General features: G+C 38.9%; 2 pseudogenes; both read right to left on the bottom strand.

Annotated features, from left to right (window-relative positions):
- Positions 1 to 17,926: 17,926 nt before the first annotated feature.
- LOC144251185 (mannosyl-oligosaccharide 1,2-alpha-mannosidase IB pseudogene) lies at positions 17,927 to 21,142 on the bottom strand (annotated as a pseudogene).
- A 6,974-nt stretch (positions 21,143 to 28,116) lies between these two features.
- Positions 28,117 to 32,217, bottom strand: LOC144251184 (syntaxin-binding protein 3-like; annotated as a pseudogene).
- Between the last annotated feature and the right edge of the window lie 39,872 nt (positions 32,218 to 72,089).

Below are 72,089 nucleotides of genomic sequence, written 5' to 3'. Positions count from 1 at the left end.
TATCTCCCAGGCTACATTTTGTCTTTTAATTCTCTTTACAGTGACATTTGAAGAGGAGAAGTTTCTAATGTTGATAAAGTTCAATGTGTAAACTTTTCCTTTTAGAGATTATGCTTTAGGTGTTGTCTAATCCAAGTTCCTATGTTGTCTCCTCAATTTTTATAGCTTACATTTTACATTATATATTTTGAGTTAATTTTTGATTATGGTATAAGATATTGATTGAAGATCATCCTTTGGCAAGGATATCCACTTTTTGAAAACCTATCCTTTCTACATTGAATCACTTTTGTATCTTGGTTAACAAAACAAAACCACAAGATTTTCATATATGCATGGGTCTGATTTTGTAGTCTTCATTCCACTGATTTGTTTGTTGTCTTGATTTCTGTAGTTTTTTATAAAATAAATTTATTTATTTTAATTAGGTATATATGACAGCAGAATGCATTTTGATTCATTGTATACAATTGCAGCAAATTTTTTCATTTCTCTGATTGTATATGATGTAGCATAACACCATATATACAGTCATACATGTACCTAGGATAATAATGTCCATCACATTCCACCATCTTTCCTGCCCCCATACCTCCTCCCCTTTCTTTCCTTCCCTTTGCCCAATGAAAGTTCCTCCATTTTTCCCATCCCCTCCCCCCAATTATGGATCAGCATCTACTTATCAGAGAGAACATTCAGCCTTTATTATTTTGGGATTAGCTTACTTTACTTAGCAGGATATTCTCCAGCTCCATCCATTTCCCTGCAAATGCCATAATTTATTCTCTTTTAATGCTGAGTAATATTTCATTGTGTATATGCACCACAGTTTCTTTATCCATTCATCTGTTGAAGGGTATCTAGATTGCTTCCACAGTTTAGCTATTGTGAATTGAGCTGCTATAAACATTGATGTGGCTGCATTACTATAGTATGCTGATTTTAAGTCCTTTGTGTATGGACCCAGGAGAGGGATAGCTGGATCAAATGGTGGTTCCATTCCAACTTTTCTAAGGAATTTCCATACTGCTTTACAGAGTGATTGCGCCAATTTGCAATCCCACCAGCAATATGTAAGTATACCTTTCCTGCTACATCCTCACCAGATTTTTCTAACTTTTATAATAATGTTTTGAACTCAGTGTTAGGCATTGATATTTTTTTTCAAATATGTTGATTGCTCTTAGTCTTTTGAATTTTCTCATGAATTTTAGAACCAGCTTGTCAAATGACACCAAAAATATGCTGGAATTTTTATTTAGATTGCAATTAATGTATAGCTCAATCAGGAGAAAATCGATATCTTAATAGCACAAATATACTATGTCATGAACATGTTATATGTTTCCATTTATATAGGTATTTTCAAATTTCTCTTAGTAATGTTTTCTAGTTTTTAAGTCATAGACCTTTCACATCTTTTGTCAAATTTCCACACACATTTCATATTTTATATTTTTATAAATAATATTTAAAATATCACTTTCCAAGTGCTTTGCTAAAATACAGAAATCCAATGGGTTTTTACAGATTTTATCTGATTTTCTATCTGGACAATCATTTTGTCTGTAAAGAAAGATTTCACTTTTCTAAAAAATTATGAATTTTTTTTAAAAAATGTATTTCCTGCCTAATTTTCCAGCATTTCAATGTAGAACAGAATCTGTTAAAGCAGATGCCATCTTCTGAACTCAGGGGGAAGAACATTTTCTCTCATCACTAAGTACTATCAAGATAGTTCTTTTGTATTCCCAGTTTGCTGAAGGTATGTGGCTTTTAGATTTAAATTAATTTTTTTAGTCAGTAATGGCTAATGGATATTTTTTTCAAAATTTTTGAAAATGATCACATGGTTTTTGTTTTTTAAAGTATGCCACTAGAGTCAATTACATTAACTTATGGCCAAATATAAAGCCAAACTTGCCTTCCTGGGGTAAACCTTACTTGTATCATATTCTTTATGTATATTATGGAACTTGGTTTGCAAAGTTTTGTCTAGAAGTTTTACATCTATGTTCATGATAGTTGCTAATATGTGACTTTCTTATCCTATAAAGTCTTTGTATGCTTTTTGTATTAGAGTAATACTGTATTCACAGAGGGAAAAATATTCCCTCCTTTCCAACTTTCTGTAGTTCTTTGCCTAGAATTGGTATTATGTTTTTTTTTTAAATTCTCCAATGAAGCCAAGTAATTCTAGAGTTTTCTTTGTAGGAAGAGTTTTAGCTTTATTAGATGCAGAGCTGTTCATGTTATTGGTGCCTATTTCATCTAGAGTGAGCTTTTACACTTTGTGTCTTTTAAGGGATTAGGTTGTCCAGTTATTAGCATACAGTTGACCTAATGTTTCCCTACTGTCCTTTTCACATGTGGGATTTATAGTGTTGCCCCTCTCATTCTAAATATTGATTATTTGTGTCCTTTATTTCTCTCTCTGTTTTTTTTTTTCATCATTGTAATTAGAGGTTAACTTTATCGCTGTTTTTAAAGAACTCCTGTCATTTCATTGCTATTTTTCTATTGTTTTACAATTTTTCATTTCACTGATTTCTACTTTGTTCTCTATCATGTCCTTTTAAATTTTGCTTTGGTTTTTATTTGCTTCTCTCTCTCTCTCTCTCTCTCTCTCTCTCTCCATTTTCTTAAGGCAGATGGTGAAATAATTGATTTAAGGTATTCATTTTATTTCCTAGTATAAATATTTGGAGTTATATATTTAGTACCATGCCACAAATTTTGATTTTCATTTAGCTCAAAACCCTTTCCAATTTTCCATTTAGAATTCTTCTCTGATAATCTGATACCATCAAAATTTGATAGCCTGATCATTATTATTTTGTAAATAAATAGAGAAATGGAATAGAACATGATAGGAGATTGTCTTTACTTGAGATGAGGCTGTGAGGGAGGAAGTGGCATTCTACTCCACACCAGAGGAGTAAGAAGGAATCTGACAGGTGAATAGCTGGTGCCAGAGTGTTTTAGGCCTAAGGACAGCCAACACGAAATCCTGAAGCAGGAAAGAAAAGACAGGCATCTGAGGAGCAGAAAGGTGGAATAAAATTTCCCCAAAGGTCCATCCTCAGAGCATGCTACTTCCAAATACTGCAAAGTACAGGAGCAAGTCATATAATGAGGACAGGGAACTTCCATGTTGGGCCTGGCCACAGTCCTTAGAGGCAGGCTAATGGGTCCAAGGACCTGTGAGGAAAGCTTCCCATCCTAGGGATTCAATCACTTTTGAGTTGCTGAGAGAGTTCCATCCTTAGGATGTACTGCTCTATATTCTTAGTAAATTAAGTTATTTTTTCTTTTCTTTCTTCTCTGTGTGTGTGTGTGTGTGTGTGTGTGCGCATGTGTACACACACTCACTCACATGCAGGTGATGTGGTGCTGGGGATTGAACCCAGGGCCTTGCACAATGCTAAACCTGAACCCTACCACCGAGCTATATCCCCAACTCAAATGAAGTTCATGAAAGTTTACTACAAGTGATCACTGAAGTATTATTTTCTTCCTTTTAGATTATAAAGAAACTTCCCAGATGGACCCCAAATAGCTGATTCATATCAAATATATTTCTTTGCTTTTTCCTTTGCCCTAGCCTCCCTGAATGGGTTTCTTTGATTCTGGTGACAAGATTCAACGAATAAATCATGGACCCAATCTGGTGCCATCCATTTTCAGTTTTATTCTTTTTCACCACAAAGGATCTGTGATGGAAAATATTCCTCAGTCAGCTGCAGCTGGCTCCAGCCCGACAGCGAGTTAGTCAACATCTGTTAAAGACAGACTGAAGACGTGCCTCCCTGAGAGTGTTTTCTCCAAGCTGCCTCACTAAGGAATTGTTCTCTTTATCTCTGGAAATCTTTTCCTGGACTTTTCCTCCCTCTTGGCTCCTCTGAGCTTTCATCACCTCTTCCAATGCTGCCTTGGAGCGAATGATTCACAGCTTTTAGCTTCTCTCATGTCAGACTCAGGAAGGTCTAAGAGAAAGGCCTAGCTTTACATCAGTGATGAGAACCCTGCTTGTAGGCTTCGGACCATTGCTTCCCCTTCCAGTAGATGACCTCGGAGGACTCGGCTTCCTGTAGCCAGAGGTGTTCTCTTTGGAACTATCTCTTGGGACCAACTGAGAAGGCTGTTGAATGGGATCCATCAGATATCTCACCAGGAAGATGGTTTTATTCCATTTCCAGGATGGAAACACCCTAAGAGAGAACATTAAGGATCCTGTCCCACTTGGGATGTCTCTTTCCCTAAGTGAAGAACGATGTGGTTCTCTGTGGTCTTCAAACTTCCAAGGAAAGATCTTGCCAAAATTTCTAATACTGGTTATGTTTCCCTTTCCTCAGCTCCCTAGTCAGGAAACCCTTCCTGATAATGGAGATGAGGAACAACTGCACTCTTAGAGGGAAAAGAACATGAGACTTCCACCCTTTCTCAACCTGCTTGGTAGATCCCCCCCCTGAAGCAGGGGAATCACTAAGCTGACTGCTGGGGCTTTCACTGAATCACATTTAATAGAGGGTGGGGTGACATGTTAAATGCTGTCCACCATTCACACATGGTATTGTTTTCTAGTTCCTTGGCTCTATGTTCTCTTGGGGGAATTGCCTGCTCATTGTCTTGTGCCTTCTTCTCCCTCATAGTAAACTCCCTGTGGCTAACTCCCCTGAGCCAGCTCATCTTTGGAGGCGATCGGGGAGCACAGCCACCTTTCCTCTGTTGTCCAGCTGTGCCAGGGTGTGGGGCAAGGCAGGTGATTCCTTGCAGCTACAATAAAGGAAGCTAGGCAGATAGCTCACAGATCAGTTGTCCAAAAAGGTGTATTAAGACCAAGATTTTAGTAGGTGAAATAAAATGCCTATTAAGATTGAAGTTTATTTTCTATTCTCCAAAAATTTTCTAGAAGCCCTACTTTTTAAAAATAAATTTATTTATTTATTAAAAGCCCTACTTTTAAGGAATGATGAAGTATGTACTTCACCAATAAATTGACTGGTCCTTTGATCCTATTTCGGTCTTGTGTCCTTTCATTTGATGGGATAGGGACTAAAGGGAAGAAATTATAGCCTCTCCTTTTAAGCCACCATCTAAAATTTTGTATGTTAAATGTAGCCTAAAAAATGAAAATGAGTTGTAAATTGGTGCCAATTGATGACCTCAGGAGATACTGTTGTAGGGCTATGTGTCTCTTTCCACTCTTTGTATTCGCATCTGAAAAACTCAGATGTATCAGGTCCAAGCAACCAAAAAAATGGAGACCAAGAGAGATCCCACTACATTGCCTTAAATCACAGACACATTGTCCAGCTCCATCCCTCCACATCTCTCCCATGGAATTGGAGGTGGTACTATGTATTGATAGCTTGTCTCCTCAATGCTGGAGAATGAAAGTACCACCATAAGGATATTAGAATTGTCTCTACTTCTACACGCCTATAAACCACCCTCTTGATGTTCTTAGGAGCTCCCCCAAATCTCAGCGAATATCCAGGGGAATTCATTAAGCCCTGTAAATCCTGGAGAGAATGGACTAAGCCACCAGTGCTGATGATCTGATTCCTTTTCTCTGCCTACGTTGTGACCACTGATGTAAATTCTGCAGATGGAATGGTGATTCTAGTTCCATGGAGAAAGCATTGGATGTGTTTAATTTCCTGCCACGCTCTGTGACAAAGAGCTAATTTTTCACCTTTGATCAAATAACTCTAACTTTGCAAGAGTGGAGGGGGTTGGAATAGGGATACTCAGGGTCCTGGTGTCATTTGGGACATAGCCAGGGCAGCTATGGGGTCGGAATGTTTTTTCTTTTATTCCTGTTTTATTGCCCTGCTTAATTCTCCCATTTCAAAATGTCGTGGAGTAGGCTGGTGTCATTTGTTTTCATAAATTAATGTCCATTGCAATTTATGGCCACATGGGCCCTGGAAAATAAAAGCCTTGTGAGTCTCTTGGAAGGTCTCAAGCAAAGGAGTGGGCAAGACTCAGGCTGAACTTTTGCACTTCTGTGCTTCATTCTGGGGAGTCAACACTTATGAAAAATCTTGTTTTAAAACAGTTGGACACAAAGGACCCCTTCTTAGGATTATTTTTGCAACTCCCTCTAATTCCTGTAGCAACTAGAAAAAATGTAAATACAGTGGACTCTTCTTCCTGGGAAACTGTGTGTATTGAGAACAACTTGGCTCTGCTAAGGAATCAGAAATCTAGCATCTGGTCCCCCAGATAACTTCGCCACTGGCTGACCTTGGTGGGGGAGGTTGCACACTGAAATCACAGCACAGGAAAGCTTGAGCGGGGATGTGCACTTCTCTCTTTGCTACTTCTTCATGGGTCAGTGAAAAGAACTGGGTCAGGTAGAGGCATGGAGGGGAAAAAAGGGGAAAAACACAAGAGAATTTGATGATTCTATGATTCTAAGAAATAATGGCTTGTGGGAAGCTGGACTCAAACAAAGGTCGGCGTGGCAGGAGCCAAAGAGGAGGCTGCTTCTGGGCTGCATCCTCCCACCAGGGCACATGCCTCGGGTGTGTGAAGGGTAGGACCAGAACCCTGTTGCTAGATGGCTCTGTGACTTTGGGCTAGTCATATAAATTGATTCCCAGTCAATTCCCTTTCCAGGCAAAACAAAATATCTAGACTGGACACACTCCAGGCTCCCTTCCATATCTAGCAACCTGCTGATGACAATCTTTGATTTATGAAATTATATTAGGATGAGAGCATTATTTTATCCTCCTATTCAAGCAGTTGGTATTTACATTCCTCTAAATAGGAGCAGAGCTACCTAATGATCTTTACCCAGATAATAATCTTGCCATATTTTTGTACATCCTTATATCTGAATTTTTTTCACATGTAAAAACCATAAGGTAGATCAGGAATGATGGTTTCCTCCTAGAACTCATAACTGGACTGGGATTTAAACTCAGCCTCCTGGACACATTGCCTCTCCATTATTCAACAAAATTACTCAAATGTTTTTTGAGCACGTACTAGATGCAAAGTGCTTGGCTGGACAATGGAAACACAGCAGTGGATGGGATAAGCACAATCACATCCTTAGGTTGCTCATATTTTGTAGCAAAATAACATTTAAGTATAACACAGTGTGTGATGATAGGGAATGGGAACATCTGGCAGGAGAATTTACCCAGAATAGATATCAGAAAAGATCTTCCTGGAGAAGTGAAATTTGGTGGGAGAAGAATGAGTTTGCTTTGTTCAGGCCAAAAAGGAGTTGGGGAGAATGTTCTAGGCAGGGAAATAACACATCCTTTGCATTAGGACAGGTTTTGCTCAATAGCATGCTTATGGGCTGGAGGAAATAATGCAAGAAGGAAGAGAGAGAGACCTATTATTATTTAGATCTGAAATGCCTCCTAAGGCTCAGTCCCCAGCTGGTGGCACTATTGGGTGATGCTAGAAACTTTCAGAGGTGTGACCTAGTTAGAGGAAGGAGGCCTCTGGAGGTGCGTCCTTGACAGGTAAGGCCCTTTGCTTTTTCTCCTCCCAGCTTTGATGAGGTGAGTAGCTCTGTTGGGCCATTTGCTCCCCACCATGATGTTTTGCTTCATCATAGGCCCAAAGTGATGGGACCAAGTGACCATAGACAGACCCCTCAGAAACCATGAGCCAACAAAAAACTTTTCCTTCTTTATGATGATTTTTCTCAGGTATTTTATCACAGTGATCACAGTCCTAACACAGGACCTACGGGGACAACTAAAAGATTCCCACTGTGTTTACATATAAAATAATGTATGAGATTGGTACTCTTCTTGCATAATTGCAGCTACCTCACATCAAAATTGGTCAATTTGGCGAATTTAATAAAATATGAAACCAATGTGCATACCAGGTAGTCCATATAAATGAATGCCTGTCATATGCATGGCCCCCTTTATGGTAAAAGCTCATTGCAGATATTCCTTAACCCAAGGAGCCAATAGGTTTAATTCCATATGACCCTTAGCATCCTGGAGACATCTGGGGGAACCAGAAATAGAGGTCTGAGCCAATGACTGTCTTAAGAGGTGGTCCAAGGGGAGAATCTGCATCCCAGAATTGTGCCAGATTGGATAATCCAAGGGACCAATCATAGTGCTTAAAGGTAAAACAGAAAGATAAGGGGCTAATTAATGCTCTGGTATAGAAGCAAAAGAAACCATGACTAGGGCAAACCCCTGGGGAAGGTTTCTAGAGAGGAAGATTAGAGAAAAGGTAAGGACAGGGAGACGTAGAGCAGGTGGGGCAGTTAAAGCAGAAAACAGCATGGAAAGAAGCAGAAAATAGAAGAAAATAGAGATATGTAACAAAATAGCTTTAAAACTGTGAAAATAGAATGATAGAGAAGAAATGGCTTCGAAGTCTGAAAGCCACAGCAGGCTGCGGCAGGTGGAATTGGGACTTACACACTGCTGCTGGGAGTGTCACGGGAAGCTGGCTTTCTGGTGAACAACCTGATGAAACTTAGTCAAATTAAAATGGACCCTGCATGCACTTCCAAAGAACACCTCACTCGGGTCCATAAGGGCTGGTCTGAAAATGTTCCTGATAGTGCCATTTGGTGGTGACAGGAACTTGGAGGCGTTCTGGAAATCCCTCCATGGAGCATATGGTGAGTATACATCATAGAGAGCTATGCACAAGAGAGAATGAACAGCTTGGGTGGAGACCTAATGATATGGGCACATTTATCACAGCGTTGATTGAAAAAAGTAAGAAACAGAGATATATAACAAAATAGCATACTTTAAAATTAAAAAAAATGCATGCATTATCAAATACACGTTTCTCGGAACAATGCAACCCAAAAGATATAAATCAAACACAAACCAGAGTCATTGCCTGAGGGGTAGGGGGAGAAAGACAATTACATTACATAAGTGAGTCCTCCTGTTGGACCAGCCCAGGAGCTTTCTGATTGGCTGTTGATGACATCATTCCAGAAGTGCTATTTGCTCTCCCTGAAAATATGGTGAGAGGAGGATAGTGAGGTTCCATGAGTACCATGTGTCAGGCCATGTAGTGGGGCACCCAGAGTCCTTCCAACAATACAGAAAGATATATTGTAAGATACCCTTTCCCAGAGGAGGAGCCTGAGGTTCAGAGAGTGATTAGGTCTTGAATCCTAAAGTAGTGGTAGTGAGCTTAAACCCAGATACACTAGTTTCTTACTAACCCCCCATATACCTGTCCATGCCCTTGAACAGGTGAAGAAAGCCAAAGGGAGTCAATGAGTGACATTGAAGAGAAGCCAATGAGTAAATAGGCCACTTGATGCAAACAAAAGTCTTCTCCAGACCCCAGCTTCTAGAACACATAAACAAATCCTACCCTAAGGCCAGACAGACTTGCCCACCCCCTTCACACCATCCAGGGTAGGCCTGAAGTCCAGGCTGTGGCAGTCAGCAAGCCTAGCAACAGAATTCCCCAAGAGTCCTATCAGCCTTGAACTGAGCATTGTGATCCATGAGTCAACCATGGCAACTGGAACCCCATTCCCTGTGGGACCATTTTAGGCCCATCTGAACTTAGAAGGCAGGGTGCAGATGAGAAATGAAGAGTATGTGGACACCAGAGCATCCTGGTCCAGCAAACTAAGCTGGCAGCTGCATCTACAATGTGCTGGAGCATCTCAGAGATCCTCAAGGTAGGTGACTGACATCCGGATCTCTCCTCTCAACTATCTTTCTTCCTGGATTTCCACACTTAGCCTGAGACTTCTGCTCTTCCATTGGCTCCTACTGAAATGCTACTCCACCTGGAAATGTAAGGCCTACCAGGGCATGTTAGCATTAGAAGATGCTTCTGCCCAGAAGTGGGACCAGAAGTGGGGGCTGTGTGAGACAGGTTCCTTTGGAGAGAAAGAAACACAGATGTAAAGAAATAGAGGACTATTGGTGGGGTGCATCATGGGAGATTTTTAAGTCCCTGAAATGAGAGCTTCTGTCCAAGGGGTAGAAAGAAAGTCCCAAAGAGATGGAATTGTTCTTGCAGTACCAATTCCAGAGGCCAAACCCTACCATCAGAGAGCTGAGACCCTCAAAACAGGAGCAAGAAGCCAGAGTTGAACATTACAGCTGGAAAAAAAACTGGGGATGATGAAGGCATACCTCTCATTTTATGGCTGGGGTCTCTCAGCACTCGGCTCTCTGTGTGTCCACAGTTTAGGATATCTGTTGAGAATCATAGTAATATGTCCATCTTGGGAATGACCATTAAAACTATCACACCACCAGGGAGAACAGGGAGTTTCATTTCTGTAGATCATGAAATCCCATCTGACCTCACTTGCCAAACTCTGCTGGGTGATTGTGGATATAACAGTAAGACAGGTTCCTATTAAAATCTCTACTACCTTGGCTTTTCCATCCAATGTAGAGTCTGGGAAATAAATGGATAGTTACAATACAGCACAATAAGGCTTAGGTTTAGGAAAATAATTCAGGGACTAAAATCTGCATTAGTGAAGACTTTCAAAGAGTGGCACTTAAGTTGACAACTTTAAGAACAGGTAGTAATAGCCAAACCAGAGTCCAGTTATGCCGGCAAGAGACAATTCTGCATGTGTCTTCCAAATTCCATGTCCAGTGACACCACAATAGCCATTTGAAAATGGTGAAGGTAGAAGTATTTACACTATGGAAATTGGCAAGGCTACAAGTCCAGGCTGCTTGAGGCATTGACCAGCATGCCATTAGTTAAGAGTGTAGACTATTAGAATGTAGACCAGAGATAACCACGGACAATGGGAGACAGGTACAGGAGTTATGCTGTCTGTATGCTCATTCAGAAAGTTTGGATAAGACTATAGTATAGAGAAGTAAGACTACATTGTATCTGTCATACCTATTTTGTTCTCAAGAAATGGAAATTTCAGGATACTGGAAATACAGAAGGCACAAAGTCAGAACAATAATCTGATATACTATATGGCAAACAGGAACATCCTCCAAGCACAGGTAATTCTGCTTTAATTTCCAGAAACAGGAGGGAAGCCTGTGGACCCATGGAAGGTGAGAAACACTGCATGGAGATTCTTGCACAGCCAGGATCTGCAAAGAGCTCTGCCTCATGGAGAAGGGACAAGAAAAGTCCTACCCACTGGAGTGGCAGGTGGTAAGAAAGCTTGCTTCTACTCTAGCTCCAGGTGGGGAAGAAACTCATTTCATAAGAAATCAAAACTGTAGTTCTAGGCCTAGTGGGCTTAGAGATCAACAGTTTTTTTCATATCTCACAAAAATCTGAGGCCAGTGCAAATACAATGTCATTTCAGGGAATTCTTCAGAAGAAAGGACAAAAGTGTTTCTTCTAGTAGAATTCTCCCATGCCCCACGATCAAAGGACTCCCAGCAAAAACAATAAAAAGTCTCAAAAAAAAATCTCCTACTGAAGATAAACTCGCAATAAAACAGCTAAATACACAGAGACGTCACTATCAATGAAGAGTTTTTTTTTTTTTTTAAATTCCACAATGCAGAACATGTAGAATTATGTTGGAGGGAGCAGAGGAAATTGCTGGAGATAAGCTCTCTTACTGTAAATTTGGATTAAATTTACAAAATAAGAGAAAAAAGAAAATCCACCTCGAGAGTCCCATAGCATGTTATTCGGGTACAATCTGAAAGAGATTCCTGAAGATCTCTGGGCTGCATCATGGAAGTGGGTGGAGGAGAGAGACTGGAGGAAAGAAACTAGTTAGTAGGTTGATTGTGGTGAGCCACTCTGAAGTACCCATGCCTTCCTTCTTGAAGCAAGAGGCTCTGATGGACCACTACATTTCATGGTGACTTGGGTGTTATCCAAGAAAGTAGAAGGCATGTCTTCAGGACCTATACTCACCTATTCCTTTGTAATACTACCTCATTGTCCTGTTTGGTATAGAACGTTCCATGGAAGTGCCCTTTGTGTTTCCCCTTCTCTTGCTCTGCCTTTGAGTGTGGCCTTCCTAGATGTCAGTCAACCTGCTGACAGCAGACATTATGAAGCTAGACTCAACCCCCTGAAACCTTACCTCTTGCCTCATTTTAATGGCTTCTCCCCAATAAAAGGGAGAAACATGTGCTCTCTCTCTTTCTGTGGACCCTTAAGGTCAGAGGAGCTGTCACAGTACCTAAAGAAAAGGTATATCTGTCTCTTTTATGATTATTTCAAGCAGCCCAGTTCACCTGGAGTGACCCTGAGTGTTTTAGTCAAGAGAAATGCTATAGTTGTTGTTCTAGTCTAGATGAGACATGGAGGTAACAACAGAAGAGAGGAAATGGGAGTAGATAATATGATTATTTTAGAAGTATATTCTTCTATAAGAAGAGAATCTAAGGCCCATAAGGTAATGTGTTTTTTACAAGGATCAGGTAGAAATGGAATTCAGAAAATTCTGAGTTAATGTGTATTCTCTAAATACCATAAAGCAGTCTGTACTTGAACAAAAGACCCACAGTTAGAAAAAAAAAATGGCTTTCATGTCTCACAGTTTCCATAATTTGTAACAGCTGCAGAAGTAGAAAACCATTAAATGGCTGGTGGTTTCTTTCTCCTCTTCTCCTCCCTCCCCAACACATGGATCACTCATCTACCCACTCCCTAACACCTGTGTTTCCCAGCCTATGAACTCCCCTCTTAATTTCAGCTCCAGTTCTTTCCTGGATGTCAGATCTAAATCCGGCATCTCTTCACACTGCTGGAGATGCTTTCTGAGAAACTTTTTCTCTATCTGAGCACAGTTGAAGCTCATCTGTCACTCATCTGCTATTTAACAGAGTCGGAGAGACCAGGATAGAAGGCCAGGTGATGATGAGTCCAGGGTAGCCTCTCTTTTACTTTCTTGTCTTTTTGGATGCAATATCATAGTATTCATGGAGCCCTGTAACCTCAATCTTGGACATCGAGTTAGGAATCTGTTTAGTATGCAAGTTTATAAATTACTTCCTCTAGACAGTCTGTTCTGACCACCTCCAACTGTCTAAAGTGCTTGACGATGCATTATTCTAAGACCCGTTGCCTTACACTGTTCAGTTGCCTTTTTAAGTGGACTCATATTTCTTTTTCCAAAGAAATTCCATAAACCTTAAGGGTGGAGAAGCTGTGAGTCCTTAACATACATACATGGATGGATCGATAGATATGTGAATAGATAGATTGATAAATGGATTGACAAATAGATAAATAAATACATAAATTATTAATAATGGAGAGATAAATGAATAATAGATCAGATGAACAGGTATGTGGATGGATAAATGGATGGTAGGATCATGGTCTTTAGAAGAAGGAAACCTACTAAAGATTTCTATATCTCTATGTTAAAGGAGGATGATATGATTTTCAGAAATTAAAACTTATTCAATTTCCCACCAAGCTACATAATATCATTGTGGAAAAGAAGTTCTGTCATCTATCAGGAAAAATTATGAGGGTAGCAAGCAGCATGGCAGCAGAAGGCATTTCTACACCCCTGCTCCCATGGGCTCCCTCTACAAGGTGCTCAGAGGGCATGGCCGGGTGGCAAAGTGGGCCTGTGAGGATACTGTTTTCCATCCTTCAAGAATCATTTTATCCTATGACTCCCCTACCCATGGGTGTCCCTGTCAATCAGGGTGTATGATTCAGTCTTTTATTATCATGTCAATTTTTCCCTCGATTTATCTGATCTCCCATTTATTTTTCAAATTTCTCAAAATTAATTCCCAACCAAAATCCTCCTGTAACCCCCACATTGTTCAGTTCAGTTCTGGGTGAATATCTTCAATGATTCTCTTTAAATATTTAGGCATGCATAAAGAAAGAGTTTATTTTTTATAATTAATACTCCAGCTTGATCCACAGAGGTGGGTGTGGGGCCACTGTGGCAGTATTAATAAAGTGTTGTATTGCTTCTTTCAACTTTCCTCTATTTAGAAAGTTTATACAATGACTATGTATTACTTTCATAATGTAAAACAAAATCTTTGTGGGTTGCCTTCCTGAAATGAGTATTCAAAGCTGAGAGCCTAGTTAGTATAGTTGGTATTGGGAGTGCTTTGCTCTTGAGCTCAGCATGTCTTCTCATTTTATCAACTCCCTAGTCTTTCCAGAGGAAACCAACCTGGAAAATGTCATTTTGACATGCATCTAGGTCAGATGCAGCTGGTGCTGAGAGTCTCTTGGGGAACTTGCCTTGGTGGGTCTCCCAAATTAGAGACACTTAAACTTCTCTGTGCTAATCTTCCTGGGAAATGTCTGCCTCAGGAATGTCCAGGATGTGTGCAGGAAATGAGTGCAGAAGAAATCCAGCACACCTTGCATCCTCTCTGTGACCACCTGAATTCTGTACCTCTGAATGTACCGGACATTTGAAGAGCATAAGTTCTCTGGGGACACTAAAGACACTATGTTGGCATTTTATAGATGCTGACACAGTGGCTATCATCCTCACCTGACTCCATTAGGCTGTGAGAATTAGGAGGCAGAGTGGCAAGCTGACAACAATGTCACCATGCCATCCAACCATGAGATGTCCTCAGGTGAATGAATAAAAAGGGCATGCCCAGAAAATCCTGGCACTACTGAATGCATCTATCACTGGAGAAGGGAGAAGTCCCCTCACCTCATGGCAGGACCTCATACAGCTTTTTTATTATAAAAAGGAGACAGGAGTGCTTCTTTCCCATTGTTTGATATGAAGAAAGGAAGTGACCCCATGATTTCTCATAACAATGTTGATACAACAGCAAACATTGTCAGTGTCTGCAGCAAACAAATGGGGCCACAATTTCTACTTATCATAACTTCTGCCATTTGAAGAAGGGGAAACTGAGGCATCACAGTTTTTTTTTTATAATGAGAATGGGAAGTGTAAGCTTTTATCAACAAATTTGGAATTTTGACAAAGACTTTGGCAAAGGAGAATGGAGAAAGTGAGAGGTTTATAAGTTTTACATAGTGACACAGGTGCTCAAAGACAGGAATGTGTTGGTGCTAGACATTACATGTGCAACCACCAAGAAAGTAACAACCCTGTGACTGGGGACTTATTTTTCTGCAATGAGACTTCTTTTTGGTTAGAGCCCATTCACTTTGTTTTAACAACTTCACATGGGTTGGATAAAAAACAATAAAACAAAACAAAAAGTCTTTTATGAACCAAAACTTTTGATTCTAATATTAAGAGAAATAAATGTAGAAGGTGTCTGATATCTCTGTTTCATTTCTTCTTTTATGTACCAATCCATCTAGCTGTTTTGTACAATGTGCCATGGACACAAAGTGAAGATTCAGCTCTTTGAGGTTTTTTCTGGGCTCCTTGCAGGAGGTCTTATAAATCAATGAGTTCCAAATCTGAGTAATAAAATCTACAAAATACAAAGGAAAATTAAGGACAGAAGACAGTAAAGAACACTATTGGAAACTAAGCAAAATATTGGATGAAGATTGATCTCAGTGAAAGTTATTTACAAAGTCTTTAACAAAAACAAAAGATGACACTGACCAGTCATTTGTATCTAACTTTAATTGCCTTCAGTATTCAGAGAAGGAAAAGCACTGTTATAATCTCTAGACTTATCATCACAAAGACGGTAGGGAGTGGTGAAGAAGACTCTTCAATGGTCCCTCTCAAATTGGAACTGGCTCTGCTTGTACACTTCCTTGACTACTCTTAAGCTCCAGTCATCCAAGTAATATAGAGCACTTGGGTTAGGAGTTCTGTCTCCTCTGGTAAGGAGTACCTTGTGAGTCAATAAAGCCCCTTTACTCTGCACTATTCTAGAAAGAGAGGTAGAAGGATGGTCAGGGGACATTACTGCTATCTGCACAGATACTCTTGGTTTTTTCCAACTCAAATTTTTTACTATTCTTCAGTCACTCATAAGTGGGCTTGTGCTACTTTTAGGAGGAAAGCTATTTTTTTTTTCTGAGAATCAAATATTCCCTTTCTCTTCTAAAGTTACAGTCATCTACCCTTTGCAAGAATTTTAAATTTTCAAATAGTAATGATACTGTAATTTAACCCTCTTAGAAATTTAATACACCTGGCTCTACATCTTTATTTTCTATGTACACTAAACAACTTTGGGGTGGCTATCATTTATGGATCATTGACTGAACTATGAGGATTGTCTGATGATTGTGGTATAAAATGATCCACCTTAGAAAAAGTTTAATTATTTGGGCTGGGGTTGTGGTTCAGCAGTATTGCACTAGCCTAGCACGTGTGAGACCCTGGGCGTGATCCTCAGCACCACATAAAAAATAAATAAATAAAGATATTGAGTCCAACTACAACTAAAAAATAAATAAATATTTTTTAAAATGTTTAATTAATTTATTAAATATTTTCTCAACTTAAATCTACTACATGCTAATTAGAGGATTAAAAAATCAAACGACTAAATAAGGGAATAAGCTTTCAGAATTCCAAGGTGAGCTTCCTGTACAAACTTGTTTCATAAAATATTTAAATTCAGAGTAAATACTAGTTATATTGTTTTCAACTTTTATTAATGTCAGTGGAAAATATATTAAATCAAGAGGAAAAAAGTATCTTTCACTGTCACAGAAATTCAAGGGACAAAAAATTATAATCATTATATAGTAACTTATACTATATAATTCTTGATAAAATTTAAGTTTCTTTTGCCAAAATATAAAGAAATAGTTTTGTTTAAATCAATGCAAAATCTATTAACAGTAAAAGAAAAGTTTTAGATATAACCAATTTCAGTGTAATATAATTAATCACATTTTTTTCACCAAAATTATTTTGAAGTTATTCTGATTAACCCTTTGGAGTCTATATCTTGGAAAACTAAAAAACAAAATATTTGTGAACAGCTCACTCATCTGATGAAATAATAAAGGATCCCCTGTTCCCATTCCTAATAGAATGTTTAAGGAAGTTTCACTGTGTTTGGGGTTTGCTTTCTAAATTTTAAAAGTAACTTAGCTTATCATGGCAAACTCAGAGCTGCATGGTAAATCATGAGTAAATCTCCCTAGGTACCAATAGTGAATTTTATCAAGCCACATAAAGTTGTAAGCTGCCTGACTCTATTAAATTTATTATGAGATTAAAGTGGATAAAATTTAATTGGTACTTATGTTGGTTTGGAAGAATAACATCTTACCAACAAAACCAAGGATTTCTCTAAGAACATGTGGTAAAGCAACAAACTGGCACTTCCTTCTCTTTTGGTCATGCCACCAACACTAGACTGAATTACATGCACAAAATCCTACACCCAGGCTCTTAAGTAGAGTCTGATAAATAGCAATTTCAATGATATCAGATAGAGAAAAAATACTTGAAGAGTATTCTTTGTGAGATCATACCCCAGGAAAAATAAAGTGTAACCAAGAAATTTCATTGCGATTGAAATGACTGCCAGTCTGTTCATCCAATGGGGAACTTCAAAATTCAGACAGGGATAGGTACTTCTGTTTCATTTTTGAGTCTTCTTGCTACTGAAGTAGTTACACTGTTCTTTTGTTTTTGTTTATCTTATTTTATTCTATTATTTAAATAGAGAAATAGGAATAACCAATGTGTAATATCTAATTTAAAAGCTTCTCCACTGTGAGAGGAAAAAAAAATTATATAATTGGTTCCAAAAGTCATATCTAATTCCTGCAAGGTGCTCTATGTTCTTGGATTGCTCTAGCAATACAACAGTAACAGACAGTGCTTCTTGTGTGACTACCTCATTAAGAATCAAAGTACATCTGTTCTCTGTCCTACAGGTACCAGAACATATTTTGGTCAGGTATAAAATGGAATAATTTCAAATCTGATATATCTACAAGTTGAAAAGCCTTACAGGGAGGTTTCACCCTGTCATGTTGACTTAGAGGTCTGGATTTTCAAAAGCCACTTCTCCAGACTAGTTTCTGTAGTGGTTCATGTAAACAAAACATAAGTATATTCCTTCTGTACCTGCTTTCATGGAACAGCAGGATTACTTGAAAGTGTGATGTTAACTAAATATAACACAGGCAGAGAGTGAGCTTCTCTGTTAACCACCCAGTGATCTAAAGGTAAAAGGTCATCACTGGAAAAGAGCAGATAGAAATATTTTAATGTTTCAGAAAGAAAGAAGTTCTGCTATACATCATCTTTTGTAGGAGTAGAGGAATATATATTTTTGACTCCAGAAAACTCCACCACTGATTCAGCAGTACTTTTCAATAGCCAGTGCTGCTTCCCAGCTCCACTGACTCTATCTTGAATCATGAGTAAATATCCCTAGGTACCAACAGGTTTAAATTACATCTGGCTCGAGGATATAATACTTTTCAGCCTGCTGGACAGCCACAGCCTCCACTGCACCATCAAACTTGAATGCAAACATTCCCCCATCAAAGCAAGCCAAATGTCCCATCTTCTTTTCCAAGTGTCCATTCTTGCATAATTCAATAAAGATAAGACCACTCTGGGACTTCTTAATAAGGTGTTTCTCTATAGCCCCAATAGCATCATCATACATCTTTCTTGCCTCATGATCCGTTTTATCTGATATCAACCATCTATATTCATAGATACTGTCCTCCATACCACCAACTAATGTATAATACTTATCCCAGTGCCCTGTTTTTGGGTTCAAATAATTTGGATAAATGCCATTTGGATGATCCATTTGCTAAAGTACTTTCTCAATATGCACGACCTTTTTTTATAGTAAATCAGGTCCCCTGTCAAGTAGCTGAGGTGGACAAATTCCATATGTAATGTATGAAACTCAGCCAGAATGCTGCTACCTGCAAAAGCCCAACCCCAGTTTCTCCCTACTCCAGTTTTCAGATTCACCCTTCCCCAGGGAATCCCAGTAGGTGTGTTAAAAGAAGTTGGGAATTTCTCAGCCAACTCTACCACTTTAATCTTGAATATCTCTTCTCCTGAAAGGTAATATGCTGCAAGCAGGTGTCCAATAAATCAAATGTTAACTTCAGACAGACACCTCTGAATTCACACTGAAATCAAGGTTGTCTTCGATCCATCTTTGTCCAACAAGAAATTCATCATGAAGTCCCATGATATAAAGGGTATCCAAAGCATCTACTATGGTAGCACTCAACTGTGAACTTCCAAATATGTTGGTATAGTGTCCTTTCCTTGCAGTAGGTCTGAGTTCATTATGACCCCATTCATATGTCCTATAATTATCCCAGGCATTTTTCATCATCTCTTTAATTTTTCCCCTTTTTCTTATGTCACTGTCTATTAGTCCTCCACCACTTATTCCTACAAGATTTAGAATAGGGACTGGTGGCAGAGGTTTGCTCTCTCTTTTAATATTTATTTTTTAGTTGTAGTGGAACACAATAACTTTATTTCACTTATTTATTTTTATGTGGTGCTGAGGATTGAACCCAGTGCCTACATGACAGGCGAGAGCACAACCATTTGAGTCACATCCCCAACCCCTGTATTTCCTCTTTTGACTTCTTTAATTTTTCTTTTGCTTCTTGCAGGGCCTTCTCATAATCTGGTTGCATCTTATTTCTCAGATGGTGGTCTTCTTTTCCTCTGTGTCTATGTTCATCAGGTCCATGGATCAGGAAGACTCCAGGAGTTTTAGCCCCTTTGCAGGCATCTATATGAAGAATTAATACATCTTCTAAACCCAGATCAAAGTGTTTGTATTTTGAAGAGTCTGGAAGGAAGAAATTGCCCAGAACATATGGTGTTGAAGGCACTAAGAATAAGGAGAAGGATAAACTTCTTAGAAAGTCTCAAGGTAGCTTGTGATGTGGGAAGGAGGGTGGCCTCAGGTTCAGAGGTGGAATCCAGCATCCCAACAGGGGCAGCAGGGCTGGGGGTAGTCATCCTTTAGGCTCTTGGACAAAACATTTTATAAAGTTCTCATCTTATAACAAATGTACTAGACATTGAACCGTTTTCAAAATCTTCACAAATAGGATAAACACAATTTTTTCCTCTCACAGGAGTGTTGTGTTTTTTAAAAAGTATCTCTTTCATGCTCGCCCAATTACATCTGGAAACCTGGGTGGCCTTCCAAATGATTGCTAGTTTTATGTCCTGTGATATCTTCCTGCCATTAGGCTTTATATACTTCATCAAGTTGTTACAAGTCTTCTTTTCATTCCTGGGAGTAGATCCCTCAAACCACACTGCAGAAAAACTGCAAGGTGGGTTCTTCCATTTCCGCACCCCAGTGAGATGATCAAATGTGGTCTCCCTCCCCCACCAGGAGGATGGCGAAGTCCAAGAAGTTGTAGAAGGTCCACTTAATCTCCTCGATGTCTCTATTCAACTGTCTCTTAACATTCGTGGTGGTGGGGAAAAGGGGGCAAGTGTCTGGGGAAATGCAGGTCTCCTCAGAAGTTTCCCAAAAGGGTGGAAGGTCTCCCACCTCTCAGGAAGGCTGAGGCAGCTGCAGTGGGTGAAGCAGGGAGGTTGGAGCCGACAATCACCCGCACCTCACCACCCACCCCGCAGACGCCTGGCGCCTATGCTGCACCCTCCACTGTCCACCCACAGGGCAATCACGCCTCAAATACCTGACTCCTGGGATCTGCAGCTGCACTGTTAGTTAGGGAGCGGAACTTCCTCTTCTGGAGGCCACTCAGCGCCCTGAAGTGTGCGGGGGAGGGGAGGCCTGGCAACCGCCACCACAAGGGTCCTCCTCCTCCTCCTCCTCCTCCTCCTCCTCCTCCTCCTCCTCCTCCTCCTCCTTTTCCCAGCGGCCAGTTCAGTAGACCAGGCACCTGCACCCAAGCCTGGTCACCGCTGAAGGTGCCCTGCCCCGCCACAGAGACCGACCCCAGCGCCTACGCTGCTTGGGAGGAAGCCTGACCCAGAGCCTGGGACAGGCGCCTGCTCATTCTTCGCTGCGCCTTGGGGAGGTGGAGGTCTCAGGCCGAGGGAGCTGCCCCGCCTCAGCTTGCAGAGGTCGGCTCTGGCTTCTTCCAGCCCTGCCACCGGCCCCCACTGGGGACCTCCTCTGCGCTGCCTCCTGTACCTCCCAGCGGTTTTCCCTGTCTGCGGCGGGGGAGGCGGTGCTCCCACGCATGCGGGGCTGCAGCCTGGGCCCATTCCCCAGTCTCCATAGGCCCAGAGAGCAGAACCACCGGGGGGCTGACACCCCTGGGGCACAAGCCTTAGAGCAGTCGGGCGGAGGAGCGGGTGAGGGGACATGGACCAACTTGCCATCCACAGGTTTTTTTGTTGTTGTTGTTTATTTGTTTGTTTGTTTAACCAGAAGTCACAGGTACACTAAGATGGAATCAAGCTTGAAATTAAAAAGATGTAACTGCAGAGGTTTCACCTTTTTAAAAATTCATATTTAAAATAGTCCTAGGAATAGAAGAGTGTCTTGTTCACAGAGCCAGAATGTTTCATCTTTCATATTTGTTGCATTATACAGTGACTGTCACATAATAACTCTCAATAAAAATAGCTACTTTAAAGAATGCTCTTCTTAACCAGCAGGACAGAAGATCATCCCCCAAGGATGATGGGGAGAATCTGTGAGTTAAATAAACTTATTTCCTCTGTAAAGAATCCTGCCTCAGCTATTTTATTATATCAACAGAAAATGGTCCAAAACAAAGGTAGAAGATAATATGTTTTGCATTATACAGTGCTTATCATTGTTGTTGAATGTGACTGTGAAGCCTGTGCCTGTTTTCTCTAAGTCCCAGCCCCTGATGTAGTACCCAAAATACAAAAATAAAAAAAAGTCAAGGCTGGAAATTATGTTGGTAATATATTAAGGGTATGGATTAAGAGAGAAAAGAGCAGAACTTGAATCAGAAGTTTATATGCAAAAGGATGCACTCCTACCCAGTACCCAGGTAACTCAGGGTAAGAAGCTGTATGTGTTTTAAGTTTAAAAATATACATTTTTAACAAATTCCCAGTAATACTAACTTGAATTTTGCTTTTATTTTTGTTATTGTTTTACAATGAACTGACCAATTTTAAATGCCCAATGGATCAGGGCTTCAGTGGTATTATTGTTCTAAATGCAGGCTTAAAGTTTCAAGTTTATGCCACCAAAATGCATACTGATTGACAGTTTATTGCCAAGAAGATAAACAGTGGCCCTGTAGATGAGGGGGAGATTGAGAAGCCCTCAGAAGGCAACTGCCAATGTCCTGGAGCAGCTCATTGACCTAGAAAGCAGATGTTAGTACTCTCACCACAAGAAGAAAAGAAACAACTGTATGAAATGATGAGTCTATTAATTTGTGTAACATTTTTAATCATTTTGCTGTGTACATCAAATATATATACTAACACATTACATAATGCCCTTTAAATATTCACAAAAAGTAAAGGCAAAAGACAGAGAATGAAAAAATAAATAAGAGAGGCAGGATACTGGGTTGAAGTCCAGATGCAATGAAAAACATGTTGTGTGACCTTGGACAGTCTCGCCTCTCAGGCCTTGGTCACCTGAAGAGCAAAATGCATTGAGTTAGATAAGGTCTTAATTCCCCCTGGTTTGCTGAAGCTATGCCCTAGAAATTGTTGTAAAATGTCCCAGATCCTCCATCCCATCAACCCCTGTATCATGAATGGTACTCAAGGCTGACTGGGTTGTTTTACAGACAGAAGCCATATGATCCCAGAATCACGGAACAGCTCTGCTTTTCTGAGCTTGTCCCTATTGATACCATCATCGGTCAGTCTGGCTCGAAGTCAGTCAGTAGACCCACAAAGAAGGAAGATGCACATCTGCATGTTCTTTCTGAAAAAAAATCCCCAAGGTCAATTATCCAAGGCTGCCAAATAGAATGTTCCAAGTGATCCTGCATTTGTTTGTGTTTGCACAGAACAAAATACTCCCAGACTCTCCATGGGGATTTCATATTTTTCCTACAGGAATGGGCTCACAGGGAACTCCAACTTATCTGTAATGTTTTCATATTGTCAAAACTTTTAACCACTTTTGTAATCAGCAAACAAAATGTGCTAATTTTCAAAAAGAGTCAGGAAAAAGAGGTTGTGCAACAAAATTGGGGGCTGTTTTATTCACCCCATGTCCTCCATTCCCTCCTCATCTCATCATTTCCCATCTTATTCAGCACCTCAGCTTCTGCTCAGCTCAACATGCAGATTTCAATAGAAACATAGAAGAGGGGAAGCTTGGGGAAAGAATTGCGAACTCATATATCATGTAGATGAGGTTTGAACCCAGATCTCTCAGATCCAAGTAAAGGCCACCAGTTAGCTAATAATAGAGGGATTCTCCCAGGGTGCTTCCTGTTGCCTGTTAAATGAAGCACCCTTAGACCTTTCTTTAACTGTCTTTAAAATGCAATAGGGAACTAGGTGTGGGATGTACACCTGTAATCTGACTTGGGAGGCTTGGGATCCTCAGGCAGAAGGATCAAAACCCAGTCTCAGCAACTTTCAAAACCAAGACCCTGAACAACTCAGCAAGATTCTGTTTCTAAAAAAGTTTTTTTTAAAGGATAAGTATATGGCTCTGTGGTAAAGCACTCCTGGCTTAAATCCCTAGTACGCCAGAAATAAATGAATAAAATGCACTAGGGAGGTACTTGGGTTGCAATTACCTAAGGTGTTTGTGAAATGCAAATTTCAGGACCCTCAGATTCCTCAAAATCTGTCTCTGAAGCAGAGTCCAGGAACCCACATTTCACCCTGCTCCAGGGTGATCTTCTGAACAACTAGTTTAGAAATTATCACCATCCAACTTGAGGAGGCTCCTCCTAATTTTGGGCTCACACTGGGCTTCAAATTATTAGATTAGGCTAATGGATGTGAAAAAGTACTTGTTATGGGGGAAGCCTGTTTAGCCATGGCCACACAATTCAGCCCAGTGCAACCCAGGAACACCCAGGATCACACCCCTAACTAACCTCCACCACCTTGTCCCTAAAGTCAGCATTGATCTCCAACACAGGGATTGGTGGTTTCTTTCCACCTTAGCCAATTACTGTGAAATTTAATTTGTGCTACATGGCCTGTGCAAGGGGAACACATGATAAATTTAATACATTAATTTTGAGTTTCACAGAACCCAAAGCCTGGAGCCTACAGGACTATTAGTCTTGTTGAGTAAAGAAAATGACAGAACATCTTTCAGAGAGACAGGTGGTCCCTGATGTGCTGAGGTCCCCACTAATCCCTCTTCCTCCCCAAATGCTGTGGGGTCAGGGGCTTTTGTCCATGGAGGTGAGGGTTGGGCATCATTCCCAGGATTGTTAGGTGAATGCAGAATGAAAACAAATTAATGAAGGGGAGAGGCTGGTTCACCAATCCAAAAGTGTCTTTGCACATTCCTCAAATACCAATTCACTAGACATCATTGTGAAAACCTCCCTTGATCCAGAGTTTGGCCAAAGCAGTAGAAATGCTTTTTCTGCTTAGGGACAATGACTCCAAGAACCTCTGAGAGAAAGAGGGACAGGGAGGAATGAATTTGCTGTACATTTTGTACAAAGTTGAAGGCATCCTGCATGTGGGTCTCTTCTACCACCTGGAATGGCTGTGGTGACTGGGATTTGATGGAAGTTAAATGCTGACACAAATGTTTTCCTGAAGCTGTCACTGTTGCTGGTCATTCATGAATATGAAAGACATCCTGTGGCCTTCTATGGTGCACCAGGGATCTCACAGTTGAGTTGGGAAGAAAGACAAGTAAGCCACAGGGGTGCCACACCTTGACTTGCTTCTGTCCTACACTCTTATATTCAAGAATTATTGAATCCATACTGCAGCCTGGGGAGGGGGTGGAGGACATGGGGACAGAGAGAAGAGGATTAACATGTACCAGAGTACAGATGGACAGGAGGAATAATTTCTAATATTGTATCGGACAATAAGGTAACTATGATTGACAATAGTTAACTATATACTTTAAAATAGTTCATGGAGAGGAGTTTGAACATGCCTAACACAAAGCAATGACAAATGTTGGAGGTGATGGATGTGATAATGGCTTGTATCTGATCATTACACTGCATACATGTATTTACAAGTCACACTGTTCCCATCAATATGAACAATTATTAGGAATCAAAAATTTATTTTTTTAATTTAAAAAAGAACTCTCAAACCTACACACCATCTTCCTTGCAGACAGCAGTAAACAGTGACCTTTTATTATTGGCTTGTACTTTTCTGCACAGAAATCTGATTTTGGTGACCCTGCACACAACAAAGAGCTTATGTTCAGCACTTTACAAATTCTGTTTCCTTTTCAGACCATCCTGTACCTTCCAAGAAGGGTTCTTTGATCATCATCTTTGTACAGAATACAAACAGAGGCAACAAAAGGTGAGATGATATGCTAAGGATCAGAGTAGAGGGTGTCCAGCCCAGGCTGTCTGACTTCTAGTGCTTCCTCATAACCACCCTGCTGTCCTCTGAGCTTCATCCACCATCTGACTCCATCTCCCTCTCCCAGAGATCTGGTGAATGCAGGCCAGGATCGGTGACTCTCCTGGAACTTAATATCCTTTGATATTTTTGGCTTTGAAAGTTTATCTCATTTGTTTAAAGCCCCATACATATTTTTTGCCACCCTATGACACAAATGAAGGTGCCAAGAACCTGGGCAGAGCATTCTGCAGGCACCAACACTTAATTGTTCCATTCAGGTCCTAGACCCTGAACTTCCTTTGTTCCTTCTTCAAGTTTCCCCAAATCTGTTCCCCTGAATGCTAAGAAGGTTTTTCTCCTCCCTCCAAATCTCCCCGGCAGGCAGCCAATGCACTGCAAATCCCCATGTCTGACCTGATAGCTTGTGATAGATTACCACATCAAATGTCAACTTGGAGGAGGAAATTTCTATAAGGAAGTCACCAAGATTCAAAGCCATCCTTCCTACTCTGATTTCCCATGTCCCCACTCTACACATTGCCACTACTACCAGCAAGTTCAGCTCTCTACAGACACCACTGATTATGATGAATATGTGTGACATCTCTCCTCCTCATGGCAGTGTTCTCCATGAGAGTGACAGGCTCAGGATGCAGCATCTCAGCCTAGCTTCTCTTAACCCTCTGCATGGATGTGGCCATTTTTTCCAGGAGCCACTGCATGGCTGGACATGGTTGATGTGGCTATGGGGGGTTGCAAGGGAAGTCAAGAAATCTGTACAGGGAACATGGTTACAATCCCCCAGGGAGGATAAAGAGGTGCCAGAGATAGCTCCTTCCAGAACTTGACATCACATATCTTGATCCAATGTTTGCTGTTCACAAGAAAATTCTGTTGGCTGTACCATAAATCCAGTTCCAGGTTCCATTTTCCTTCATCCAAACCAAGCAATCATATCAATAATAATAAGTCAGGGACTCACAGGTAGAGAAGACTATAGTTTCCACTGAGGTAACAAATACTATCCTAGGATGCCTCAGGATCTTTGACTCACTATTTCTATTCTATCTTCCAGATATGAACATAAATGGCTACATCAAATCATGCAGATCTATAATGGAACATCCCCTTCAATGGAAGCCTTCCTAGACGAAGCTGCTCATTTGCTCTCCCATTATGGTCAGCTCCCTTGCTTTATCTTCATAGCAATTCACAATCTAATGCTAGTTGACATTTGTTCTGTCTCTGTCTATTTGCCTCTAGAGTTTGTTAGGGCAGAGATTTAACCTTGTTCCTAGCTTCATCCATGTTGTCTCACACAATATCTAACACATAGGAGAAACTCACGTATATTTGTTGAGTGGATGGATAAGTGGGTTCTATTTGTAATTCATCTGAACTCTATAAGATGTTGTTGGCTTTATGAAGAAACAGAAATGGACCTTGGATGAGCTAAGTAGACTCTTCATTGTGCAGAATTTTCTGAAGTTCTAAGACATTCAGAAAATGTGAATATTTTTAATGCAATATTTATTTTAAATGAGTGCAAAAACTTCCACAATAATGAAAACTTCAAAACTTTATTAAATAAAGTCACACAGGGCACCACATCCTCCTGATCCTAATCCTGAGCCACAAATTCTACATTTATTTAAAATGTCAATAATTTGCTCATCATGGATTTTTGCATTCATTTGCAATTTAAAGATATTGCACTAAAATATCAATTACCTTGCTTATATTTTTGGTAACCCTTTAAACTGTGTCCCTCAGACAAGTGTTTCCCTCACCTCACTCTAGTTATAGACAGAAAATTCTAGTTGAAACATCAGCTTTGCCTCAAACAGCTCATTTTTATTTATTTTTATGTGGTGCTGAGGATCAAACACAGGGCCTTGAATGTGCAAGGTGAGTGCTCTACCACTGATCCACAACCCCAGCCCAAACAGCTCTTCTTTGTTCTACCCAGAGCTTACTAGGGGCACACCATGTAATTGGAGTCTGCCTTTGAGTTTTAGAGCATTTCTTGGGGGCCAGAACTTTGTAGTTCTTTCATACATCTGCAGTTCATGAACATAACACTCAAACAAAAAGGGGAAATAGAAGCATTGCAATCACGCACACAAACACATGACCTCCGATCACATGGCCCTTTCGGTACCCAGGAAACCACTGCACTGGATTTTTTTTTGTAACTATATATTTTATTTTTTCTTAGAATATTCATGATTATTTTTGGTTTTCTAGTTTAAACATACATCATTTCAAAATTACATAAAATTGTGTTTTTTAGAAGTATCTAGCAAGACAGTTCACTATGAAATCACTCAATGACTCAATTATTTTACAAATAAAACTGTGAATTTCAGTTGAAAGAAAAACTGCACTAATAGGAAATAATTCTATCATACATACACATTTACAGTTTTTACTTTTATATCTTCATTTAAAAATCATTTTCCCCCCAAAACTATACTTCAGCATAAGATAGATAAGTATTTAATAAATGATTAATATATATATACACAAGGGGCTGTGAAAATTCTTTAAGAAATTAAATTCTGTCCCAGAGGTTAAAACAAAAGTTTAGAAAGCATTTTAATATCTTATCACCTATAAAGCAGCAACAATATTTAAATTATTAAAGGTGACAAATCCAACAATACATAATCATAAACAGTCCTTTAAGAAATGTATTTGAAAGTCATTGTTCCATAAAATATTTACATTGTTTAAATTACATGATAGTAACATTTTCTTTTTTTATTTTTAATTGAACATGTTAATTAAAAAACCTCTAAACCACTTCCCCTGAAGCTACTCTTCTTTAGTAAAGGAGACTTTATCCTTGGGTTTATTCAGCATCTTTATATCATCCAACAGCTTTTTGGGTGTTAAAATATGTGTAGAACCAATAATAAATTCACAGGATTTATGTGCCTGAGAAACTTCATAAGCACATAAGCATATCAGAATATGTAATTCCTCCAATTACAAAAATAATCAGCTTTGATCCATTTTTTTCGGTCCAGTTCTAAATAATTGGTTCTAGGTTTCTAGCGAGCACTTACAGCTCCAGAGCCATTCCAAACTGCTGGACACTGAGAACAATACGGCCACTCCTTTGATCTAATCTATTATCAATGGCATCCTCCATAATATCTTTGATAAAAGGTGTCCATCGAGAAAGTTGAAAAGTTTCTTCTGCAGACCGATCCTTTCTTAATGGTTTGCCTTGTTGAGATTGGGAAACAATGGGAACACCAAGGTAACTCCAGTTACAAATCATGCCACTCTCATTTTCTATCTTTACATTCTGGATCAACCTGTCCAAATTTTCTTCCATAGTTCCATTAGTACTGAAGATATAAAGTAGGGTTGCTCTTATTTTATCACAATTATCATGATTTTTGTTGAGTAGAACTGGAAGAAGTACTCTCATAACATCTTTCACCTTCTGTCCTTCTGCATCAGTTCCAAGTGCCAGGTCCTGTTCAGTTTTACAGAGCTTTTCTATATTAAGCTTGAACTTATTTATGCAATCTTCTGCTAAATTAAGATGAACAACTTGCTTAGTAATCTGTTTACGGAAATGGGGCATCTTTTTCATCAGCTGGGTAAGAGCACTAAGTGATGTCTTTCCTTCTGTTGCTTTCTTTGTTGATGAAATTTCCTTCATAAGCTTTGGAATTTCCTCTAGTACAACTGCAATATGCCGATGTCGAATTTTCACCCAGAGATCATCATCTTCTTCAAGGATTGCCTCCTTTTCTTTTCCATCTGTTTTGTATTTGTATGTATCATTCTCAATTGGTAGTAGATCATATGCCATTGCCTGAAAGGTCAGTTCATGCAGGACAGTGGACACAGGATCAAAGCCACAATCAATTATTAAGAGCTGGGAATAAGTTTTACCCTTTATTAGTCTCTTTTCATCAATCTTGTAGTAGTCTTCAAGTTTTTTTTTTCAACCAGCTGTGCAAGTTTACTGGAATTATCTAGAGGCTTACTTTTATATCTTACTCCAGGATTTTCATCCAAAGTGGCACATACTGTAACTATCTGCTCAGCCATTGCTTCCATAATGGCATCTTTTCCATTGGCATTGCCAGGGTCTGGACTATAACAGTAATAGAATGTATCTGGTACATCAAGAGTATACACCTGAGATTCATGTGGAATGAAGGAAATATTTATTTCTTTACATCTTCTTATTGACTTGTGGGGACAAGATGTCTTAATTTTATTAAAGAGACTATCAGGACAAAAGTCAGTGAAGTATAAATATGCTGCTTTGTATTTGTTCTCTGATTTACTTGAAAAATCTCGTAAGAAACAATCTACAGATTTTGATGTTGGTATGATAAAATAAAGAGCTTTCATTTGTCTGACAGGTTCACGATTCTTATAAATATTCTCCACAACAGTTATACTTTCTTCTAGAAGATCTGTCATTTTGCAACATGATGCCAAAAGCCTAGTGGTAAATTCATCTAAAAGCATTATCTTCCATTCACCTTCTTTCTTGCAGTCATCAAACACTGTTGCTTTTATCCCTTAAATTAAGAAGCTTTTGCATATCAAAGGAAGTGACAAGATCAAGTGACAACTCTGCCACACCATGCTCTTTAGCCCCCTCTTGGTCACCAGTGGTGCCATCTTCCCAATGCCCCACTGCACTGGATTTAGTTTTATTTTTCCCATCAGTCTTTTTACACCATCAGCTATATAGCCATATAACAAATATATAGTAATTTTTATGGTTTGAATGTGTTCCCTCCCATGTTATTGTGTTGGAGACTTGATCCTTAGTGTAGCAGTGCTAAGAAGTATGACCTTGCAGAGGGAATGACAATGCAGGCCTCATAGATGGATTAATGTGGTTACAACCAGTTTTTCATGAAAGTGAAGACGGTCCCTCTTCCTCTTTTATACCAGCCCTCTCATTGGGTGTTGCATTTCAGCAGGGGATGATGACAGAAAGAGGCCATTGTCAGATATGACCACTTGATCTTGGACCACCTAGCCTTCAGAACCATGAACCAAGTAAACTTCAATTTTCTACAAATTACCTAATCTATGGCATTTTGGTATAGCAGCACAAAATGGATTAAAACAGTAATGTACAAATTTAAATATCCAGGCTGTAATATTTTAAATATTCCTCTATAGTTTAATCTTTCCTTTCATATCATATTTGCAAGGGCAATTCATGTTGATGACTCTCTAACGATCAGGAAATTTTTCTGTAAATATCCAACTAGTAGAGCTGGGTGCCATGGCACATACCTATAAACCTAGCAGCTTAGGAGGCTGAGGCACAAGGATTGAGAGTTCAACGCCAGCCTCAACACTTTATAAAGCGCTAAGCAACTCAGTGAGACCCTGTATCAAAATAAATATGAAAAAGTGTTGGGGTGTGGCTCAGTGATTAATCACCCATGATTTCAATCCCTGGTACCAAAAAGAAGGAAGGAAGGAAGGAAGAAAGGAAGGAAATAAAAGAAAAGAAAAGAAAGGAAAGGAAAGGAAAGGAAAGGAAAGAAAAGAAAAGAAAAGAAAAGAAAAGGAAAGGAAAGGAAAGGAAAGGAAAGGAAAGGAAAGGAAAGAAAAGAAAAGAAAAGAAAAGAAAAGAAAAGAAAAGAAAAGAAAAAAAAAGAAAAGAAAAGAAAAGAAAGAGAGGACTAGTAAATCTTTAGTTTTTTGCAGGCCATATGGTTTCCAGTTGCAGCCACTCAGCCCAATCAGGCTAGCAGGAAGGTGCCCTTATTCTAGAAGTTAATAAATGGGCTCTAATAAATTTTATCTGCAAAAAAGCAGGAAATGAACTGGATTTAATGTGGGGGCCATAGCTTAGAATCTCTTCACACACTCTCCCTCTGGGGAACTCATTTTTAAAGTAAATATCTGTGTCCCACCCATCCTCCTATTAACAAACTCCCACCTGGGCATTACATCCCTTTGATCTGCACATGCTTCTGCTATGAACTCTCTGGCTTTTCGTAGACACATGGGTGGTATTCTCTAGCACATATCCATAGAATTGAGATTGCTGGCCATCAGCTATGAACATCTTCATCTTCCATAGACAATGCCAAATTGGTTAAGAGCAGTGAGACTGAGTGTGACTCCCCTTGGTAGTGCAGAGAGTTCATGCTGCTGTGCATCTTGGGCAACATTTGGCTACATCGGACTTTTTGGTTTTGCCAGTCTGAAATGTGACCTGGTACCTAGTTTTGTGATCATTTTCCTTTCCTGCTTGCTAGTTAAATTAACATCTTTTCATGACTTTATTGGCCATATGAGTTGGTGACCACATGGACTTTTGAAATAAGAGCCTCCTACACAACTCCAAGGTTATTCTTATTTATATTTTTGAACCATTTTTTTCCTATTGGAATGTTTGTTTTCAAATTGATATGAGGAAGTTATTTACATTTTGTGGTTTCTCTTTAACAGTTTTATGAGCTGCCCATTTTTACTCCAAGTACATATTGTGTCTTTATGTCTTGATCAATGGAATTTCTTAACTTTAGGGTACTCAGATTGTCATTTTCCCTTGTGATTTGTGCTTCTGTGACTCATTTAAGAAATTCTTCCTTTAGAGCAGATGAGGTTGGCATGAATCTCACTTTTAAATTAGTTTTACACAATTTCACAGAGCCTCAGTTTTCTCCTCTGTGAAATGGATATAACAGTGGCACATGCCTTACATATCATTCCCAGGGTGTGTGAAGCAAGAAGCAGAGCATGAGGCAGGTAGTCACTCTTCCCTTCAGCTGATTCCACACCTATGGAGCCCCGCAAAGGGACTTGTGAGATGGCATGTACATAGACACCTGGCTCTCTGACCCACTTGTGTTCTGCTGGAGCTCAGTCCTCAACTTTTCTGATTTTTCTAGCTTCTGTTTCAGCATTGTTAGCTCCCCCTGCGAAAACAGACACTTTAACAGAAACCATTCCAGGCCAGAAACTCACATCCCACTCTTGTTCAGAGGATTAAAATGGCAGTCAGAAATATGGCTTAGTGATCTCTTGCAAATAAACCAGAATGTTTTATATGTTTCAAAATTGCTAAAAGAGTAGATTTTAAATGTTTTCACCATACCCTCAAAAGTTGAGTATATGAGGTGATGGATTAGTCTCATTTCATCACTCTTAATATTTACATGAAAACACTACCTCATGCTCCATAAATAGGTGGAGTTATTATTTATCAATTAAAAATAAAATTTAGCATGTGCAAGTTCTGGGTTTAAACCACAGCACTTCAAAATAAATGATTAATTAATTGATTAATTAATTAATATATCTAAAACAGAATGGTTGGGGAATGGTGTGGTGACCAGCCAGCATGTCGTAATGATGCCTAAATGCTCAGTTCCAAAGGACTTATTTTTCACCATTTCGAAAAGTCCACATCTGGCCTGGGGTTTTGGATCAGTGGTACAGCACCCGCCTAGCACATGCAAAGCCCTGGGTTCAATCCTCAGCACCACATAAAAATAAACAAATTTTAAAAAGTCCACTTATCTTCTTATATCAGTCTGGCCAAAGCATCCCAGTCTAGGAGATGTGTGTCAATCCCCAGAAGGGGTCCGTTGTTCACCCTGAGATGGGACAGGCTGCTGTGGACATGTGCTCAGTGCTTCATTCTCCAAGGTAGAGCACTCTTCTGCCAGTTCCCCTGCCCTAACCTATGATGCCACCATTGGGAGAAGCTCACATGCTCACTGAAGGCTAGGGGAAATAAACTACATCCACACAGAGAGAGTCATGTCACTGTACAGAGGAAAATGAATAAGACTGATTTGAAACATGTATATATATATATATATATATATATATATATATATATACACACATAAATATTTTATATATATATATATATATATATATATATATATAAACACACACATATACACACACATTTAGGTATATATTGGTACCAGGGATTGAACTCAGTGGCACCCAACCACTGAGTCACATCCCCACCCTTATTTTGTATTTTATTCACAGATAGGATCTCATTGAGTTGCTTTGTGCCTCACTTTTGCTGAGGCTGGTTTGAACTTGAGATCCTCCTGCTTCATCCTCCTAGCCACTGGGATTACAGGCATGCACCACTGCTTGCAGTTTCAGAATATATATTTAAGTGAAAAATGTAAGGTGGTAAGGAGAATATATAGGTTTAGCATCCTTATCCAAAACAAAAGGGGCCAGAGTGCTCTGGATTTCAGAGATTTTCAGATTTGGGAATATTTGCTTTTATTTTACCTGTTGAGATTTTCAGAATGCTGATGCTCAACTGGCATAGTATTCACTTTTTACAAAAGAAAGGACAAAGTGTGTGTGTGTGTGTGTGTGTGTGTGTGTGTGTGTGTGTGTGTGTGCATGTGCTTGTGCATACCTAGATAGTGAAGTTGGAGGATGGCCTGTGTCAATGGAGGTACCCAGAAGGAGGCATTGAGGGCTGCTTGGAGGAGCATTTCCAGGTCAAAACTGCTCAGCATTAAGACACCAGGTTCTGGGTGCCAGATGGGGTACAGGGAGAAACATCCACCCTTCTGCTTCTACGTGGACTGACCTCTTTGGCTTGAAGCTGCTCATTCCCGATGGTGGCACTCAGCAGTGGCTGAAGGGAATCAAAGAGCTGTCACCATGGCCAGTCCTTGACTGCCAGGAATATGGTCAAGTTCTTCTGGATGCACTGGGCAGCTATGCAGTGAGTCTGCCAGGGATGGAGAGGACACGAGGAGGTCCCTCCCTACACAGCTGAGAGAAAGAAAGGAAAGGAAGCAGGGAGTGGCCCTGGGAAAGGAGAAAATGGCCCTAATCCAAATCTCTTTTCCAAATCATCCCAAGGCAACATATATTTGAAAGTGTTGTGGATCAATGGAGTTGTTCACAATATCTCAGTTATTTATGTTTTCTCCTTTTCCTGCCTTTGTCATGTGCATATAGTTGAGTTCACAAGTTCATATAAACTGGTGGTGCATGTAATGGGGAAACTGAATTCTGGTAGTAGCATTCATAATAACAATGTCAAGGTCACAGTAGGTAGATTTTTTTGAGCATTTGCCATGTGCTTCCTTCCTTACTAAATCCCTTACTATGTGTCTCTCCTTTCCCAGTTAGTAAGAGAAAGAGGCAGGATTTGAACACAGGCCTTGTTTGTCCTGAAAATACAGCCATGCTGTTTTCTCTCCATTATGCAGGTGGCAGAGAGGAAATCCAGATTCCAGAGATCACTGAAGCTGTGACCCAGGATGACTCACATCTGTAGAATTAACTGGAGCTTGCATCCCAAAGACCTCTAGCTGGGACCTACCTATATCCTGTCTGTTCACCCTGGAGAATGATTTCCTCAGATAGGGGATAGGTTGAGATCATGAATAGGCTCAGTAAGGCATGGATGACATTGTGTATACCTAGATCAAGGCTGCCACTTCAAATATGCCTGAGAAATAATCAAAATATCCTTCAGAACATTACTTGCAAAGCATCATCACACTGCTTAAGTGGTCCTTGAGCCAGTAGCTTAAGCATTGTCCAGGGAGATGGATGGCACTTCCTGCTCATCCCACATCTGGAGGATCAGCGTTTGCAAGCCAACACTGAGCAGTACCTTCAGATTCTTGAACTCCTGGTGAGATAAGAAGCTCTTGCAAGTTGCCTGGGAGAGAATTATATTCTGAGATCCAGCTTCTTTCAATGCTTCTATAGCCTGGAGACCACATCTGCCTTGAAGGAAGACCTGGGAGAGAGAAAGGCTGCAGGTGACTCCTGGACTCCATCATGGTGACTGGGGTGAGAGGTGCTTGCAACTCAGACACCAGCTCATCTACTTCCTTCCCCAATATCTGTTGGTAGTATCCTTTATTAAGAGTCTGACGTATCAAACAATTTTTTTTCCAATAGCTCCTCTTTCCCTTCGTATAGTCCTGGGCACTATTCTCAGTGTTGTCCAGGCACCAGAAGCTTGGGAAGGCATAGAAGCTTGTTAGATGTGCATAATCTCTGATCCTACTAATCTGAATCTGCAACTTAACCCAGGGCGGATGGATTATGTATATCTTAATTTGGGAACCACTTCCAGGACAGATGTGCATAATATCTGTGCACCAGGCTCACCAAGGCAATGTGGTAAGTACAGATTCCCATGCCTCACCAGGAAAGGGGAGGTGAGGGCCACTCTCCTAGCCCTGGGAAGGGTGAATCTGAGCTAGCTCCCCATATGACAGTGACTGGAATATCTAGTGGAAAATAGCTTGACACTCACCACCAGGCTGTGGCTCATACATAATGGATGGTGGCCTTCATAACACTGTGTTCAAGGGATTCTTGGCTCCCCATAGAGTTGCCTCTAATAGGCTTCAGGGAACAGGACCAAGGAAACCCAGAAACCCAGGCTGCCTGTGACCCAAGTATGAAGGCCAAGAGTGCTGGAGGTTTTTGCTAAATGATTCTTCTGAGAGAACTTGATAATCTGGGGACATATCTACTCAAGACAGTATGGGTAGTCAGTGATTCTGGTTCCTCAGCTCCCCACAGGCAAAGGAAAGATGCTGTATACATGGGGTCTGGGTCAGAGGCAGCGGGGGACAAGTTCCTTTTCAGATGAACCTATGCTGTTTATTTCTAAGAACAGTCAAGTAGTTTTCTTGGTCAGATGTGTCTTGAAATCTTTCAAGTGTCCATTTCTCAGGAGGCTCTGGAAAGCTCTGTCTTCATTGGTGAATTTATCAGCTAATGCCTGACATTCATTCAGTAATATTTGGGGGACTTCACATGCATGATCCCCTGTACCATAGCTACTGTGATTCTGCAATGTCACAGAGGGAGAAACTAAAGCTCAGGGGCATTCACCCATGATCCTCCCCTAGTGAGGGGAAATTCCATGATTCTTTTCCTTCTGTGTTACTCCAGATAAGTCCACTGTTGTTACTGAATGTAACTGACACCTGCATGGCTTCTACATTCACAAGACTTTCCACCCATGACCCATTTTAGCCTTCCCAACAACCCTGGAAAGAATTTGTCATGTAATTGACTCAAATTCACACATCAGTGAGCAACAGAGTTTAGACTTGAACCTGGGACCTCAGTTGTCTCCCTCACACCAATTTCTCAGTGTTGACCTCAAGCTTCATTTCCTCACTAATTAGGATACAAATATCTGCAACTTGAGGTTCAACTGCAGTTTGATTAGAGGTAGAACCAAGGATCTCAATCAATTCTCCATTATCTGAAACATATTTTCAGTAAAAGAGATCATTTTGCCAATCGTATTATAAGCCATCTCTCAACAGAAAGATGAAAATCAGCACATGCCACTGGCACTAACCCTGTGTTGCAACTGTTCACTTGTTTTTCAGATATAACACTTGCTATCAGCCAGGGCCACCAGGATAATTAGTATCATTGAAATAAAGACAATAATGGATCATTACCCATCAAATTGCCTTGGTAATGACTGTATTAATTTCACAAGCTATCAAGTCCCACAAGCTGCTATAAAAATATCAATGATGAAAATGAGGGCAACATCAATTTGCATATTACCCTAGGTGGCAGAGGACATCTGAATCATTATTGATTAAATTTTAAGTTTTTGTATAACTAATTCAAGCATTTTTTTAAAAAAAGATAGTTTGAAACAACCATACACAGAATGGGAATAAGTAGTCACCTCCAAAGAATCTTATTTTATTATTTATTTTGTTTTTTCTGTCTTTTAAGAGCATATGGCCAACGAGTGGTCCAACCATTAATGGAATCACACCTTTTTCATAATATGTCATGACCTGGGGAACAAGACTGCGGAAGTTTGAAAGATCACAAAGAAAAATCTGAATTATTCACATTCACAAGCCCAGCTGGTTATTGGACCCTAGCAGAGCCCAACATCCTGACATCCCAATCATTAAGGAATCCATGTAGATAGCAGCTGTGCCAGCAGATTTTCCTCCAAAAATGCTGATAGCTAAGGTTTAAGAAAAATCTTGATATGACAATTGCCCTCATTTCTGGTTCTGCTGAGGAATAAGCTCCTCTCTGCTTTAGTCCTTGTATATATTAGAGGAGTTTCTTTAAACAGTAGAATGTTGCCCAATTTAATCCTTGCCTTGCCCCACTGACAATTGTGTTCTGTGATTAATGACAGCTAACTTGTTAAATGACCACACACTGGTTCCCATTCTTGGGATGCAGAAAGTTGTGGCCCCATTTTACAGGTGAGGTAACTGAAGGTCAGAAAGGTTTAGTCACTCACTCATGGTTCACAGTTAGGAAGTGGTAGATCCTGGGCATGGGCCAGGTCTGTTCTCTTTTCCACTGGGCTTTACAGACCTCCCAGCTATGAATAACCAGCCCACAAAGTATAAAACTTTGTACCTGCCCTAGGGGATCAATCTATTGTCTAGTCTGGCTTCCAAAATGATACTTTGACCTTGAATTGGTCTTGACAGCTTCTTAGGAAATACCAAGTAATAACATTTTATTATTGGGATACTTAGGTTTATAGACTTCTAGCTCCTGTCACTAGAAAAAAAAAGGGTCTGAAGTATCAAACTTCTATTTCCTGCCTCACTATATGGTAGCTTCTGGGATTGTGGAAACTGATTTTTGTCTTCATGAAAGAGGTAAACAATTATTCCTTTTCTCTCCCCTGGCTAAACACCACTGGTCCAGAACATTAGGCAAAAACCCAATTGGTTTTTATTGCACCTAACAAGATAATTCTGGTGAATGCAAAGTTTGAGAATTTGGGTGAAAACTCTCAAAGATGGTATGAAGCAGTGACATTTTCTCATGGGTGCTGGAGGGGCCTGACCTCTGGATGGGCCCCTAGGTGGGAAGTGGTGACATAGGATTCTAGGTCAGCAGCAAGAGAAGTAGCCCAATTCAAAATGGGGAAATGAGAAGGGGGAACCAAGATGCAAATCCTGAGGGACTCTGGAGCAGAGTTCTTGAGGATGGCCCCAGGTGGTCTTGTTCACAGCAGTAGCCATGGGACGTGAGTCTCTACCAACCACCTTATATATTTCCTCTCTGTCATTCCTGAGGCAACTGTCGCTATACCTACTTCACAGATGAGACTGCTGGGGATTGACCCCCTGCCAGGGGCTATCAGGTGTCAGAAGTGGGATTCAATGCTCTCTGAACCACTGTATTTTGCCTCTATACAGAGCAGGAATTACAGAAATATTGATTGGACAGATGATGGATGATCTATGTTGGGATGGAGGAAACTGGTATTATAAAGTGGAAACTGATTGCATAGGAGGGATTTTCACTTGTTATCCTCTAGTACCTTTAAAATATTACACTAAATGAGTGTTATTTTTCAAAGTAAATATATGAAATAATAAAGATATCTCCCAAAATGAATAAAAGGCCACTTTTTAAAAATATTTATTCTAATTTTGACAACAATGCAATTCAATTTATATTACACAAATAGAACACAATTTTTCATGTCTCTGGTTGTACACAAAGTAGAGTCATAACATTTGCGTTTTCATACCTGTACTTAGGGTATTTGAAGTCCATCTCATTCCACCATCTTTCCTATCACCATGCCCCCTTCCTTCCTCCTTCTCCTGTTTGCCCTATCTAAAGCTCATCTATTCCTCCCATGTCCCCCCATCCCCATTATGAATCTGTATCCTTATATCAGAGAAAACATTCCACATTTATTTTTGGATTTTCTCCAACTCTATCCATTTACCTGAAAATGCCATGATTTTATTCTCTTTTAATGCTAAGTAATATTTCATTGTGTATGTATACCACATTTTCTTTATCCATTCATATACTGAAGGGTATCTAGGTTGGTTCTTCAATCTGGTTATTGTGTATTGGGCTGCTATAAACATTGATGTGGCTGAGTTACTATAGTGTGCTGATTTTAACTCCTTTCAGTATAGACGGAGGAGTGGGATAGCTGGGTCAAATGGTGAATCCATTCCCAGTTCTCTAAGAATAACCTGTTACTTTCTCCATTGGCTACACCAATTTTCAGTCCCACCAGAAATGTATGAGTCTGCATAAAAGGCCAGTTTTGATGGATCTACAATCAGCATTGTTCCTATTTTCATTTTTTTTTCAAAAATACATTATTCTAAACCCAGCATGATGCTTTGACTGCTATTCAATTCAAGTACCTTAGAAAGAATTGAGGCAGAAGTGGCAGAAAATTGTTTACAGCAAAATTATATAAAACAGTTAATATTATATTACATTTCATTTTTTAAAATTAAAAATTATAATTTTAATTTTTAATTAACAGATAAAAATTGTATCTATTTTTATTGAACAGCATGTTCTGATATAAGCATTCATTGTGGAATGATGAAATCAAGTTAATTAATATGCCCATTGCTTTGTATACTTATTTTCTTGTGTCAAAAACATTTAAACCTACTCTTTAAGCAATATTCTAGTGTACAATACATCATTATTTATTATGGTCACCATGTGTACAAGAGATCTCTGATATTTCTTCTTCATGTCTAACTGAAATCTTATCTCTTTTGAAAAACATCTCCCTGATCCAACACCTTCAACTCATACCTCAGGTAACCACTATTCTACTCTTTATTTCTATGGATTCAATTACTTTAGTTTCCAACCTATAAGTGAGATAATGCAGTATTTAATTATTCATGATCAGTTTCTTTCACTTGCACAATATCCTTTGAGTTCATTCATGTTATCACAAATGACAGGATTTCTTTGTTTTTTAAGGCTGCATAGTATACCATGGCACATGTACTCCGTTTTGTTTACCTATCTGTCCATTGATGGACAGTTATGTGATTTTATGTCTTGGCTACTATGAGTAGTGCTGCAATAAACACAGTAATGCAGGTGTCTTTCTGACATACTGATTACTTTTCCTTTAAACATACATGCAGAAGTGGAATTGCTGAATCATAATATAGTAACTATATAATCTATAATTATTTGAGAAATATCCATAATGTTTTTCATACTAGCTGTACTAATTTACATTACCAGCAAGAATGTACAAGGTGTCCATTTTCTCCACATTCTCACCACAGTTATTTCTTGTCTTTTTGATAATAATCATCTTCAGATATGGGTTGATATCTGATTTTAGTTTTAATTTGCAATATTACACTTTAATAAAAGTTTTTACTATCTGGACTGAAGACCTGGATTAAAAACCTTAACAGAAAATTGGATAATTCTCATAAAAAAGCAATTTACTAAAAATAAAATACAATTGTAGCATTCCATAGATTAGAACATCTGTAGTAATCTTACAAAGGTAATTAAAACAAAAATGAGGCACTGTTTTTAATCACTGAAGTAGTGTAAATGTATTCTATTTTCATGTATAGCTAATTAGAACAAATTTTTTAAAATACTTGAAACAGAATATTAACTATGTAATAAAGGTAAAACTCTCAAAAAAATAGATGTCATTATTTAAAAAAAACATAATAACTAATTCTAAAAGAAGTATGGTTTTGGAGCAGCAAAAAAAATTGTTACAATATGTGTTTGAAATAATACATGTACATACATACACATATATGATGTGAATCAATTGTCATAAAATATTGATATACTACGATTGATAAATCTTGAGTTAGAATAATCTGTCTAAGGATATTTTTCAAATGGAGCTTAACAAAATATATAAAAAAATATTATTGCCCCAGTATTTATAATGTTAACAAAATTGGATGTAATTACTGTATGGAAATTAATGCAATATTAATATCAACAAAAAATTTTCCAAATAATGCAGGGGCAAAGATTAATTGCATTTTATGGTAACAAAACTCACCATGTGGGATTTTACATTTTTATTTAAATTGGTGTTATAGCATTTGTTGACATGAGAATGTGAGTACTTAAAAGTTTTTGAAGTGAAAGTTTACAAAGGAGTGGTTAAAGGTGAAAGTCATACTTCTCAATTTCAAAATTTATTATAAATCATGACAAGGTTGTTTAGGCATAAGGATAGATGTATAGATCAATGAATTGAATTGAAGGCCAGAATAAATACACCTCTATGTTCAATTAATTTCAACAAGGGTATTCAAGCCATTGAATAGGAGAAGAGTCTTTTCAACAAATGGTGCTGTACAACTAGACATTCCCATGCAAAAGAGGGAATTTGGACCCTTGACATCATGCATATACAAAATTTTAACTAAAAAAGATTAAAAATATAAATATAAGAACTAAAACCTTAAAACTCTCAAGAGAAAAGAAAGAAATAAATCTTCATAAAATATAAATGATAAAAAAACTAGAAAACTTGGAATTTATCAAAAGTGAAACCTTTTGGGGAAGGGGGTGGTTGGCATCAAATGACTTTGTTCATATAGTGAAAAGATAACCCAAGAAAAGGGAGAAAATATTTGCTAATCATATATCTGGTAAGAGTCTATTATTCAGAAAAGTACTATTTCAATTCAATAAAAATAAACTACAAAAAAGTGGGTGAAGAACTTTGAGACATTTCTCTAAAGAAGTTATACAAATGGTCAATGAGCACATGAAAAAATGTTCACTAACCATTAGAGAAATGCAAATTAAAACTACAGAAAATACCACTTCACCAGACAGCATAGCCTCCTTTAGAATTTCTATACTAAAAAGAAAAAAAAAAACACAATTATTGCAAAAAATTGTGAAGAAGTTAGAATGTTTATACTTTGCTGGTAGCAATGTAAAATGGTGAATTATTGATCCAGCTCTCAAGACCCCAAAATACTACTCTTGCATACACGTCAAAAGAACTGAAAAAAGATATGCCCATGAAAACATGTGTACAAGAATATTTATAACTTTATATATAATTATCAAAAAGTGGGGTTGGGGTTGTAGCTTTGTGATAGAGCACTTGCCTAGCATATTTGAAGCACTGGGCTTGATTTTCAGCACCACATACAAATTAATAATGATCCATATTTTTTTAAAAGTGAAAAAAAAATTTCAATGTCCATCAGCTGATGAATGGATACACAAAATATGGCATGTGCATACAATAGAATATTATTAAGCTATAAAAAGAAATCAAGTATTAATTCATACTACAACATGAATGAACATCAAAAATGTGCTAAGTATAAGAAGCTTTTCACAAGAGATCACATATTTTGATTCTATTTATTACAATGTCCAGGATATTAAAGAAAAATTAAATTATGACATTTGCAGGTAAGTGGATGGAGCTAGAGGATATCATGCTAAGCAAAATAAGCCAAATCCAAAAAAAAAAAAAAAACAAAGGTGAAATGTTTCCTTTGATAAGCAGATACAGATCCATTATGGAGGTCGGTAGGGAAGAATGAAGGAACTTTGGATTTGGCAGAGGGGAGAGAGAAGAGGGGAGGGGTTTGTGGTTGGGTAGGACCATGGAATGAGAGAGACGGTATTATCCTATAATTATTCTACTATCATATATAACTAATTAGAACAAGTTTTAAAAATGTCCAAAATAGAGAATTCCACAGACAGAAAGTAGATGGTTGCTTGAATCACATTTTGAAGATGGCAGGCAATGGGGAGTGATTACCAGTGGGTATGGGGTTTCTTTTTGTTGTGATTGAAAATATTCTAAAATTGATAGTGGTGTGATTGCACATTATGAATACACAAAAATTCTTGAATTGTACATTTGAGCACTGTCTCCTTTGTTGAATTGTATGTCAACTTTAAAATTTAGAAAAAGAGGATTCTAATCCAAATGTACTATTTTATCTCTGTCACTAGTTAGTGGAATTACATATATATTTTTAGTTTCTTTATAACCCAATGCATTATCTAAGTTAGTTCCAATAAATATTTATCATTTTTTTTTAAATATTTTAGTTTTAGATGGATACAATACTTTTATTTTATTTATTTATTTTTTATGTGGTGTTGAGGATTGAACCCAGTGCCTTACATGTGCTAGGCAACTGCTCTACCACCGAGCCACAATCCCAGCCCCAACATTTATAATTTGTAAAATAAGTAAAACGTTTGAATTGTTAATTTTAAATATGTCAATTTTAATATTCAACTTATAAAAGAAAGGATAAAAATAGTCACACACTGTACAGCCTTGCAACATAAGGGTATAATACTAGTAATGGAAAACGGAATAAAATGAAAATAAGTATGCAAAAGTGATAAAAGTTGGCATGAATTTATTGTAACATTTTTGATAATGTTTATCTTTACAAGTATGGAAAATGGCCACATTTGCATCACAAATTAAATTGGAGTTTTATTTGACATTGAAAATGACAACATTTTCAGGGACAGGTGCCTTCTTTTACTCTTCAATTCTTTATTGATTATGATTCCCCTAATTTCTTCCTGGAATTTTCCCTTCTCCTTATCTTTCCCTTTTGTTCAATCTGAGTTTTCTTTTTTCTAATTGTGTTACTTATATCCAAAATTTTTCATTTCCTCTAATGCTCTAAAGATTTTAGTTTATAACTTTGAATATTATTTCTTAATAATTTTAACTTTTAATATTTATTCAGCTTTTTGAATTTTGTTTCTTTTATTCTTTTGACTCTTTAATTATTCAGTGGTTAATAAATATCACATTTATTTTTATCTCAGTTTTGCATACTAAATATTCTTTCCTAATTTATTTGATTTCATGCTTATTGCTTTTCGATTTTAAATTTGCTATATATATTTAAATTCGGTATAGATCTCATTATTCTCTTTTTCATTCTTGTTAACATCTGGCAAAAGATAAAAGTTCCTCTGATTCAGTTTATACACACACACACACACACACACACACACACATTGTGACACCCTGCTAGGTGACACACAGCTCCAGGGTCCCCGGGTGCGCAGTGCCCTTTGGTGGAAGAAAGGTCCCCACTGGGCAGGAAGGTATCTCATGGACCGCATTCACTGAAGTCTTGGGCAACAGCGAATCCTCCTGATGCTGCGAGGCAAGATAAGCGGCTGCTACCTCTTTTGCACCATTTCACCTGGTGACATGGGAGCACCATTGGATGAACTCCACTGCACACTCGCCTGTGTGCACCACTTTTGGCTCCACCTGGCTGCCTTCACCCCTCTAGAGAGTGTGTCTGTGACCCAGAAGAGCATTCTTCTCGGCAACTCTGGGATCAGCATTAGAGCCGGCTTTCTGGAAGCAACAGTGAGTCCCTCCCTGTCCCCTCACTATCCGCCCTGGGCCACTGAGCCAGGCCTCTCCAGGCGCCTTGAAGCTTCATTCTGCACCTAAGGCTGTGGCCCTGGGCGAGCATCCTATGTCTCTGGTGGCTTTCCATGTCCCTGGGGACTCTGCTCCAGGAGCCCTGCTCCTGGGGTCTTGATCTCCTGAATGGCTTTCACCTCCCCCTTCTCGGCAGAAAACAGAGCCTAGCAGGCCCATGGAGACTGGCAATCCAGGTGCTAGCAGGGCAACTGGGCATGCACAGAAGCTAGGCAGGTTTGGCTTGCAAATCAGACAACTTGTGAATTACTAGAGTACTAGGAGAAGGAGGGGAAGAGGAGCAGGTCTGTGGTAGTTATGACCACCATCACAGGGAGTGAAAAGAAAGTGACCAGGACACTCAGAGAAACCAAAAGGTCTGTATTGTGGCAGTGTCAGATTCACAGGGTAGGAAGAGAAAAAAGAAAGAGCTGGAAAAGAGAGAGAGTGGGGGTGAAAGAGAGAGCAAAGTGTGTGTGTGTGTGTGAGAGAGAGAGAGGATAAGAGGAGAGGGCAGAGTGAAAGAGAGGGGAGGGGTCTGCCAGGAGAGTTTTTATAGCCAAAATCTAATGGGTTATCTGGTTGGAATACAGTGAATGGATCATGCAGTAGTTGCTGAGGGGTCATCTTCTGCCTTCAGGCAGACCTGGCAGGGGTGAGATGTGGGTTTCTGTTGCACCAAATGGGGTGGGGGATGATTTTTCATCCTTGAAACAAACAAGAAATAAGGAACCAGATGGATGGGGTTTGGGTAGTAGCCTGCAGCTAACAGAGAGAGGAAGATTTCTTAGGATGGGGGAGACACTCCTACCACTTGGAGTGTCTTTGGTTTGTTTTTGGAAAAGAGAATACAAAATAAAGAAAACAGAAAGGAGAAGGGGAAAGGTTAAAAGGAATGGGTGGGAGGAGGCCTGACCAGAAATGGCAAGAACGTGCAGGGGAACCAGGGGCATAGGGGGGAATGGCTCTTCCCAGCCCAGATCACTGCTATTTGTGCAGGTGCCTGGGCTGCTGCCTGGAGGAAGCCACAGCTGCACATGTGCTGAGCACTCTTGGAGGCAGGGGCACCCACCAAGGGGCAAGTCAGAGCCATACCTGTTCCCATACAGTTCCTTGTTCCACAAAGATTCCAGCAGGGTTCTTAGAAGGTAGGCATGGAAGCATGACACCTCACAAGGGACTCAAGAGCCTAAGGACAGTGGCTTCCTGATTAATGCCAAGAGGCAGAAGACCAAGATGTGGTAGACCTGATAACCCTGGCATTTTGGGGAAGCTTAGAGAACTGGCATGGGAAGGACACCTGGAGCTAAACTGCCAGGTCAGGACTGCTCTCACTACCCAGCTCTCAGAAGCAGGTGGTGGTAGAAGGTGACCTATTTCTTGGCTTATCTCCTTATTAAAGGAGGAAAACTTTTTCTGTGCTAGTAAGAAATAATTTTTCTATAGGAATTAAAAGAAGGAACTGCAGATGGTACAAAAATGGCTGTTCCATTAATTTGAGGCTTGGGGTAGGGCTTGAGCCTCAAGAAGGCCTTATGCTGTGGGATTGAAGCTCCCCAACTGAGGATGGGAAATTCAGAGGTGACAAACAATGGGATGTATCTGTAATGGGACATGAATAAGGCAAGAGGTGGCCAGGCCATAGATGAGATTACCTCACCCAGCAAACTTTTGCTTAGATTTTCTCTCTGTCCCATGTGGGATCCAAGGCAAAAAGCATCAGGTTTGGTGAAGCTCATAAGCTGTGTACATGTGTTTGTGTGCATGTCCATGGTTGTATGCAGAGTGCCAGTTGGGGTCCTTGTTTGATTTTCTATGTTCTTTAGGAAAGCACCCAGGTCAACGTCCTGGAGGAGCTGCTTGTTTGAATTACACTTAAGGGATGGAAGAGGGAAATGTGGCTCTTAGAGTAACGCAGATGAAGGTTTAGTGTTGTTACGCTTTTTGACCCACCCAGCCAGTCTATACTTGATTACCTGTGGCTACTGCATTGCACTTGATCTCCTCTCTGGAACCCTCTGCAGGCACAACCTCCTTACAGCAAGGCTGATTTCTGGTTGTTTTTAAAGGGTGGAGGTTTGGAGGGGGAAAATTGACTGGAGCAGTAGATTCTTCTTGTCTACTTGGCTAGGTGCATGTTGAAGCTGTGATCTTGATCTGTGTGCTTGTGCATGTGTGCCACTTGCTGCATGCAGATTGGAAATGAAGAGAAAGCAGGACTTTGGGCATTGATTGCACACAAATGAACAGATGCCAAGCATGCAAACCTTCATTTGCATACAAGTATGCAAATGTATGAACCTGTTGGAAATTCATGAGGATATGTGCTGCCTACCTCATGCTGCTGATCGTGTTTGCAGTGTGAATGGATGGGTCTCCTTGGGAGAAAAATGTATGTGTCAGAGCAACTGTGTTGTTAAGCAGACTGACTATTTCACAGTGTGCTTTCCATAGACCTTTATTTCTCCCTTGGCTTCTGAATTCCAAAAAGGCAAATAACCTATGCCCCATTTTAGCCTTTTTTTTCTGGGCTACTATTTGAAAAGAAAGAAAGTGTGGTTCATAATTATGTAGACCAAATAATTATATATCGTGAGATCATTATATTCTGTGAACCATTTATGACTATTTTATATATTTGAAACATTGCCTATGTATTTGCTTTAGAGAGAGATCATGCATCTGTAAGTACTTTTCCAAAGAGAGAATGAGGAATCTAGAACAAATATGTATATGTAGACAGAATTGTTGTGCCACAAAATTTTTTAAAAAATGAATTCTTTCTGTTTCAAATACCATAGGATAGATTTGATATGGGATGCACCCTCTTGTTATGGAAGCCAATATTGCAAGATACACATGCATATGGAACATGTCTTCCCCTTCAGTGTGTGTTCCAACAAAAGTGGTTCCCATCCCATGCTTCTAACATTAAATAGCCTGTCTATAGGTTTTCTTTGCATAGTTCATCTCCATTCAATGAAATATATATATATATATATATATAGAGAGAGAGAGAGAGAGATAGATTGTTTTTGTAATTAATGACTGTGGAGCTCCAAGGCATTGTATTTTTGAGGGGGTTTCCATATTGAAATAAGCTTACATTACTAGTTGAAAAGTAATTATGTTGTAGGTCTGATTTAGATGCTTTTTGTATGCTGGTTATTGTGAGATTGAACATAAATGTAAATAGTGATGATGAAAGTTTTTTCCCAATAAAGTTGGATAACAATTCAAATGGGCTTGATAGGTGAAAGGGATTCTAGAATGAAAAGGAGACTTACAAAAATCTTTGTTATGGAAAATTACCATGGGGAAAAAGTGCAAGTTGGGAAAATTAATGAATGGAATTGGTTAAGATTTAGAGAAAGATCAACTGTTATAATAAAAGTTTTGTATTAAGCACACTTGAAACTTATTTTTAAAAAAACTTAATTTAAAGATTAGAGAAATATATGAATATGCTTTACCCTCTTTCTTCCTGGGGAGGGGGAATACTAAAATATCACTTTATTTATTTATTCTAAATATGTGCACATCTTTTGAATGGAATTTCAAATTAGAAATAATTCAGTATTTAAAGACATCTATTTCTGATATTCCTAATTTAATTTTTATACATCAACACAGAATTAATTTATTAATTCTAAGTTCCATAGGTTTCCCTCTTAACTACAGACAATTGGAAAAATAGAGCAAATTTCAGACTCTATACAAATGAACATGATGAAGAAAAAAAATATAGGCTACAGATTTTGTTATAACTATTTGCCAGAGCTTAACCAGATCTAACAGGTTTTCCTTTTTTAAAAATATTTTTTTAGTTTTACATGGACACAATATTTTACTTTATTTTTATGTTGTGCTGAGAATTGAACACAATGTCTCACATGTGTGAAGCAAGCACTCTGTCACTGAGCCACAACCCACTCCCAGTTTTTCCTTTTTGATAGAATTTTAATTTCTCACCAAAGATTCATTTCTGAATTAAAAACTATATAGATTCGATGCCACTACTTCTTGATTTGAAATGAAGTGGCATTTTCTAGACTATAATGTGTGCTACATTAGCTAAATGTTTTCTAAAGGTTTGCAAAAATGTATCTACATTTAGGGGTTGAAATAGAAGTTCTAAAAGACATTTGCCTGGAGCAGCAGGGCAGTGGGACACTTAAGGGCACATTACCCCCTTGGAGAGGACTCTGGTTAGATAGGTAGTGTATGCCCTTTTGAAGGCTACACATTGCCAAATCGGAGTCTTCCTTTATTTATTTACTTACATTTTTTAATTTTCAGGTGACAATTATGCATCTTTATGGGGTACAGTGCATTTATACACTACATCATGATCAACTGAGGATATTTGGTGAGATGATGTTCATTTCAAATATGTTTCATTTCCATATATATATATATATATATATATATATATATATATATATATTGTAGATGAACACACAAATGTCTTTATTTATTTTTAATGTGGTGCTGAGGATCAAACCCAGTGCCTCACATATGCAAGGCACTTGCTTTATTACTGAGGTACAGCCCTAGTCCAACGTGTTTCATTTCTTTGTGTTGAAATTCCTCAAAAGCCTCTCTTCTAGCAGTTTTGAATTATACCCTGCAGTTTTAGAAATACTGGCCATTCTGCAGTTTAATAGAAAACAAGGCCTTTTTTCTCTGTCTGGCTGTGGCTTTGTACCCACTGGCCAACCACTCTCCACCCCTTCTTCTTCACTCCTATCCTGGTCCAGGTCTATGATAAACACTATCCTTGAGCCTGTCTTTAAAAATGCAAGAAGGAATGCAAACTCTGTGTTGCTAGAGCCTCTGTGTTTTTAAGAGAGGCATAAAATTTATTTTTAGGTTGACTTTTATTAATGTTTGAATATCACTTTGTAGTTGAGTTTGTGTGCATGATATATGATATATAAAATATATTTTAATTAAAAATACATTGAATGTGATACAAGATTCCCAAGTTTCAGACCTCTCTGGTGGACAGCCACTTTTTAGTGTTTGGATTAAGGAACAACATCTGTATAAATGACCTATAATATTGTGCAAAAAAATGTCACCCTTCTTGGGCCATGCTATGTGTCTTAGAAGCAATTGGTGATTTTGAGCAAATGAGTTGTTCTTATTTTCAGGAGAAATATGAAGGCTTTCCTTAGGATTCTCTTGTTAATGCCTTCAAGCTTTGAAAGTTTTTAATTCATGAAAGTACAATTCTTTAAAATGTATTTGCTTCTTGGAAAAACAAATGAACTGACCTTTTTCCATGCATGTTTCTTCACTCTCAGTGTTTTTCAGGGGAAATTTCTAGTGCTATTGTTGTTGCAGTGGGACAATGTTTCAATTTTGAGAAGGAACACACTGCCCATGATCATCAGTCATTTGGGTGGTTGATTTCCTTGCTGCTGATTTGACATTAGGTCTCATTTATTTTATAGGATGGTGGTTTATTGGAAGGAAGAGAAAATCCAGTGTGTAGTAAGCATGGGGTTGCAACTGAAATAGGTCCTGAAGGAGGGATGGTATTTTAGAAGTACAGATGGTATGATGGAAAAGGGCATGAGATGAAGGAGGAGGGAAGAAAGTGAATGGCAAGATGCATAGCCACACTGCAGTCTAAAGTCCTGCATTGCTCATCTCAGGTGTTTTATTGCCTCTGTGAACACAGAGACACTTCTTTCTGCTGTCCATGGTCCAATGTCTGCCTCAATAAATCTTTTGATTTGACTGGATCTGACTTTCTAAGTTGCCCAGCTCCCAAGAGAATTCTTTTGAGTACAGTCCATTGACTACAGTTATGTCCATACTAAGAGCTCCTTCCCAGCCTTTCATAAAGACTGAAATTTTCCAAAGACAGTGGAAGGATTATGCTTTTCATAGATTTGATCATTTGGAAATACAACTTGTCCCAACATTTGGAGTTTGCTTTCAGTTAGTGATGATAAATGCAGTGGGATCTGAAGTTTGGCATCAGAAAATCACAGAAATATATATAGCTATTTAGTTTATCTTCCTAATATTTTGAAACATAGTTGTAGAAAAATAGATAAGATTATATATGATTAAAGCTTTCAGACTCAGGGATCCTCTGATCTGTTTTGTTCATATATCCTAGCATTCAATAAAAATGTTAACAATGTCCACATTATCCATCAAAGTGTGAAAGGGGATCAATTTCTTACAAAATTCAAATACCTTAAATCTCTTTCCTCTACACTGCATCATTTTTAATGATCTTATTGACCTTTTTGTTAGAGTAAAATTACTTGGCATAAATTTGTATTTAGTTTTATAAATGTTTCCATGTTTTTGCTAATAAGTGTTTATCATTTTTTTAAAATTAAATATTATATTCTCCTTTAAAACACTCTATGAATGATATCAATTTTTAAAAGCTATACACTTTTTAATGTGTCATGTATGTGACTCGCTATGTATAGATTGTTTCCTTGCTTTCTAAAGATGCCTACTGATCGTTCATGATTTGATCATTATAACATGATTTAGAAAATATTAAGAGTTCTTAATCTTTTATTCTGACATTCCAGCTCACAGTGTGGAACTTCAGTTGTGGAATGCATCATATCTGTGTTCCCTATCCCTATATGTCTCTGTTTTGTGCTAGTGCTTTACTCTCAAGTCTTCATTGCCAGATCATCCTATTCATGCCAGGTTTTTTACTGGGCTAAAGAATTTTTTTTGGGGGGGGGTACTGGGGTTTGAACTCAGGGGCACTCAACCACTGAACCACATCCCCAGCCCTATTTTTGTATTTTATTTAGAAGTAGGGTTTTTTTCAGTCCTTTTTTTAGGGCAGGCATTTTTTTTACAGCAGGTGTGCAGTGTTTATGATTTTACCTTTAAAAAAATCAGCCGTAGTTAAGTTAAATTTTTCATGATGATGATAACTTATTTATAGTATTTTAATTGGAATAAAATAGTATAAAATACTATAATTGGAACTCCACCATGTGTCCTTAAAGATCACCTGGATGCCATTGATCCAGAGGTGTGTATTAACCACATAGCCTGGGTCTGGTACAGAAATGTGGAGGTGGATGAAGAACACAAATGGAGAAAACACACCACCTTGGTTTTCGGCTTTTGAGTAGTATTTTGTGATATTAAGTGAAGAAATTTAAATAATGACCACATGTTATATACATGAATGGTATTTTGTTATAAAATCATGTCACTGAAATTTACAGTAAGAAATGCTATGAGGTAAATTTAAATAGTAATTTATAGAAAACCTTAATCATAGTGACTGGTACCAAGTAGAAGCCCAATAAGTAGCAATTATTATCAAAACTTTTGCTTATAAATTGGGAAATATTAAATAAGAAGAACTTAAAAATGTTATACAAGTGTTTCTTCCATTGTTAAGCTCTTGAATGTCCAGAGACACTAATTGATCTCTCCAGTGTGCTGCTGTGGATTTTGGCCGTTTCTTCATTTGTGCCTCTCCCATGGGAGGAAGATGGTGGCTCCTCTTCCTTGCAGAAGAGGCATTCTTCAGTGAGCTGTTGAGGTCTTAGGCAGCCAGGTATTCCTTGTCCTTAAGAGAGGATCTAGAACGTACTTTCATTAATGACTATTTGTTAACTTAAAATGACTTCTGGGCTGGGCATGGTAAGAAACACTAGGTTTGCATTTTGGGCAGAGCTGAAGGTCCTTAGGAACTGGAACAATCTTTAAAGATGTGGAAGTCAAAATGAACATATCAGGTGATGCATTCATTCAACAAGCAGGTATGAAGCCATGAATTAAAAAGAGATAAATGTCTCTCTCTGGGACTTAGGGACCAACATTAACCATCCCATCATGAGAGTAAATACACAGTGATGATTGAAATGATGTCTACAGTGGAGAGATTGCTGATTCCCTAAAGCAGTCTGACCTTATCACAGAAGGTAGGAAGTGTGAAATTAGGGAAGAATATTCCCACTAGTAGAAGTGGTGCATGAGACTCCTCTGGAAAGTTTGAAAGTTCTTGGGGCTTGAGGGGAGGGTGGGCTGTCAGACTGAGGAAGCCAGTGGGGACCATAGTGGGATTTGGAGGCCACATTTAGGACTTTCAACCTTCTAATACCAGGAACTTGGACTGTTGAGAAACCCTACCCAAGAGTGGGTGGTACAGGGTGGCAGCAATCACAAGATGTTCTCACTGACATTTAGAAACACTCACACTGTCTGCAGCATGGGAAATGCATTGTACAGAGCAGTGGATTCTTTTGGAGAACTGAGGGGTGTTGGAGAAATCCAGCTGAGAAATGGTGGAAACTTGGCAATAGGTGTTATTGTTGGAGGCAGAAAAATAGATGGACACGGGAGCATGAAGAAGAAATGTTAACTCCACTGTAAGTAATTTAGGAGTGCTAGCAGTTAAGGTTGAGTGGGTAATGTTGGGACCAGGTGGTGCAAGACTCAGCCTTTTGAGTCTGATATATCCACCTAGTAAAACTTCTTTTTGTGTGTCCATCTTTACCTGTGGTTTTGCTTTCATTCATGTACTCATTCATTCATTTGATCCTTCACTCAACTGTCTCTTTACTCAAATTGCTCACAACCTAATTAGTGTGACACTATGACAGAGACTCCATACATAGGCTCACTCTGAAGTATACCATGCTGGTGTAGAGGCAGTGATACATTTGAGAACTATAGAGGAAGGAAAACCAAGAAGATTTTTTTACTGGCTGAAGGAGAGAGGAATGGTGGAGGTGGGGGTAATTGAAAATCTTCTAGATTGTGCAGGTGGGTGGATGGTTGTCTGTTCTTTAAATACAGACTCAGAAATGGGTTGAAAGGAGGTGTAGGTGGGGAAAGAAGTGGTGCATGAGGGAGGCAGACCCAATTTGGGACATGCTAATTTTAAGTTTTATTTAAGGATATGTAGAAGGCAGTTGGAAATGCATGTTTGAACATTGTAAAGAAATCTGGAGATAGTAACTTAAAATCATTATCATGTGGTAGGAGTTAAAGATGAATGAGAATAAAATGGAGAATTAGTCTGGATTCCAGCAGGAAGCAGGTGCCAACCATAAATCAAGTACTGAAAGAAATTTTGAAGGCAAGACAATTTGTAAAGATTGTGAAGATGGACAGAAACTACTAACAGAAGAGAGAAAATAAGTGTCAAGAGAAGAAAAATGCAACCATATTCACAAAATAAACATACCAGATATAAAAAAAACCAATACATAATCATCATTGTAAAAGAACAAAGCAAAGAAAAATGTTGTGCCTCACACAGGAGTTCTGCAGTGGGACAAGGTTTAAACAAACCAACTGTGATGCGAAAACACACTGGGACCAGCACCAGCAGAGTCATTACCACTTCTGGTCCTGGAGAGTTGGCTTCTTCTTGAAGAGGGAGAAGCTGGAGCTGTGGGTATGGCTATAGGTCCATCACACATGTAGACATGTGTTCCTCAGGGAGGAACTCAGACCCTGCCAGCACTTGACTTGGTGGGCAAGGAGCCTAGAGAATACCTACCATGACTACCTTCTCTTCTACTCTGTGACTTCTGGCTTCCCACTGTCCCAGCATACCATGAAGCCAGAGGGTACTGAAACCCCTGGAGATTTCTGAGGGCATCTTCCTGCAGCACAGGGCAGGATATAGAAGGGTGAGAAGTGGGGTGGTGGGCTTAAATGGCAGGTGGGATACAACCTGTGAATGACTAAAGAAACTGAGGCAAGAAAGATCTTTGTGAAATACCAGCATTCATGAGACAAGTAGAGGAGGAGCCTGAGGAGTAAAATGCAGAAAAAAAAATTGTGGTCAGCCTGTCTCAGCCTCCAGATTATAGGTATGTGCCACCATACCCAGCTGGGTGTGCTTCTCTCTTGCCAACCTTGTGCCACTGCAGAACTCCTGTGTGAGGCACAACATTTATGTGCTTTTGTCTTTTACAATGATGATGATGTATTGATTCTTTATATCTGGAATATTTATTTTGTGAGTATGGTTGCATTTTTTTTCTCTTGACACTTATTTTCTCTCTTATGTTAGTAGTTTCTGCCCATCTTCACTGTTTGAATTTTCTCTCCTCCCATGTATCGATTTACATCATTAAATTTTCCAAAAATTCTGCACATGGGTTATGCTATCTCTTTACTTCTTAAACTTGCTGAACATTGGATTACAATTAAATGATTTAAGTTCTCAAACTGGATAAAGTTATCTAAGTAAATAAACACCCAGATGCTTCTTTAAATATTTTGCACTGTATAAAAACAGATATAATTGCTAACTTTACACATTTTTTAAAAATTTTTACATTTGACTCCAGATTAATTAAATATATGCCCAAAATGCGTATGGCTTTATAAGCTCTCACAAGCTACTTATGCATCTGTCCAAAAGAGGTTCAAGGTGAATAGGTCGATTTTCATGTGACCACTACTTTGCTAGTCATGGCCAAGGTGATGATAGACATACCATGTTTGGCTGAATTTTGGGAAAACATTGATTAAACACTGAATTTTGTAGACTTAATATAAAGAAGTAGTTTTCATGCCTGAAATCACAAATTCCCCCAATGTGTGTTTGTTTCATATACATATATGTATGTGTATATATTTTACCTGTGTGTGTATATACACATAAATATGCTTATGAGTATGTATCTATATCTGTGTTGAATATGTGTATATGTGTGTGTGTGTGTGTGTGTGTGTGTGTAAAACCTTATTTGAGTTTAGCTTCTTTTTTTCTTTTTTCCTCTTTTTCTTTTTGCATTAGAATGTTTCCTAGTTTTTATTGTTGTTGTTGTTATTGTTAGGAAAATTTGTTGGAAGACATGAGTTTTCAGACCAGAATAGAAAATAGCTAGGACGGTCTTACTTTTAATATTAATTGAATAATATAAAAACATTTAAACTTTCTGATATTATATTGAAAATCATACTATGTATTTATTACTTTTAACTCAAAACAGAGTTTATTTCAAACAAATTTCTGCCTCTGATATGAATTATATTGTACTGTGGAGCCAGACTTCCCCCTGTGGATGAGAAATCACCACTTTCATAATCCTTACATCTTGAGAAGTCTAATGAAATTCATTCATTTATTGAATTTACTTCTTCATGAAATATTTGCAGGTGCCTGCTGTGCCTGTGAAATGCTCTAATGTACCTTAGGAGTAAAATTAATTTGCATAATAAATCTATGCAACATAATTTATTTCCCCCTAAAATAAATTCATAAGGGTTGCCTCAGAGACTTTTTGTTCTGCCAGTATTACTCAGATGATCAAGTCTACTTGATTGATTTTTCATTCTGAAGAAAAAGTTTTAAAGCCTATGAAATACCAGTTAAGATACCTGTATCTCTGAGCAGGCCTACCAAATAACACAGTTAGTCAAGTTCAGCACAGCTCTGTGATATGATGTCTGCTTTTCTAACAAAGAAATAATTCTGTCACTTCAAACTACTATGTATAGACCTGGGTCGGAGCAATTTAAACCCACTCTTCAAGGTCAATCACTACATTGTGAAGAGAAAAACTGACTATAGTGTAAGGTCCACTTTTCCTGTGTTCTGAACCTGACAGTGAGAGAACTCCAGACTCCACTGTGTGGGCTATAACTCACTCCTAATTCATTAAAAGCTTGTTAAGCATTGATACAAAGAAGGAGAGAACATCTAGTACCCTTTGGAAAAGTTAAGCTGACAAGGATATTTTTGCCTGTTTTAGAGATTTTCAAATGTTAATTAATCAATGGCATGTCTGGGCTCTAATCCTGAACTAATTTCGCTTTCCTCTTTCTGGATCCAGGTATGTCCCCCACCCACCTGCGCTTGAACCCCTAAGACTTTCTTCAACCCTTGAGCCCCCTAATGTCCCACTCAGTGTACATCTGGGAGAAATGCTGGAAACTGGAGCTGTGGCTCATTCTAAAACCCAGCAAGCCCCTGAGGGTGTAGAGTGCAGAGCCCTCCCTCATCACATCGCTGTACATGCAGCCATCTCCATCCTGGAAGGATGTTAAGAGCAGAGTGGCTAGGAAGAGCACCATGTTAATCTAACATAGTGTGCAGGTGGTGACTATCGAGGAAGCAGTGGAAGGGAGAAGAAAAAGTTGAGAAACTCAGATTCAAAATCCCCTCTGATGTAGTAATGACCGGCTCAGTCATACTATAGCAGTTTTCTTATCTCCTGATAAAGACCTGAAGTATCTTGTGATTTGCTGATAACTTCTAAGGGGCACCTAGACAGCCATTCTGTGCTCTTGATGATCTGGTGTGATAGGTCTAAAACTCATTAATATTTGCATTTGTATTGAACTGTGTTGATCCTTTCCTTCAGTCACCTGTCTTCACTTGTGATTAATCTTTCCAAATTAGAAGCTAGTGAAGCTGCTACTCCTTGTCATGTGAAAAGTGAATGAGGATGCTCTGGGTGTGTTTGTAAGCAGAGTGGCTGTTGTGAAGTGAGGTTAATTGGGCTTACAGTGGCCCCAAGATCTCTCATTTATAAGTTGCATGCCAGTACATCTATTCATTGATGTTGAAAAGCTACTTTTGCTGTTCATTTTATAAAAATGTGGTGCAAAAAAAGAAAGACAAATGAATTTGTGGAAATCAATTATGGTATCAATTATGGTGATTGAGTTTTCTTTGGTACTTCAAAATTGAAAGTAAATAAATTTACTCAAAAGCATTTTCTATCTAAAGATCATAACATGCAAATATTGCTTTCATAGGGACTTAAATTTTTCAATATCTGTGCTTTCCATAATGGTTTTCTTGGTCCTTTCAGTAATTAGTCATTTATTGATCTCTGTTCCCTTCATTATTCATGTCCTCTCACTTCTGATATCATATCTCCATCTTAACTTCATCCTCTAAATCTCCAGCCATAACTTCACATTGTGTTTATCCAGCCCAATGCTATCTCCATCTCTCACTGTTTTCCTGGCTGTCCACTCCACTTCTCCATCAATACCCTAAATAATCATCAGTTGGAGACTTTCAAGAACACTATTTATAGACTGTAAGAGGGTATATTCTTATATTAGGTATTTTGTTCTTTTTCTACGTTTTGAAGGATCTACCTATTTTTTTTTCTGTGATCTCAGCAATTTTCAGTTACCCAAATTGGGAAACACACAGGCCACCTAATTCTCCTGCTTCAGCTCTAACCAAATCCTTTAATCAGTCATGCAGCCTCATCAATTATGTCCTTAAATACTTCATATATTCACCTTTCTCTTGAAGATACCTCCATTGTCCTAGTATGGGCACTTCTCATTTCTTGCCTAGCTAAATGTTATTGATCCTTAATTAAGTCATAGATTTCCAGACTTTCCAACCCTCCCCGTCCTCCTATATAAAAACTGTCTTTGAGCATCACAATCTGAAGAAATGTATGCCCTGTTTGAAATTCTTGAGGGTTTCCTATAGTTGCACTTTTGCTGTGATGCCCAGACACTGCTGTACCCTCATCTCTAAAAAGTCCCCAGGCAGTGTTGCAGTCTCATCCTCCATGTCCTTGTATATCCTGGCTCCTCTGCCAGGAAGGGTTTTCCTTGCCTTGTATGTTTTGGTACCTGCTATTCCACTTTCCCAACTCAAGATTAAAGCATTATCTCTGAAATAATTCCCAGCTATTCAGAAGTACAATTATTTTTCTGCCCTTCAATATTCCAAGAACATTTTGTGAACAGCTCCACTAATATGTCACATCTGTTGATATGATAACCCTGTTTATTTCCTCAGATATATAATGGCTGCCTTAAGAACTGGAACTCTCTTATGTATCTCCCTCTTCTCAGGAATGGCACATTCAGTTCAGTTTAGTAACTGTTTATTGAGCACCTGTACATGTTCAATACTAAGGACTTACAACACATCCATGAATGAAAGACAAAAATCCCTACCTATGGGAATTTATATGATAACATATAATATTCACTTGGTGTTGAAAGAGGGAGGAGGAGAGACAGAAAGGAGAAAGCAAAGAGGGAAGAAATTGAGATTAAATTGTGGGATTCAAGGTTCTTTGGAAAGAAACAATAGTGGGAATTCTGGTGGGGAATTTGAGATTTCCAAATCATGGATTCAAAGAAGGGGAAGTGTATCCCTTGAGTCTCTGTAGATGGAAGCCTTTTGTTCTTTGGCTTCCTGACTTTATTACAGTATCTCCCTTCCCTTCCACTTCATTTATGTTCAATAAAACCTGAGGTAAAAAATATTATATGCAGTTATATGATTTTTATCTAATTAAAAAAAAAAACAACCAACGGGCTGGGGTTTTGGCTCAACATTAGAATGCTTGCCTACCATGTGCAAGGTGCTGTTAGATCTTCAGCATCATCTAAAAATAAATAAATAAAATAAAGGTATTGTGTCCAACTATAGCTAAAAATATATTTAAAGTAAATAAAGTTAAAAAAACTACCAAAAATCGAGTTATTAATAGTAATGCCCAGTGCTTTACAGTATGATAAAATGTTTTCTCCAATGCTTCCAGGAGTATTGTCACTTGATGTGATCTCCAGAAAACACTGAATAAAGATGTGAATGAATGCCTGTGTTTATAGCTTCTCCTTGAAATTAATAGCTGTTAACTAATAGACTAGGCATTTGGAAGTTGCTTGTTTATTTCTGGTAAGCTCCTTTACTTTTAAAATTGCACTCAGTGTTTTCTGTACCTTATAGAGTGTCCTATTGGCAGCAAATTCTACCATGTATATATCAATTTAAAATAAAAAATATAGATTTTGTTTCCAACTCAAATTTGAACCTTTGATTTTCCTGGAAATAATTTCATGACATTTTTTATTTGCATATATCCGTAATGTGATATTTTGTACTGTCAAGACAATAAATAATCATTGTTAATATATACACAGTTTCTTTGTCCATTAATCTATTGAAAGGCATCTAGGTTGATTCCACAGTTTAGCTTTTATTAACTGTGCAGCTATAAACATTGAAGTGGTAGCATCACTGTAGTATGCCGTTTTTAATCCTTTTGGTATAGATAAGGAGTAGGATAGCTGGGTTAAATGGTGGTTCCAATCTAAGTTTTCTAAAAAAACTCTATACTGCTTTTCAGAGTGGTTGCACCAATTTGCTGTCCCACCAGCAATGTAAAATTGTGCCTTTCCCCTTACATCCTTGCCAATACTTATTGTTCCTGTTCTTGATAACTACCATTCTGACTGGTGTGAGATGAAATCTTAGAGTAGTTTTGATTTGCATTTCTCTAATTATTAGATATGTAGAAATTTTTATGTATTTATTTATTGTGTATCTTCTTCTGAGAAGTATCTGTTAAGCTCCTTAGCCCACATACTGATGTGATTTTTTTTTGGTGTTTGTTGTATCCCTTGTATATCCTGGAGATTAGTGCTCTAAATGATGTGCATGTGGCAAAAATGTGCTCCCCAAAATAGGTTCTCTTTACCTCATTGATCATTTCTTTTAATAATAAGAAGCTTTTTTTAGTTTGAGTACATCCCATTTATTGATTTTTTATTTTATTTCTTGTGCTTTAGGAGTCTTGTTAAGGAAGTCAGTGCCTAATCTGACATGATGAAGATTTGGGCCTGCTTTTTACTCTATTAGGTGCAGGGTCTGTGGTCTAATTCCTATGTCTTTGATCCATTTTGAATTGAATTTTGTGCATGGTGAGAGATAGGGGTTGAATTTCATTTTGCTACACATGGATTTTTAGTTTTCCTGGCACCATTTATTGAAGATGGTTTCTTTTCTCCAATGTATGTTTTTGGCACCTTTGTATAGTATGAAATAACTATATTTATGTGGGTTTGTCTCTGTGTCTTCAATTCTGTGCCATTGTTCTACATGTCTATTTTGTTGCCAATACCATACTCTTTTTGTTATTTCAGGTTTGTAGTATAGTTTATGGTCTGGTATTGTGATGCCCCCTGCTTCATTTTTCTTGCTAAGGATTGTGTTAGCTATTCTGGATCTAACTTTTCCAGATGAATTTCATGATTGCTTTTTCTATTTCTATCAGTAACGATGTTGGGATTTTAATTGGAATCACATTGAATCTGTATAGACCTTTGGGTAGTATGACCATTTTGATAGTTCTGCCCATATATCTTTACATCTCTAAGGTTTTCTTCTAATTCTTTCTTTAGTTCTGTAGTTTTCATTGTAGAAGTGTTTCACCTCTTTTGTTAAGTTAGTTCCCAAGTTTTTTTTTTTTTTTTTAATGATGCATAATGGGGGATATGCAGGGGAAAATGAAGGAACTTTGATTGGGCCAAGGGGAGGGGGAAAAGGGAGTGTGCATGGGGCTAGAAAAGATGGTGGAATGAGATGAACATCATTACACTATGTAGGTGTATGACTGCACATGTGATGTAACTCTATATCCTTTACAAGGAGAGAAATGAAAAGTTGTGCTCCATTTATGTACAGTGAATCAAAACGTTTTCTGTTGTCATGTATAACTGATTAGAACTAATAAAAATAAATTTCAAAAAATAAACATTGTTAGGGTGATTAGATTTCTATTTTAAGGAACAATGATGTGGCATTTTGTGTATATAAGTTTGGAAGATACTGAAAATAATAATTACATGAAAAATGAATTTTTATCTCTGGGCACATGTGAATTAAAGAGCATATAAGAAGAAAAGTAAGAGAAATTATGACTCTTAAGCTTCATACTTTAAAAGGTAATAAGGTTTGCTTGGGGTGTTTTTCCTGAAGTTTTCCAGCACATGTTAAACACAAATTATAAAGATATCTTTTGAGCCTGTCAATCATTTGACCTGATGAGTCCAAGAGACACCAGAAAATTTGAATTTGTGGTAACAATAAAAAGTTTGTCCAAAGTGCTGCAAAATAGGACTACAGGCTATATTCCTGCTTTCCTCACAGGAGACAGAGCTGTGTGTCCTGTATTGCTCTCACTAGACCATTACCAACCTGCTCCAGCACAGTATTATATAGCTAGAGATGACACAGTTTATTGTAGTTGACTTTTTTTTCTTGTTCTGTGGGTTGAACTTCAGGGAGCTGTACTGCTGAGCTCATCTCCAGTCCATTTCTATCTTCCCACATTAGCCTCCCAAGTCACTGGCATTACAGGTGGTCAACATAGATCTTACAGTTTTATTTGTTCTTTGGTATCAACTGTTTCACTGGTTCATGGGTCCTATCACCCTTCCAGAAACTGCCAAGGGATAATCACTCAACCTTATTGTGATTAAAGGTGGGAAGGCTTTATCAATTTCCTTTATGTTAATTGTGTTCAGATAATTTCTCTGTATAGTGTTCTTTTAACCTCCACCTACAAATTCTTAATATTCCAAAACCTCAATGTAATTGACAGTTACTTTTTCCAGGATAAACATATTCCTTTTGGCAGCAATTTGGACTTATATCTTTGTGCCTTGTTCTTTTTCCGAGCAAATTAAATTTCTCAAAATATAATTCTGAAATGAGTGTTTCTGTTACTCCATCTTTATCAGAACTTTTTTCTCTACCCATTTTTTTAACTTTATCATTAAGGATGATCCCAAGAAAGTGACCTCTCATGGAATTTCCAATTCTAGGCCAACACAAAGACTCACAGGGCACATTTTATCTGACCATTGCTCACTCTAGAACTCTTCAAATAAACAAATTACACCACACTGTTTACAATGTAAATTTGGACACTATTTTTGTGTTTCTTTAAGGGTTTTGAATCTCCTCCTCTCACGATATTGGTAAACTTGGGGGTTGTGGTTGCTGACAGCTTTCTCATAGGGCCTGAGCACACCATTGAAGTGAGGAGGAGGAAGCTGCAGAATGGATGTGAAGGTCCAAAGTGTTCATCAAGACAACACAGGGTGTCTGAATATGAGATCTGAAAATAGAGGTCAAGGTTCCAGAGATCTGCTAGATGGTACTAATCCAGAAACTGTCTTCTCTGGATTTAATATAACAAGAACAGTTTTGAATTGGACTTTGGACTGTTTATTGGATCCACAATTTCAAATTTGCTCTTGTCTCTTGGACTCATTAGGTCAAATGATTGACAGGCTAAAGAGATATCTTTATAATTCATGTGTTTAAAATGTGTTAGAAAACTTCAGGAAAAAAAAATCTCTAAAGCAAAGCTTATTACTTTTAACATATGAAGCTTAAGAGTCAAAATTTCTCTTACTTTCCTTCTTATATGCTCATGAGCATACATGATTATATAAAAATTTCAAGGCCTTATTACATCTCCAATATGCATCTCTTACTGGGAAACTCTGATGTTTACTGGTATTCGAGCTATAGGGATCACAATAGTAAAGGTCACATAGGCATTAAAGCTAATTAATGACCTCCTGCTCACTGTGTTTCTCCTTCAGCCTTAATCACATTAAATTTTAAGATATCACAAAATTTTCTAATGTTCTAATCTAAGTGATCTTTCATTTTGTAATATTTTTAAGTGCATTTACATTTATTTCCCCCTTCTGTGTTTTCTTAATAGTTAAGATTTACACTCTGAATCCATAACTAAGGCACTGAGAGGAAAACCTTACACTTTATCTAAAAGGCATATTCAAGTAAAACTAGCACAGTATATAATTTCAAAACCATATACAATTGAAAATGGAATTACACTTTAGCAAATAACTCCTAAAGAACAAAATTCTGCTTCAAATTGGCAAAGCCAAATCGGGCATGGGTGTGTCCATTTGACATCTCTCTGCTTTATCTCGGTGGAGAGAAAATGTAGGAGTTCCTACATTTGATTTTGATCATGGCAGCTAATATCTCCTCATTGATTTTCTTTATGACACAACATCACAGCGAATGCCAAGATTATTACAAACAATAGAACCATAGTGTCAGCATTGATGAGATTTGGAAAACTTTCAGAGAAGAAAAATTCAATCTGTTAAAAGAGATATGTTTACTCATATGAAAACAGGAATCCATTGTAGATACACTGAGTCTTTCTGCTCAAGCATGTAACCTAAGAAAAATATAATTATTTTTCAGTATCTTCTTTCTCCATAGTGATGTGCTTCTGAAACTGACTTCAGAATTCTTCATATTGCATCAGTAAAATGTTCCCAAATGTGGATTACACATTAAAGAATAGAAAACAAAATCAAGACTCTGGAATAAAGCACGTTACATGAGGAACTGAGGTGTGTTCTCAGCTGTAATGTCCTTCATGGTCATACTGCAGGGACCCTCTCATAAATAGCTATCTAAGTTGGGCCTGGATTCCTAGCTGATTTCTGCAATAGCTGTGGCAGTGTCTCCAACATATTGAGTGTCAATATCTGCAGGCTTAGCTGAGTCGTGGCAGAAAAGGTACCCTATAACACACACACACACACACACACACACACACACACTTAGAACAAATCCAGATTCTTTTCAGTGGCCCACCAATGCTGCAGTCTGGCTGGGCACAAATCACTGAGCTGCCACAAAGCACTTGTATGTTCAAACAGGAAACTTTATTGCCTGAACTCCAACAGCACTGCACGCACACTCCCGGGAACTCTCCCATTTTTGAAAGGTTAATATAGCTGCTGGATGGTGGGAGGGTGAGATAGAAATGGCATTCCAGGCAGGGCAGTGGCTGATGAGGGATGGGGAGTGGCAGCCTGGGCCCCTCCTGTGGAGGTAGAGCCCACAGGACTTGTTGATAAGGTGGTCCTGAGAAGGGACAATGAAAAGAAGAGAGACTGCAAATTGGTGCGGCCAATATGGAAAGCAGTATGGAGATTCCTGGGAAAGTTGGGAATGGAACCACCATTTGACCCAGCTATTGCCCTTCTCGGACTATTCCCTGAAGACCTTAAAAGAGCGTACTACAGGGATACTGCCACATCGATGTTCATAGCAGCACAATTCACAATAGCTAGACTGTGGAACCAACCCCGATGCCCCTCAATAGATAAATGGATAAAAAAAATGTGGCATTTATACACAATGGAGTACTACGCAGCACTAAGAAATGACAAAATCATGGAATTTGCAGGGAAATGGATGGAATTAGAGCAGATTATGCTAAGTGAAGCTAGTCAATCCCTAAAAAACAAATGCCAAATGTCTTCTTTGATATAATGAGAGCAATTAAGAACAGAGCAGGGAGGAAGAGCAGGAGGAAAAGATTAACATTAAACAGAGTCATGAGGTGGGAGGGAAAGGGAGAGAAAAGGGAAATTGCATGGAAATGGAAGGAGACCCTCATTGCTATACAAAATTACATATAAGAGGTTGTGAGGGGAATGGGAAAAAATAAGGAGATAAATGAATTACAGTAGATGGGGTAGAGAGAGAAGATGGGAGGGGAGGGGAGGGGGGATAGTAGAGGATAGAAAAGGTAGCAGAATACAACAGTTACTAATATGTCATTATGTAAAAATGTGGATGTGTAACTGATGTGATTCTGCAATCTTTGTAATGTTTTGAATAACCAATAAAAAAAGAAAAAAAAAAAGAAGAAAGACATTGAATTTTAGATTGGGTCCTGAACAGTTTCGTAGATGGAGGCACCATTTATCCAGATGGAAACAACTGGAGGAGTGATTTTGAGGGTGGAGGTCCATAGCTGGGTTTGGACACAGCTCTGATTAGTCATATGGCAAGATTTTGCTACTGATCTCAGACTCCCCAAGGGGAGGACCCACACATTTTTTCCAACTCTCTCTCCGACATAGCGCAAGGTCTCACAAATGGAGTGCACTTAGTCCATTATTGATTAATACTTTGATTTTCACAATGTCCTTATTCCTGAAAAATTGCATGTGGCACCTGGATGTCCTTCCTTTCATGAGCTTGCTTGGTTACCTAAGCCATTTTTTTCTTTTGTGGAACGGGAGATTGAACCCAGGATCCCCTGCATGCTAAGGAGCTACATCCCCAGACCTTCGCATTTTTTTTAATTAAAAAAAATTTTTTTTGAGACAGTTCTTGCTAAGTTGCTCAGGTTGGTGTCGAACTTGTGATCCGCCTGACTGGGACTCTCAAGTATCTAAGATTATCCATATGTGCCACTGTGTCCTGCTTATTTTTATTTTTTGATGCCTTTTTGAAGGGCAATGACCATCGGCCTTTAGTCACAAGTCAAGCTGACCTTCTCCCTTTCCCATCCCTTCCATCAATTCTTTCATTGGGAGGTAAAACATACCCCCAAATGAATACCAGGAAGGCTTCCAAGTTAAGCACTCTCCTCAATAGGTATTCTATTACCTTACCATGTCTTGGTTCTTGGGGTATTATCTGTTCCCACTGGGTTGTGGCAAATTGACCAATCAATCACCACTCAGCTACTGAGCACTCTATAATAAACCCTTGTCTTTGCCTTCACTTTGTAGCTTACAAAGCATTTTTCTATAACCTCTCATTGGACTAGTGCAGTCAACCTCTGAATGACATGGCAGGTCTCTGGCTATTAAATTCCCTATTTCACTGAACTTCCATAACTTGAAACCAAGGGTCTTAACTAAGACCGTTCTTCACCTGAAGTGTCCTTGTTCTTCATGTTGGCCAGGGAAACTTCCACTGAAACTTCCAGAATCACCTTAAATGTGAAATGACCCTGACCTTCAGGCAGAATTAATTGCTTGTCCCTTCGCCCCTCATGTTAAAACCGTATGGACATGTCCACTTTCTTAGCTGTTAATCTGTAAAAAATATATAAAATGTATATTACATGTGTAAATAATCTGTCTCTCCAGTAGAAAATATTTTCTTTCAGGGATAGAAATTTCATTCATCACAGCATTCCAATGCCTGATATGTCCCTTTACATAAATTAACAATTAATAAATGAATGAGCATATGGATATTTTAAAAGCTTGAGGTGGGGGACTATGCATATTTTGCTAAGGAATATGGACCTCAGCCTGTAGGCATAAATGAGCCAATAGGAGCTTGATTTATATCACAAAAGGCAGATGGCAGCCTTATTTCATGAAATTTATTTCCCTGAAAATTGATGAGGTTTGATTTATGTCTTCCCTTGAAGGTCAGGTTATGGATTGTTCAACTCACTCTGTCTATCTCCCTAACAAGGACTTACTTAAGGATGGGATGTGGGTATGCTGTCAATCATGCAGTTTGTTGACTTTTCCTATATAGGGAGCTTCAGAAAATGTCATCTCAATTCATCAAACTTTCATCAAACATCTACTGTGTGCCTGGAACTGTGTACAATGCTGTGATAATAAGGCAAGGTGATTGAGAAGCTCCTTGGCCAAACCCCTAGAGGTTGGTCCTATGAGGCATGTAGAAGTGTGACATGTTTTGCAGCCTCATCCCATGTCATTTTGATCTTCTTTCAGGAACTCAAAGCTCCAGACATCTGGGCTTGATTGGAAAGATTACAAGACCTGGATCTTGGGTCTGTGATTATTGAGCCCTGTCATACTGATGACACCATCATCTTAACCATTTCACCAGCATTCAGATGATATGGAAATACTGAGCTGATGGGATGGGCTCATACACAGTGAGGCAGTGGAGGGAAGCAGCAGCAAGAACAGATGTGTCAAAGCTGCTCACCAGCAGACTAAATTGACTTCCTTGGGCTTATATTTCTGCCATGAATTCATTCATCCATTCATCCATCCATCCATGCATCTGTCCATGCATGCATCCACTGATATGTTCATTGATTGATTCAGATCATTTTCTTTAAAGTACATGACTATGGGTATTCTTTGGTACATATCTGCCCATCCATCTGTCCACCCATTCATCCTCCATTATCTATGAATCATGCATATATTCCCTGATTTGTTCATTTATCCATCTATCCCTTCATTCAGATCATTTTCTTTAAAGTACATATCTATTGTATTCATTGCTACATATCCATCCATCCATCCATCCATCCATCCATCCATCCACCCAGCCATTTTCCACCATCTATGCAAGTAGGCATTCATTCATTTATGCATATCTCTATTTTTTAAAGTAAATGCCATTTCTTTGCTCAAAACCCCTGAGTGGCTCTCATGGGCCATAGCTAGAAGCAAAGTTATTTATCTTAACCTTCACCATTAGCCTTTATTTCTTGGTCATATACATTCAAGCCCTTCCTTTGTCAAATAAAGAGGGCAAGTTGGGTCTTTCCTGGCTCTCTTCTCTGTTCCTAAGTGCCCTCCATGTCACTCTTGTCCACTTCTTGCTTGTTGCTGTCCAGCTGTTCATTCATTTATGTCTTTACACCCTTGAGTGACTTTCCACTTTGTTTCTGCACTACCTGCTTGTGTCCTGGGTGATCCATCCTTTCTCTGAACTCCTAAAGCTTTTAGCATCTGACCCACACTTTGGATACTGGACTTTTGTGTTCTTGTATTTGTCTTTATAAATATATTCCTTCTTCCCCAATAATCCCACTCTTAATTCTTGCTAAAGTTCTTTTCCTTGACTCTGTCCCACTTAGCCTTGATCTCCTTGGGACTCTAGGAAAGAAATTAGGAGGGAGACTTGACACTTCAAGGCTGGTGCTCACAGTTCTAGACTTGAACCCTAGGCAACTGTGAGTCCCTGACCTGAAGCCACTATTTCAGACCCCCAGTACTTAGAGATAGGTACAGGGTGGGCTCACCAACAAGACAACATAGCTTTGACTCTGTGTCACTCTTCTGAGCCCCAGCATTTGAATGGAATCTGTCTCACCCCAAATCTGATGAGTATTTTCCATGAACTGGCTGGTCTTAGACAACCCTGCCACTACCACCCCGTGTGTCTTTGAGTGTTACCACCTATCTCTGGTTACCTATGGCTGCCTAGCCATTTCTAAACTTGCTACTTCTCATGATCCTGTGGGTCAGCTAGGTGTCCCAACTGCTGGTCTCCCCTAAGCTCATTTAGAAGAGTCGGGCTATCCTGAATGTCTCATCCATGTGCCTGGAGCCTCAGCTGGAATGTTAGGCTTGGCCTGGACTCTCATTTCACATGGTCTCTCATCTTCAAGGAGGTGAGGGGGGGCTTCTACAGAGTGTGAGCATCTCAGGTTTCCAGGGGTGTGAAAATAGAAGTTTATGGCCTGGGGAGGAACTCTCCCTATATCTCCCTACCACATTCTCTTGGTCAAGGCCAGCCTGGGATCAAGGAATGGAGAATAGAGTTCATCTTTTGATGGAAGGATCTCTAAAATATTGATTCCAGATTTTCAATCTACCCACCTTGTCTATATTGTTCCAAACTGATCTCCCTTGGCCAGTGCACCACTACAGATCATGCCCCAGTTCAGTTCTGGAGATGATATGTAACACCCTGGCTAGTTCCATCCTTTTGCTCATGTAGGGCATCCCAACCACAGAACACTCTCTGTGCGAGCAGGACTTGTGCCTGAACCCAGCCTCTCTCTAGACCATTTCATTGCATACTTTTTAGAGCAGTTATATCTAAAACCTACCTATTGTTTTTTGTCTGCCTATATATTGTATGTCTTCCAGTACCATAAGAGCTTCGTTTTTGTTCTGTTCCCCCTTCCCCCACTATTACTAGCACCTAGAGGTATATTAGAACAGAGTATGTGCTCAGTAAATATTTTCTGAGTGAATGAAATCTTCATAATGACTCTGATTAGACATCAGACTTTTTATAGCCCCTCTCTCATCTCCTGTTGGTAGAAGATGCCCATTTATGGTGATTACACCTGTTATTTGAGGATAATTCAGGCATTTATTACACATAGTGTAGAATGCTTTGGAGGCAACAGAGATCCTCTTTATACCCATTTGTGAAGGTTTCTAAGAGACTCTTATGTGTCCTGAGAGAGCTCTAGTCCTTGGAAGTGTATAACTTCCTTGGCAAGACAAAGCTTGAACATCTGGAAAGATAAGAGGATACTGTCTGATTCAACTAAATTTCTTCAGATAAATTCATACCAGCCATTCAGATGCGTGCTTGGTGGACATAAAGAGTTGGGGGGAAGCTCACCCCTGATGATCACTCATCAAGGAAGTTGTTTACCAGTAATCCTTCAAGACATCCCTGGTTTTGTTCAGCTCTTTGTTGAGGTGACATCCCTGGTTATAGGAGACTTCATGTGGGAGAGAGTTCTGGGCTTTTTTCTTGCAAGGAGACTGCTCTCTGTTCCTTTTCCTAAGTCAGACAATCCAGTGTTCAGTCAACACTAGTCTGCTGACCACATTGAGCACAGTTTACTCTAAATGCTAAAGGAGGGATGGAGCTTCCATTCACATGTATTAGTAGGATTTTGGCTGGAAGGTACATTCCTTCCCCCATTGCATGTGGCTTCTTCACCCAGGAGGTTTGTGGAACCCCTCACCTCTACATCTCAGTGCGCAGAAGGCCTCCGAGAGAGTCTATGTGATCACTCGGACAGATCTCTTACTTTCTCAACAAAGAGACATTCACATGAGGGTAGGGGTCTTTGTGGGCCCTGCCTACACCTTCTTGGGACAGCTGATAGGTTTCCAGAAAACTTGCAGTGATGTCCACAGCCACCACCTGTCTGTGTCTCCATTCCAGTGTCCTGGCTGAGCTTGATTGGCCTTTGGAATCTTGGCCACACCTGCTCCCCCCAAATGTAATGAGGAATCCCATGAGCCCAGTGCCTCTACCACATCCTAACCTCTGGCCACGGGTTCAGTTCTCAAACTGAGGGTGGTGAGCTCCTGCCTCCAGGTCCAAGTGATGATCCACGACTATGAATCTCAGGCTTATCTACAAGTTGAATCTTCTTACACCAGGTCCACTCACAGCTGAGTCAGTGCCAGAGAACACCATCCGGGAGCACTCCCAAAGAGAACCCCAGGCCTCCCTGATGGGGTCAGCAGGTAAAAGTGGGCACTTTCTGCAGTACCTGCCCTGGGCTTCTCCCTGTTCCATGGTCTGGCTGAGCAGGAAGTACACAGCTGTCATGTCTGGGGTAACCCCATTCCCTGTTCCCTCCTTCCTTCACCTACCACACTGCGGATGCCCCATGAAGTGCTCACTCCACCTGTCACCTCTGCACCCAGAGACTATTACAAACACCTGCCTGTCAGACCTGGAAGGTGACATGGAATGGCCCAGGACCTTGACTGTTCTCTCTTCCAGAGAGAGAGAGAGAGAGAGAGAGAGAGAGAGAGAGAGAGAGACTAATATTCTCAAGGTCCTTCAAAACACATATTTTAAATGTTGGGCCTCATCACAAGGGTGACACATGGATTTCCTGGTACAGATTTGCATAGATGAGTCACATTCCTACAAGGATTGAGTCAGATGCACAGTAGGTTCTTCCCTGAAGACCCCTTACTCATATCCTCTTCTCCAACCTGGGTTCATTTAGAGGAACCTGCTGAGTTTTGTGCCATTTTATTTTATTTACATAAAATATGCAAACAAAATAGAGACTAATAAAATAAATATTAAGAAAATGAGGGCTGGGGATGTGGCTCAAGAGGTAGCGCGCTCAGCTGGCATGCGTGCGGCCCGGGTTCGATCCTCCAGCACCACATACAAACAAAGATGTTGTGTCCGCCAATAACTAATAAATAAATAAATATTAAAAAAAAAGAAAATGAGACACTAGAAATACAGCAGAAGCCCCATGTGACCACTCTAAATGATATTCCCTACTATTTTCCTGCCTGGTAGATAACCACCATCCTGAAGTGGACATTCCTGTGCTAGATATTATGTTTCTAGTTCTTGTGCTAGATATTATTCTTCTGGTGAGAGCAAAACACAAACTCTGTCAACTGTTTCGTTGGCCTGGTTTAAATCTTCACCTCTGTAAACACTATCTTCAGGAACCATTGTAACTTGATCCATTGGAACTTTGTTTCCTCAACATCAAGTTTTGTTATGGAACCACATTGACACCTGTGGCTTATTCATTTCTTTATTTAAACACACACTTCCCTTTTGATGGACAGTTAGTTTGTTTCTAATCTCTCCCTACTGGTGTGCTACCCTTAATTTTCTTTCTCCTGTCTCTTTCTGGGCCTGGAGAAGGATTTCTCAGGGGTAGATTTGCTCTATTTGGCTATATACATCTTTGATTTAACTAAATATGGCTAAATTGCTCTTCAGAGTGGTTGTCCTTGCTAGCATCCAAATTCTCATTGCTCTGCCACCCAACCAGCACATGCTGCTCTCAGAGTTTTAAATCCTTATTTATTGGATTCTGGAAAACAGTGTTTTTTCTTGCTCTATTTTGCATCCCCCTTCTCAGCCAGTGCAGCAGGGTGTACTTCATGCTTATTGACCATTTTTGATTCCACTTCTTTATCTCACTTCTCCATATCCTTTGTCTATTTTTCTATTGAATTGTTGATCTTTTTCTTATTGACTTACAGCAGGGTTTTTTTTTAAGCTTCACTATTGACCTTTTGGGCTGCATAACTCCTTGTAGGGTGGAGGGCTGTCCTGTGAGTGCAGTGTCTTTAGCAGCATCCCTATACTCATGCACTAGATGCCAGCAGCAAATCCCCCATTCTCACCCAAGCAAAAATTTCTGCCAGATATCCCCTGGGGAGTGAAATCAACCTGACTTACAGAAAAACTTTAATTATCATGCATATTAATCCAGGGTTAGTTACATCGATTATATATATTCTGACAAAAATAGTCAAAGATTT

This window comes from Urocitellus parryii, chromosome Y, assembly GCF_045843805.1.
Source record: "Urocitellus parryii isolate mUroPar1 chromosome Y, mUroPar1.hap1, whole genome shotgun sequence".
Taxonomy (NCBI): Eukaryota; Metazoa; Chordata; class Mammalia; order Rodentia; family Sciuridae; genus Urocitellus; species Urocitellus parryii.
Note: the sequence above shows the minus strand (reverse complement) of the source record. Positions and strands in the feature narration are given on the sequence as shown.